The 72,089-nt window shown below is 39.7% G+C and overlaps 3 protein-coding genes across 4 annotated transcripts in view; all 3 read right to left on the reverse strand.

Moving 5' to 3' along the window:
- Nucleotides 1-3,912: 3,912 nt before the first annotated feature.
- Nucleotides 3,913-10,607, reverse strand: BCL2L10 (BCL2 like 10). The gene is made up of 3 exons (XM_075208005.1): nt 10,473-10,607; nt 9,945-10,335; nt 3,913-5,934 (listed from the first exon to the last, which is right to left on the reverse strand). Exons 2-3 carry the CDS (start codon nt 10,332-10,334, stop codon nt 5,803-5,805), a joined length of 522 nt encoding a protein of 173 aa, XP_075064106.1. The 5' UTR covers nt 10,335; nt 10,473-10,607; the 3' UTR covers nt 3,913-5,802.
- Nucleotides 10,608-15,367: 4,760 nt separating this feature from the next.
- GNB5 (G protein subunit beta 5) lies at nt 15,368-48,505 on the reverse strand. The gene is made up of 13 exons (XM_075208006.1): nt 48,437-48,505; nt 45,889-46,024; nt 44,327-44,438; nt 35,976-36,112; nt 34,723-34,764; nt 30,703-30,779; nt 30,138-30,270; nt 25,947-26,090; nt 25,675-25,766; nt 24,575-24,623; nt 22,625-22,721; nt 20,037-20,203; nt 15,368-19,619 (listed from the first exon to the last, which is right to left on the reverse strand). Exons 2-13 carry the CDS (start codon nt 46,012-46,014, stop codon nt 19,608-19,610), a joined length of 1,188 nt encoding a protein of 395 aa, XP_075064107.1. The 5' UTR covers nt 46,015-46,024; nt 48,437-48,505; the 3' UTR covers nt 15,368-19,607.
- A 4,756-nt stretch (nt 48,506-53,261) lies between these two features.
- Nucleotides 53,262-72,089, reverse strand: part of MYO5C (myosin VC) — a 166,060-nt gene continuing 147,232 nt past the window's right edge. For both annotated transcript variants that reach the window (XM_075208009.1, XM_075208007.1), the window contains exons 39-41: nt 66,091-66,265; nt 65,512-65,592; nt 53,262-54,255 (exon numbers count right to left, since the gene is read on the reverse strand). In XM_075208009.1, coding sequence (XP_075064110.1) covers nt 54,103-54,255; nt 65,512-65,592; nt 66,091-66,265 — 409 coding nt within the window. In that variant the 3' untranslated portion in view covers nt 53,262-54,102. The remainder of the gene's footprint in view (nt 54,256-65,511; nt 65,593-66,090; nt 66,266-72,089) is intronic.

Below are 72,089 nucleotides of genomic sequence, written 5' to 3' on the forward strand. Positions count from 1 at the left end.
ATGAAAAAAATTGTATTGAATAGCTTCTTGAAGGATTTTTCTTCCAAATTTAGCCTCAGCAGAACATGTCATGTCCAGAAGATACAATCTGGTACGGTTGACCCCAGAGATCGTCTGCTGAGGCCAGAGCCCTGCACGCTCTGGAGGCTACCACTGCCCTTGTAGAATGCACCTCATTTACTATAGTCTTATAAGCCTCTGTAATGTCCGCTCTGATCCATATTACAAGATATGTTTTGATGGAGTGTGTCCTTGTCAAGGTCCTACAGGAAGGACAAATATTTGTATGTAATCTTTCCTCCTCGTCGTTAGTTGGTTTTGGACAGAGAGATGGAAGTATGATCTCCTCATTTATATGTTAAGTGTAAATGACTTTGGGTAGGACAGTAGGAATAGATTGTAATATCACCTTGTCCATAAAGATATTTAGAAATGGCTCCTTATAACATTAGACATGTTATTCTATCACTCACCGATTGCTACCAGAAACAACAGTACCTTAAGTGTGATACATTTGAGTGAGATCTCTTGTAAAGGTTCAAAGGTATTAAAAACTAAGGCGCTCAGGACAACACTGAGGTCCTAAGGTGCCACAAATGGTTTAATTCAAGTGTGACTTCTTTATACTACTAGGCTATTCTTGCAGTACTTTTAAGATATTGCAAACCGCAGACGACCAACTTTTGTTTTCCAAGTCCAATCTTCCTGGTGAGAATTTAAATTGCTTTTTGTGCATTGACCATCCCCCTGGATGGATCTGAGATTTGTTGAGATAATCAGCTACACTGTTGTCTTCTGCCATCATCCCTAGAACGTTTGTATGCAGCAGCTTTTTGTTCTGTAGTCGTGTGAGCAGATTCAGCTGATGCATACTCACATACCACTTTACCCATGGGAACTATAGAGCGGCTTAGCTTTTTCTGAGAGCAGTCATGTAAGAATGGAAGAGAAGAATCCTGTAGATTTATAGAAGTGAGGAAGTCTTGCTTCATCACGTGGAGAATGGACTTCACCGATTCCATTAGTGTCTAAACCTCTGTAATATTTGAAATTGTGCCACCCACAGAACTCATTGGAGGCTGAGCTGGGAGTCGCTGAGTGGGCTTCTGCCCAAGTCTTTTTTCCTTACTTCTGAAAGTGCACCATGCTGTCAAGAATACAGCTTTCCTGGCCGAAAGCTCCGCACTTCCTTGAAGTGCTGTTGAGTGGAAGAGAAAGGGATCTTGAGGCAAATTAAAACATTTGCCCCTGGTGACCGTATGATTCATTGAATCAAGTTTATTTACTAAGAGAAATTTGCTTTGAAAAGGAAATGTGGCCAGAGAGCTCTTATAGCAACTACAGATGAAGCCATACTGAAGTTTCATATAGGACGTCCATCACTTTTCTCACGGCATCAATTTGAGTAGATGTCTGTTAATTTTTCTTGTGGATACTTAAGCTGGTAACGGGTCATATTCCGAGTGCCCTAAAGACTGAAGCCACAGTCACAACTTGAGCATGGTACCCTAGAATAAATTCAGTTTCATGAAACCGATTTCAATTTTCCTATCCATAGGATGTTTTAATGGGTCTCCATCCTTTAATGGAATATTAACCCTGTCTGAAAGACTAGCACCAGCAGCATCATTTTAGGCTCCGAACACCACCTTGAATCCTCTTTAGCCTGAAATGGGTACATACAATCAAGTCTCTTGTGTTTAGGCTGCCACATTCCTTAGGAGGGCCTTATTAAATGACAATTATACATTTTACTAAATAATCTTTAATAATCCTGTGCACTTGGCATACTATACCTTTATGCTGATGATCCTTCCTCAAAAAGGGAATCTTGGTGCGAGGAAGGAGCTGGTGTATTATCAATCACCATGGTTCTATTAATACGAGTTTTCTTTCTCCTGTCTCCCTGACAGATGACCCTATGGGATCACTGAGCGCCCAATGACTCCCAGGCAGACGCGTCTGACCTAATACACTCCAGATCCACTTGTCTGATCTGCCTCTTAAGCCCTTGCATGACATAAAACCGCCTTTGCACCAAGTGTTCATTGTTATCATTATTCCAGGAATTCATTCTGCAAACTGTTCAGGAGGCCGAGCAATAAGACCTTTTGGGATGAGGAATACGGACTGCAAAGAAAGCCCCTCATCAATTCTCAAAGATTTGTCACCTGCTCCACAAATATGTTGATGAGACTTTCTCCTTCCTTCTATAGGCTGTGACATAGTACAGCGAAGGATGAATTACTGACAGAAAGGTTGAAAGTTCCCCCAAGTAAGACACTTGGGTATGGGCTCAAGATCCATAACCATAGAATATTCCACACACCGTACTCCTGGAGGGTGCAAGGAACAGTAAGAGGTTTTGAGGGTTCCCCATGCAGTTTTATTCCTCAGGGGAAGCCATGACCTCTGAAGCAGTAGTTCACACCTGAGGAGGCAGCCTATAAGCCAAATCATTGTAGTAACTAGCATCACCAGGGGACCCATACCTGCTGCTTGCCCTGCCGGAGGTGCATCACAGGGACCCTCTAGAAACAATGGGAAGATAAGCCCCTGATAGAGAAAAAAAAATAAACTACTACACTATACTTACTCAGCAGGAAAAAGAGACCAGGGGAAGCAGGAACCTATATACCTTCCAGGGGTGTTAACTTTTCAGGACTCTACGCAGCTGAGTAGGGAGTTAACCCATTTGTTATGGTTGCCATGGAGTTGATAAGGAACTACAGGTGTAACATAAGAAGACAAGTTTCATGGAAGCTGCAAATCTGATGAGGGGAGTTGGGCAGAACTACATGCATTCCTTGCCGTCATTGATTGATCATAAAATGTAAGTCACGATCTTTAAATGAGCAAAAAAAAAAAGACACTTTTAAACAATTAAATTATTAATCAGCTAAACATACATAAACTATCTGAAGGTCTCTGGTTACTATACCATAACGATCAGCTAAGGAATGGGACAGAGAACACATTTATACAGTCTTAGATGTGTGGTGCTCCTGTATCGTGCATTACATCAGATGAGTGCCGAGGTCTGATTCCCCTTTAACCTGGAGGCTGCAAACTTATGTAAAGAATGGTTGATTCACACAGGAGAAGGTCAGGGATGTTGTCAGTGTTAAAAGAAATCATTGCACAACTTGACAGAGAACTTTAATATTTAGAATCCATATCCTAGTTCTAATTGAGGCGTTATTGTTTGTTTTTTTAAAATGCAATTTTATTACGTAAATAAGCAAAGAAAAACCTGTCTGACTTCTTTGTTTACCTATTGAAGGACTGGGAACTTCTCCCTTTTTCTTTCATCCTTTGTTTGGTTTATCAGCCCCTCACTTGCGGTACTGTCTAGATCAGTGTTGGCTAACCTGTGACACTCCAGGTGTTGTGAAACTACAAGTCCCAGCACACCCTTCCTGCAATAAGCGGCTATATATTTGCAAAGCATGCTGGGACTTGTAGTTTCACAACACCTGGGGTGTCACATGTTAGCCAACACTAGTCTATATGGGCCTTTCTGCACCTCAAACCCCAAAGGGCTCAATGCTGCCACTTGGTCATGGAACATTCTTGCACCATTTAGAATAAATAAATTAAATAAACATAAAAGCACAATACAAATGGGCAGGTGCGATATGGTGTAGTTTTGGTCACTGAAGTGAAGTGTGATTAGCACAAACTGTTAACTATTGGGATCAATGATTACTTACCTACAATTATTCAGTAGTGCTTTGTATGCCAGGCACAGTACATGCTGGTGCTGTTAAAACTGAATAACCACTCATTTGCCCTTGGAGTTTCTAGTACACATTAGGAGCACTGGCTCCTCACACACACTCAGCCAACAACATCCTTTTTTAGACATATTACCCTTCAGAAAAAAAAAGCCATAATAATGAGTAGCAGCGATTTTCAAATGTAAATGCATTTATTAAACAAGGAAACATAAGAAAAATACTGTATATCCTAGGCATTATAAATCAAGCATAGTAGAATATATTATTATAATAAAACGCTTACACAGAGATGCCAGATCTCTATGGTGTGTAGGAACCAAATATATTTTAGCATAAATATGAATTTTGCCAAGTTTAGATTAAATTTATAACAATAAAAGTGAAATATTTATCAAAAATTTCCACGTTTTCCAGGAATTTAAAAAACAAAAATCTGCTGCTAATAAAAAAAAGGAATTTATAGTTCTCAGCAAAGATACTGCCTTCAATGGTTTAAATTCATTACCGATTCAATGAGGCTTAGTTGTGAAGACTTGCTATAGGTGAGCAGGAGCAGCCGATAGGAAATAAAACCACAAAATACAAGACATTTAGAAATTCACCATATGGATCTCATGACTATGTGTTTCTTTTCTTATACCAGTCTAACTAGGAGTCTTAAAATGGGCCAAACTGACGCTACAAGTTTCCTTGTAAAAAATAAAAAAATGGTTAACATTTACAATTGGACAAGTAAAAGTTTCCATGCCTTGACAGAACTCAAGAAGTACGATATGGTTTTTACATTAGCTGGGTAACAGAACTCAATTAATGTGTGTTCTCTTTAAGAGAAAGATGGCTGGTTGCAGCATCCTTTAAAATTACAGAAAGAAGACGATAATGAATAGGAAAAAAAATAATATCTGAAACATAGATCCATCATAATAAGTTTCTGAAACACTTAGATTATTTGGGAATGTTAGTAGGGCTTTCATGTAAAGGATTAATGGAGGTTTATTGACCCTTTAAACTCTAGGGCCACTGCTGAACAACCACAGAAATGAATGAAAGTTAAATATTCCGCCTACACTTTCAGATGGATATTATATCTCACCAAGGAATTTGGTGGCCATAAGATGCTATATATAGCAGGCATAGAACTTTCATACAGGGCATGTTATATGTATTTATTTTATTGTAACAGTATTCCTAAACAATACTGAATGATGTCATCTATTACTGCTGCATCCCTGGGTAGGATGAAAATGCTAAAAATGAGAAATAAACATAACAAACCTAGTCTACCTCCTGCTCCATTCACCAAGCGACAGGGCTGGTCTACGCAGGCATTTTCGGTTAGGCTCTGTCAATTATCTCCCAGCCAAAACTGATAGCTAATGGGGTATTGTACCACTGACCAATAAGATGCTCCACCCATTTAAAAATGGAGAACTATAATCTTGTTCGGGGCTAGACTAGAGAAATAGAGGAAGCATTGGAGGGAAAAAAAACAAACCAATACAGTTCCCAGGCCAGGAGAAGTAGCAGGAAAGTGAAAATGTAACGCGTAACTGGGAATGTGGCTTTAAAGGACAGTTATCACATTATATAACTAGTGCAGTTTAAACATTACTTGTATATTCTAAAGACAAAAGGGATTGATCTATGACATACAAAATTATGTACAGTAATGCATTTTAAATGATTATTTTGTTTAATTGGGTCTTCGTCTTGCCATTTCACCAATCAAATTTTAAAAACAACGTCAGTTTGCTTAGCCTGATGCAGAACAAACATTTGTAAACCATCAATGCTTTCAGCAGCATCAATGTTCTATTGTTTCTCATTGGCCTGTGCCTTAAAAATAAAACAGCAAAAATAGGCATAAATGTCAGCAAAGAAAAACTAAACAAAAAAAAATAAAAAACAAGGGAGAATGGCAGTGTACAATTGTTCTTCGATGCGAGTTGACCATATTATGCAAGTTCTTTGGCAGAGATCAGAAGGTCCCATGTAATGGTCCAGGCAGGTACTTTGTCATTACTGCAGGGTGTTTTTTTTTTTTTTCCCCATAGTCCACAGTTTATCTTACTGCCAGAAGGAAGACTAACCCAGCTATCCCAAAGCCAGCCGCTGCCATCAGGGCATTGGAAAATGTACCATTCTCTTGTACTTGGCCAGTCCTATTTTTGTTACAAAATTTGTGAAAGCCATCCTGAAAATAAAGAAAGAAAAAAAAAGTTAAACTCAGATTTAATCAGTTGTTTATGTACACATAAAACATCACAATAATTTAATTACTCTGAAAGCACTCAGGAATGGGTTCACGTGGGCACGTATGCATAATGAAACACTGCATTAACCAATAATGCCTCTCCCCAAGCTGGGACTCCTAAAGTTCAAGTTATAAACAGCAACAGAGAAGCTAATGTTTTCAAAACTTAATTACTGTAGATACATCAACTTAAATTCCATTTGGGAAATCTCATTTGTGTGTGTGCAGACAGTCGGCCTGCTGATTAAGCTAGAGACGTTTACTGGTTAGGAGAACAAGTTCTAAAGAGACGAAATAATCAGAACAATGTTGGAGTTGTAGGACTACTAGACACCAGTATTTAGAGCTGGCATTGCCCTAGGAACGGAGATAATTTGTCCTAAATCATTGATTGACCTTTGTACCACACATAATAATGCCATGACATCAAACAGCCCCTGCTATACTGATATTCGGAAACTAGGCGATTGGCAATGACTAGTACCAAAACCATTCCCAGGCACATGAATTGTGCTACCCTAAGCATGCGTTACGGCTAGTCAAAAAAACAAAACAAAACCTTGATACATTCTTTTAGTATACAGTCACAGGTTCCCCTCCTATTTGGTGGAGGGATAAGAAGCCCATTAAAATTATATTTGCCCCGAGCCCACTATCAGCTCTAAGCTGCTACCCCACATATTAAGTCACAGTCTACCTCATTCCATCAATAATGGTGGAAAGGCAATCGCTCCACACAGATGTCACCCCGATTTATTTTCAAACTATATTTACCATACATTGCAAAAAAAACAGCTAAACTAATGTTTCCCCTCCCAGCAGTGCGTTACTCTTACATGAGCTTACAGGCATTGTCTATATCGCTACACTATGCTCTCTCCTCCAGATGAACACACCAGAGACTTCATTTAAAGGACCAATGACTGAGAGAAAAGAGCAGCTGTTTACCGGATCCTTATTCAGCATAATCAAGTATGGAAGCAATAGCCTCCAGATGGTTATGTTTGAACGCTGCTTGGCAGATGAATGTGTAAACAAGTTATACCCTCAATACCTTCCGGAACTCTGCTCTTTACAATTAATTTGTGCAAACATAAGTTTTCTGCCTTGTGATTTTATTAACCTTTTCCACTCCAACAGGGAAATTCAATTCACTTCTTTTTCCGTCTATACCAGGGTTAACCCCTGTCTACCATCTCGTCTCTCTCTCAGAACGGTTCGCTCCAAATACCGATTTTATATATGGCCAAGTGACTTGTACAGAACAGTCCAACAAGTCTGCACCATGGAGACTTTAGAAACAAACTAGAAACTTCTATATCAGAAGCTTTAGTTTTGCCAACCTTTCAATACAAAATTCCACTCATGTTATTGCCACATGCGACATCTCTGAACTGACACTTTTCCCAATTCCTGACACACATACAGTCACTTCAGTCAGCTCAAATGGAGCACCTCTCCTTTAGATAAATGGAGCGATAGGGCAACCCCTGAAGCACAGTGGTAGTGATGGATTGTACAAGCATACGGTCCCATAAATACACCTCATTCCTGAAGTCACTATATGGGCAGCCTTACTAAATATATATATATATATATATATATATATATATATATATATATATATATATATATATATATATATATATAGTCTGCTTCCAATAGTAATGTTTCTTTGTGTAGTAAGCAGAGTTCATGTGAATCTACTGGTCTGTACGCAGCTGCTAGCCAGCGGTTAGGAGGGCCTGCTGGGATATGCAGTTTGACAACAGCTGGATTGCACATCTATAAATGGCACTGTATGTTTTTAAAACAATAAAACAAAAACTATACATCTGTGGTTGTAGCCAACTACATGAAATGATCATATTCATAACAGCAGTATGCACCATACATGGAAAATCCCTTCTCTATCGACTTTGATTTTTTTTTTCCTTTACTTACATATAAGAAATGGGGAAGTCCCAACTGACAGTCTATGGTGTATGTGGTTGAATGCATTCAGAATGGGAACAGAAATTTCATCTGTCAAACACAGCCTTTATTATGAACTGGTCCGAATTATAAAAATAAAAAAAAATAAAAAATAATTAAATAACCTGAATCTAATGGTTTTGAATTAAATCGGTGTACTTGGAAAGGAGAGACATTTGATCTGCATAGACAAGATTTATTTTATTTATTCTGGAAAAAAATAGTAAAGAAGGCATGGGTGGGCCTTGGGCAATACTGGTCCTAGTGATGGTTAGATAGATACTTCTATTAGCATACTACAGCATAGTTAAGCTTTGATCTAATTTTAAAGCAAAAAAAAACCCAAAAACTAAAATATGTTAACAAACAGTGAGTCTTTGTTTCCTGAACCCTGCACTGAAATCCCATATGCAGAGTGTTTAGCCAAATATTGTGTGAAGAGTGGACCAATTTTTGACAGAGGCATTAACAGAATTGTTTTTTGAACCTCACCAACTATGCAACAAGGACAATTCCATAGACGGCTGTAAAAAGGACCATAGATCTACACGTGGCTCCCCATTGTCAGCATACTGTATAGAGTACTTGCCACAACTAGCTTGCAAATGCATTTTATATTCAACTATACACTGGGGAGGGGGAGGAATGCAGGTCCTCATAGTATAGTTCAATCCCAGCAAAACACCAAGGTTTAGTGTTGGCAGACATTTCCTAATAACTGGCTGTTGCTGGCAAGAAGGATAATGTTAGTTATGCTGCAAAACCTACATAGAAATAATAAAATAAGAAACCAGAGGCAATATCTGGCAGAAGGGCCATCACCTGCACAGTCCTGATTGGACAGTTTCATATTGGGATATGTATGGGTGTATTAGAGGCTTTGTCACTTAGGAAAACACCATTGCAATTATGGATAACTTTATCCAGCAGTGTTTTTTTTTAGTTTTCTTTTGTTTGTCTTAAAAAAAACAAGAACAAACCGACTTCCCCCAAGCACTGAGTGTCAAAAAAAGAATCAAAGTCATCTGTTTATTAATAGATAACACTGATTATATCTCAGAATTAATAGACTAGCATTATTAGATAATGCACTGTACTTGTTTACTGGTTTGTTTGAACGGACATCATAACTTATGTGTATTTAAAAGAAAAGTGCCTTCATTATGTAATATAGTAATCCTACCATAAATATAGCTGTGTGTACATTGAATTTGTTTTGGTTACAAACAATGAAATGGCATATATGTTGCCAGGTGTAAATAGTTTACACTTCATTTGGGCTCCTGAGCAACTGGATATTAGAAAAAAACTACGTTTTAAAGTTTCTTTCACCAGGGGCATCATATACCATGCCACACAACCCTGGGCTGCCTGTTGTAGAATAACTACCCCTTGGCAGACAGAGCATGCTGGAGTGATTCTTCTATAACAGCTGAACCATCTCTGCAATATGCAAAAGAAATCAACTCTACTGTCTGACCTAAACTAAAAGCAAAAAAGTTCAATGTTTCACTTTGTCTGACGCTCTCCAATTCCTACATTTATCTAGGTACAGATCCCATTGCAGATTTGTCTGATGAAATAGGGAGTAGAGTTTAAACAAAGCAGTGGACCAAAAAATGAGCAATTTCCACATTAAATATTTCACATATGACTCAGAACAGCCATCCGACAGGGTTGGGCATTGATTGGCCTGGAAACTAATACACATCCACCCACCACCTCATGTAGTCATACGTGCAGTATAGAAGACACACTTAAAAGGCATTACATGTATTGTTATGACAGTGAGGGTATTATACTCAGAGAGGATGTTGAATCACTACTGACAAACATGCTTTATAAATTGGCTCTTTGGTGTATAATATATAATTCATATTAATATATTGCCTGATGTTGCAAAAGAGTTTGTGGCTTAAGAGAACAACGGGAACAGATGGTAATGAGCTAAAGCAGCAATTAAGAAAATATATTACCCAGCCTCCATTCTTCTGAAACCAGTCTCTGTTGTCCCCAACCAAGAATTGGCTCAGCACCACGGCCAGTTCCTTGGGGGTCCCCACTTTGTGATCTCCTTGGCTCTGGACCAAGGTCCCAGCAAAAACGATGAGTCCGACAACCCGTCCCCAGTTCAGTCCTCCTTCCTCGGACATCTGAGCAGCCACGCGTTGTAGTATGATCCGAGGATCGCCTGGGACTTGCTCGCACGACTCATAGAAAGCGCGGTTCATATTAAGCATCTCCTCTGCCACCCTCCATAGAGTCTCCGCCAGAGGGGTCTGCGGCGCCTGGCATTCCTTGCAGAGGCGGCGCTGGAGATAATCCTCCAACAGGCCAGAGGTCTCCTCTAGAAGGTGATCAGACATACTAAGGAGATGAAGACAGAGAATGGGATCACTCCATATAACTGCAAGTAACCACTCCCCCACGCTGTGCTGCCCCCTGGAGAGCTCTGTCTAAGAGCTGGACTCTATTGTAGGATCCTATGTGATCGGAGCACTCACTTCTCCGCCTCCAGTGATCCCACACGCTCGGTGCTCTCTGTAATAACACCCTGCTGCTGTCCTCCCAGGCACACACTTAACCACTGTCTGATCCGTGACACTCGAAGCTTTCTCTGGAAGGCACCTCCACCTTTTGTTTAAAGTCCAACCATGATTTTGTCTACACCCGCCCTCCTCACTTCCCCCGAGCGCAGATAGGCTGAGAGCACCGCGCCGCCCACACTCCATTCATCAGAATTTAACGAAATCATGAACGAAAGGAAATTCTAGAGAGAAAAGAACATAAAACCCCAGGATGTATTATATCAGTTGTGATTAGGAACATGAGCATTTCGTGGATACATTCCAGTTTATTGTATCTGTCCACATAGACAATGACTCAATAGGACACACACGTTATATTCTTATTCTGGACATAAATGTTACAAACAAACAGTGGAATTTGATCTGCTTTGCAAACTGTCACGAACCCTTCTGCTCTATAGATGGCGTTATGGGAATATCTCCAGGGGGTTGCTGTCACAATGTACTATAGCACTACAGCTACAATGATTGTTCCGTCAGCACCTGACAGACGGGAACACCGTGTTCCTGATCATTGTCTGTGACATCATGTCATACAATTACTCACACAAACGTGACATTGCGTAAATTCAACACAGAGAGGCGACCATGGTGAACACGTGGACTATTTCGTAAAATTCCACAAGTCGAGTCTTCCGATGCCTGTTTTATTGCTGCACGTAATTGATCCTCAGTAATTATATTTTTAGAGATTGATTTATTTGCTGTCATTTTAATCTACTTTACTTTTGTTAAGGCAAGAATTTATGATGATTGAAGTAAAATATTGAAGCCTAACGGCCTGAGTCATTAAGGAGAGCAAAGCATGTAAAAGGAATAACTTTGCATCTGGGCAAAACCATGTTACATTGGAGGGGGAGGTAAATTTAAAATGTGCAGACGGGTTTAAAGTTTGGATAGGGCATGTCCGAAATCAACTTTAAATTTCAGTTTAAACATAAAGCTATCAAGTATTTGTGTGCTAGATGAAAAAACAGCCGGTATTAAACTTATGTGCAAAATAATCAACCAATTTGCACCCCTTGCATTGTAACAGGGTTTGTCCCGAAAAACATTTACTCCTTTCTGTTGCCTTTCTTTCCTTAATGACTCAGGCCCTAAATCTTTAAGTGAATTTAGAGATAATAAGCAAAAGGAATCAATTGGTGGTGGCATTGTGGATGTATCAGATATCAGATAATGTTGCCATTGAATGAATGAATACCATCAAGGCATTCTAGGTTAATTGATGGAAACGGAAAGTGCAAGTTTTTTTTCATGAAAATGTTTACCAATGGTTAATTACAGCCAGGAGAGTAAGAGGTTCCTATCAAAGGAAACCACCACTGTCAGGGAATTTCAATAGTCCAGACCAGTGGTCAAAGTGGAAATTTAGAAGTGCTGGTATGGAACTTTCACTTTGACTGCTATATATTCATAATTAGGGAAACAAGTTACATCATATGTACCAAATATAAACATCAATCTGATAGGGAGATATTTTATTTCACTATGCTAAGGCATTTATATTTCATAATGATGTCTCATGTATTTGTGTAAAAAATCCTCCTCTGTTGATTGTATGTATTATATTTCTATGATTTTCTAGCAAAAATATATTCCATGTACAAGAATGCCTGAAGTGAATATGTGTATGAAAAAGGGGAAAAAGACCCAAATAGCATACACACAGCCTTCTCAATGTGACCTCACCAGGAAAGAGGGTTAGGGGGAATAAGTGGTTGTGAGGATACCACCCTTAGCTGGGATGGAAGTTACCCTCTGTGTGATTCAACTCACTCGGGTAGACCAGGATATATCCAAAATAAGACTTTATTATGACAGCACAACAGCACAAGACGTTCACAAGTTACAGGGTAAATGGTAGCACGTATCCTCCAGCAGCCTCCTGCAGTCAGCACTCCAAAGTAATAATCTCTGTCCCTTTCAGGGTCTTATCCTCCCGCAATATTACCACTACCGTTTAGCAAAACAGTTATGGTGTCTCCTAGCCTGGGTTACTAGCTCACACCAACCCTGTCCTGGTAGGGTTCCCTCCAGCGGCACCACAGTGCCTGGCCCAGAGTCCTTTTCACTGATGTCTTCTACACCAGGATCCTCCAAACTAGCATCGCTCTCCTGGCATTCTCCTCCCCTATATTATTTTCTCTGTACCCAGGAAGTAGGGTCAAATGTCTCAAAACTCCCCTTTACAGAAGGGGCCTCCCAGTCAACAATTTAGCTGCTAGACATACTGTCCCTGTTACCTTGATTAGACAATAGAATGGCTTGACTCAATTAGCTGTTTTGGCTGGATACACTACACATGGGGTTACAATAGTACATCAAGGAATGACACTGCACGCTTACATGGAACAATAAGACTTTTGACACATTATATCAGCAGGGTTACACAATATAAGTCTGTGATACCTTTTGATACAATTACATTTATATTGACACATATTGATACATTTCCCCATGCTATTTCAACCAATATATTACTGTGGAGGCACATTACATATGAGTAGAAGTTTTAACCTCATTACCTCTCAGGTTATCTGTTGACCTAGCTAATTAACATGGGCTGCCAGCTAGTTAACTCAGACATTGTTCTGATTACAAACCTCATCTCAGCTGCACCCCATACAATACACATTTGAGACAAATGGTAATTACATTAGCTAGCACAAGCAAAATGACTGCTGTTGTTCTGATATTTTCACACAGTATGGCAATATTGTTTCTATTTATACTACATACAATATCACAGGTAATAGTATGGGCAAAATGTATCTAATAACATGAAATAATAATACACATAATACACCAATGCTCTGGTGTATATACTTAGACTGGGCCAAGGATTAAAAAGTACAATAAACCGTGAGAAACGGGTGATGATTACATAGTTCTCAGTCCAGTAGCACCCCGTTTCCTCACAGTGGTTTTAAATGATGGTATTATTAGAAGTTTCTGGGGATCGATCTACTATTGAGGTTCTATCAGTTCTGTCTATTTTTTCATCCTGCCACATAGCAAATTCTATGAAACCATAATGATTTTTCGTCTCTGTTTTTATTGACTTTTATTTTACAAACTTTTTTGCAATCTGTATTACAGTTCATCTAATAATGTTCCGTCTTTGTATTCTTAACAAATTCATGTGCCAGGTCAACATAATTATATACAGATAATTCTTTGGTTTACAACAATTCTGAATACGTTAACTTGCGATAATTTAAAGTGTGTGTATAGTGAGATAAGTTAGTGAGAACTGAAGAACTTCCTCAAAGCATTAGCTTTGCAACCAAAACTTAGTGGTGGCAGTACTATATTATTAATAGGGAGTGTGAAATAATATTTTGAAGAATATTGATAATTTTTAGACAGACCAGATGGTTTTGTTTAATTAACCCTTTCAAACCCACTCGCTAGTGCAGACAGGGGCACCTTGCTATGGTTATGGGGGTTGTGCATAGAGATGGATGGGTGATGCCAGCTTAGTGGCACACCCCAGGAGCAACAAACTAATTATTGAAATCTGGCAGCATAAAACTGACATTAGTAGGCAGCCTTATTACGTGAAGGAAGGAAGCCAGTGTGGTACTTAGTTACTTGCTACTGCCCTTGACAACAGAATACTGTTGGTTTCCTTAGCAAGATGCTCAATTGTTAGTGGCAGGAGAGTGTTGCTATGTTTATGGGAGGTTTTAGTGTATGGATTTAGAGGTAAGGTGGGCCCCAGACACTGATGGACCATGGGTAAGAGCCCCCTCTGCTCACTGATTAAATAGGCTCTCACAACAGACAAAAAAGATATATAAAGAAATATAACACTATATATATATACACTACACAGACCTGAGATTACCTGTTGTCATATCTGTATTTGTACTAGATGCAGTGGTGGCCAATAAGCAGCCCTCAAGAAGCAAAATCCCCTTGCTGGTTCTTTTGTTGTGATTTTGTCATCTGTGCCAACCTTGATGGTACATTGTCTTCTTACCCACAGCTATTGATTGACTTGTTTCATGTTGTGCGAAGAGTGAGCAGTGGTGCTTTTGTCACTTATGGTGCACTGTCAATGTTGCCCATAAAATCCTAGGACCACACAGATCTATTTCAGGTGTGTTAGCTGTATGTAGGGAGTGAACAGGAGCAAGTAGGAACTTGAAAATTTATGTTTGCCTATCGCATTGTGCTCTCTTCTACACTGTAATGTAGTCAGCCTGTCGTTTAAAAAAACTAAAATGTGACCTATTGAAAGAAATGCAGTTCAGGTAGAGAGGCTATGAAGCCTGAATGGCTGAGCACATGCACCCTTGAAAGAATAATTCTTAAACTGGCTCTCAGGCCCTGCCACCCAGGCATGTGCTGTACATTTCCTCACAGGTCAAAGGTGGAATATTTAGTATCCCAACAGTTGTTACACACAATTATGCTGCTGTGAGGTTCACTGAATGTGTACTCTAAGCACATCCTGAGGACAGGTTTGGTAAACACGGCACTATGGAAATTAACGGGATATTTTCAAAATGGACCATAGGAAAAATGTTGGAAAATTTACACAGCTAGATAAAGACAAATCTTAAAAGATTTACCTCCATATTTTTAATCATATGTTACATGACTTGTATTCAACTTTTAAAAATGAATTTTTTTCCCTTTTGGGAACCATTTACATACACATATATTTCACTGTACCTTACATTTGAGACTATCCTTCTCAATGTGGACAAATGGGTAGATCAGAAGAACCACACATTTTGCATATTTTATTATGGTACGCATGATTTGATGTATGTAACTTATAGATTAGAGCTCAGAAATTATTTTGTAAAATATTTATTTCTGCTTGTTTACATATCTGTATCTAGTGTCACACAAAATAAGCTTCAACAAAAATATGTTATCAATCATGCATTAATAAATTAACCTAGATGGACAAATCCTAGTGCAATGCAGTTATTTGGTGTTCTCTACATTCTAAGGCTGAGGGCTAGATTTACTAAACAGCGGGTTTGAAAAAGTGGAGATGTTGCCTATAGCAACCAATCAGATTCCAGTTATCATTTATTTAGTACATTCTACAAAATGACAGCTAGAATCTGATTGGTTGCTATAGGCAATATCTCCACTTTTTCAAACCCGCAGTTTAGTAAATATACCCCTGAGTGTGCAATTAACTCATATAATATTCCTATCCTGTAACATCCAAACACATGAACTACATCTCGAAAATGAGTCTTTAGGCCATGGGATATATTTTTATAATGGGATATTGTAATATTTACCGAATAAATGTTGGTAAACCAACGAAAAACAATAATAACCAAACCTTAAAGAAAGACACATTTTTGACAAAAATATTCTAAGACAAAACATTCTATGGTTTAGAAATCCTACAATTAATAAAAACACATGACTGAGAAGGTTTTTTAAATGAATAAAAAAATGACAAAAGAAGATTAAAAAAAAGATGATTTAAAGAGTTCTTTTTTATTTTATGCCATCTAAGACATATTTGATAATAAATAAAATATCTTAAAGGCATTTTCTGTTGTAGGTCATTTGAAAAAAAAAACAAAAAAACAACTTTATTATATTACTAGACAGCTGATTGTATGATTTTTTAATAGCACTATATTCTCATAAATTACATAATTATTGTGTTATTAATAGTATTTAAGAAAAAAAACATAGTCTTACACAAAGTCCAATCCCAACAGAATTAGTCACTTTGTGTCACCTTCACCAGTAGTCCAGTTGAGTGTAATTATGTGTCCTTGGGGGGTGAATATTGTTTGCCAGTTAGTTACATATATCAACGTCTTCTTGCAAGAGTAACTTATTCTACTTTATAATTAGAATGTGCTGATAGTAGCATTCTTTTACTGAGACACTGAACACACAACATAAAGTCCTTGTGATTCTCTTGCATACAATACCTATTTAAAGCAGCAGGTTTGTTCTTCAATGGCAGTATATAGCAGATCTAGGATACACATGACAAATCCAACTTATTTCCATAACATTTTTGGTTTGATACAAATCCCACTTTTCCATATTTGAGTTACTTCCAAAATCATGGAATTTCCAATACACCTACATTGCATGTTTATGTTCAACTACAACTGATCCACAAATACCACAAGTGTTACAGTTTTGGATGAGACAAACAGAAACAAGTACTCCTTTCTACTTCCATCAGGTACATATGAAGTTGTTGGTACAAAATTGACTATATAGCAAGTACCTAAGATTGTGTGAACAGTACCAGAATCCCCTTCAATACCATTAAAGTTAAACGAAACTTGCAACATAAATATATTTTCAAATTCTATATGGACGGCTATATATATATATATATATATATATATATATATATATATATATATATATATATATATAGTAAAAGTGATAAATGGCTGCCATGAATGATTATCTAAAACAGTTAGTGGTATTGTGCTGCAAATGTTAAAAGCAAATCAGATTTTATAATAATGGAAATGCTTTGCTCTAGAACTGTAGTTTTCAGTAGTATAACAAGTAAGCAAAGGCTGTTAAAAAGTGCTCTGTAGCATGCATCAGCGGTGTGCTATGCTGTGCTCACATTGTATTATGTAATATGGTTTACTGTAGTTTGGAACACACACAGACACACATAGCTAGATTTATATTAACAACATTTCAAAAGTGGTTTATCGTAGTTTGTGCATGTGCTGATAAAATAAACCACTTTTTGATTTTTCAAGTCCTGTGACTACCATACCTAACTTATTTTCTTTTTTTTTTAATTCTATGTAATTAATGACAAAATATGTATATATTGTAATTAGATGTTCATGTTTTTGCCGCTCTAAGGGAGCTCTAACTTCTGAAGCGATGTAAAGGTGTGTTGTACATTTAATTTAGCATTCACAGATTGGTGAAAACCGTAACAGTGTCTGTTATTATAGACATCATTACTTCACATTATAGTTATGGATGCACCTGGATCTAAGCATACTCTTTATTTTTGGTGGTTCTGATGCTTCATTGAATAAGGAGGACACATTTGCCCTAGATAAATAATATCTCATACCTAACTGCAATGCTGATAAAACACTTTGGTTTTACCAATTGTGCCCTAGACTGTCTATGGACTAAAGGTCAGAATGCAATAAAACAGATAGGTGTCACGTTTCATTTCACATCGTATATTAGTGTATATTACTGTTCAAGCTAAGCATACACATGAACATAAGTAAATATAATGATTAAGTGCAATAGATATGTATGACGAAAGATGGCTACTTTTACATGTAAAAAATAAGTTAACAAACATACTTAATAGTATATGCTACATAATGCTACATGCTGCCTATAATAACTAATGCCAATCATTTTTACACCAAAGTGAACTTGGCAGTTAGATAGTTTGGAAGTGTCTGGATACACAGAAGATCAAAATATTATTTTGATGAATAAGCCCCGATGATCTGTGATCTCTAGCTTATTGGATAAATAGCTTCAACTGAAAGGTGAGACTTTGCAACTATTTATAAAAGAGCGGTTTAAATTGTGGATCCTTTACCCTAGCAGAGTAAAATGGGTGCAAAGGATAAGTCAATGTCTCTGTGGCGTGGATTCCCACGGGTTAGGTGTTGCTTATCCCTGCAAGTGAACGGGCTGATAGCAGGGAAACGTTTGCAAGTAACCTCTGTGTATTGAGTAGTTGTCAGCGGAAGTGATTGGATATTCCATCAATAACTACTCAGTGATCACAGGGACACTGGGGATATATGGCTCTTTTGAGGTTTTTTGAATTACTCTGCAATTATCTCACTCCACCAGTTTTCTTTTTCTAAAAAAAACGTGTTATTAATTCCAATGTGTTGTGATGATTTTTGGAAATAACTGTTTCAGTTATGAATTATTTATCAGCTCTAGGTTGTAAACTTGAATGGAAATAATTAAAACTTATTTACTTTCTAGTTCACTCTACTGGCTCATTTATATGTTCGGAAAGAGGGGAGTTGGTCACTAATATCACTTTGTTGGTAGTTGAATATTAAAAAAATAAGGACTTATAGGGAGTAATTCAATTGGCCGCGTTACTGTCAAAAGTAACATGGCCTGCACATTATTACAGCTAATATGGTAATAGTGCGCATAATTACCATTAGTGCAGTAATTTCAACGCCGGCCTTTTGCTCAAGGCTCAGGGAGCCGCAAGCAGAAATCAGTGTTAAAATTACCGTATTAACGGTAACGTGCCTAACGCTGCCTTGTGTCGGGGGGAATTGAATTGCCCCCATAGTGCGTAAAATACAATGTTGTTCTTTCTGCTAATAAGGGTATTCCTTTCAAGATTTGTAAAACTATTTGCTTCTTGCCAAATATATTTCAGCATTATATGGCATTGAAGTAGCTTAAACATCATTAAGCCCTGTACACATGTGCATTACAAAATAAACAGCAAAAACTTGTACTTTGTTCTTGCTTTTACCAGAGTGTTCAAATAGTGTTCTTAAGGTTTCCCTGTAGCATAATGTACTAAGGGCCGAGTGTTAACACTTGTTAGAATGCCTGTGTGTGTAGGTACATTATTTTTGTACTTTTTTGTTAAAGGGCATTTAGCAGACTTTAAGAACACACCGTGAACACCTATATTCAATGCCCATGTGTAGGTGGCTTTAGATTAGCGAGTCTGAAGGACAGAGGTGACACATTCACAGCCAGCAGGTACACAAACCACTCACAATAGAAACATGACTATATTGTTGAATTGATGTACTTAGGCATACGGATCCACAGACTGTAGTGTGTTAGTTCAAACAAATACTGAACTCTTTAGGTTTTGCCTTAAATAAATAAACAGGGATAGTTCCATTTACAAGCAGCTGGCGCTGGACATTTTCTGTGGCATCTGTAAACGTTCGTAGATACATTTGGAATAACCAATGACTGAGGAAATAGTAATGTCACATTTAAAAGAAAGCAAAACAACTGTAGTGTATCCAGGGACCTGCAGTATTTTTGCCAGTACAGCGAGATGCGCCAAAGTTTATTCTTCACAAAAGTGATTTAAGCCCAGATCTGTGGAGATAAGAAAGTCTCTTTAACATAATGAAAGGTGTATGGTGTAGGTGTAATTTACTACATAATGAAAACCTGGTTTGAGGCTGGTTTCATGACTTTGCACATACCTAAAACACCACCACACTCAACTAGAAGAATAAATATTACACTGAACAAGTTGACTGGGCAGGTTTGTCTCCGACACAGAAAGACATCCTCTTTAGCATACAGCGTTCTCTAATTTCCTAACACTGCAGAGGTACGTGGCTTTATGCAGAAACAGGGAAGTTGTACAAACTATGAATGAACCCAGTTGCTTTATATGTGACTAATCTGACGGCTGGGTTCCTGTGTAGTTCATGTGTATTTGTTAATGTTTACCAACAACTACAATATACGTTTATTTGAAAAATTGCTCAAAAGAGAATAACTTACTCTTAGAGTGTGATCCCATGACCCTGAGGAGAAGGCTGTGCCATCTGGAGACACACGCAACGTGCTGACTCTGTTCTCATGTCCAAACAAGATGGAGACTCTGCTCCCTTTCAGGACATCCCACACATTGATTGTGTAGTCGTTGTATCCAGCAAACAGCAGGCGACCTAAAAAAAAAAGGAAATAGTGAAATGAGAAAATGTAAAAATGAATAACCATTAATAACTATAACATACAAATTCTTAAGGAATTTGTTGCCAATTGTGATTAAATTATCATGTAGAATAGGGATAATTATTACTATTGGGCAAACCTATTAAACAAACTACACACATTTCACTTTTATATTATGAATCAATACATAAAATCTCTCCCATGCAGGAAGCCTTGTGATGAATACAGAGGTAGAATACTCAGACTTACACAAATTTATAACAATGATTAGTGCAGGATTATGTAAGTGGATTTCCTTTACAGTTAAAGGCAGCTATAGTAAATCAGCATTCACTATGATTCCATAAAATGGGTTTAATTGGCCAGTACAATCAGAAAGTGCATATTTGATTATTGCAGTCTACTTTCTAGTATCTGAGTTATATGGGATCACATTTAACATGACTGCAGATGAAGTTCATGAGTAACAATTTGTGTTATAAGTCAGCTCACTTATCTTCAACTTCTCCCTCTCCTTCACCCCCACATCCAGTGCCTCACCCAATCCTGTTGCTTCCACCTTCGCAATATTGCCAGTATTAGAAACTGCCTCACCTTTGTCACTACCAAAATCCTTATCCAGTCCCTCATTATCTCCTGCCTTGACTACGGCAACCTCCTTTTGTCTGGCCTTCCTCTCGCCCACCTCTCACCACTTCAATTCATCTTCAATGCCGTGGCCAGATTCATTTTCCACTCTAGCAGCTCTGCTTCTGCCTCCCATCTCTGCCAATTTCTACAGGGGTTTCCTATCCCCTATTGAATCCAAATTAAACTCCTCACCCACAAAGCCCTCAGCCTCTTCCGCCCCCCCCCCCCCAACAGCCCCAACCTCATCTAATCCACACTCCTTCATGCTCTCTCTGCTCCGCAAACACAACTCCCCCCTCCTGATAACCACATCTCAGTCCTGAATCTAAGACTTCTCCAGTGCTGCCCCACTGCTATGGAATACACTCCCACCCGCTTCAGACTCCACCAGCCTACAATACGTTCAAACACTCATTAAAAACTCACCTATTCATCAAAGCCGAACAGCCGTCCTCCTAACTGCACCCCCTCATTCTAGAAGGTAAGCTGTCACAGGCATGGACTTCCTTCCTCTTGACTTCTCATCTGCTCCCTCCCTGTCAACCTTTGGTCCTTACCCCAACTTCCTGCATATTCTCTACGTCACCTACTATACCATGCTGCCGGGATGTTCTTTCTCTAACTGTTGTCCTCTATATCTTTGTTACAAGCTACACCCATAATTGTATGACATTGCAGATATTATTGCACCCTATAAATAAATTATAACAATAATAATAGTTTTGTAGAGTTGTATTAGTTTAAAATTATTTTATTGATTTGGTTAGATAGTCAAAAATGCATTTATTTAAATGAGGTTAATATTAATGTGGGTTTTGTACATTAATGTACAGCTTACTTTATGCCTCGTTCCTTTTTCTCTCTTTAACAAATGTTATTAAGTTTATATACTTATGTTTCTAATTTTATTATTATTGTGGATTTTTGTTTTGTTTTGTTCTGTAATAAAGCATTTAGAACCCCCTTTCCACAGGTTCTGCATTTGACCCTGTAGGTATTAGGCATTGCATTAGCAGTTAAATGCCTCACTGTATGGGTCAAGCTGTTGACAGCTGTTTCCATGAGTGAAACAAAAGTGCTTACTAGATACAATTGCTACAGATATTTGTACTGAGTAATGAGCCCACAACATAAAAGCCTAGCAAGAAAAACCTGAAAACAACCAGTGACACAGCAGACTCTTTTCACAAAAGGCAGTTTAATTGCTGCCCTGTGTTTCCAGAAAAATAACTGACAGAATTTGCACACTCCAGCTGAATCTTTCATGATATATCTTCAGGGATATGTTGTATTGCATACAACTGTTGTGTCTGTTTAATTTTATTGCAGGGGATTCCATTAGTTTCTAATGGTAAGGTCATAGGTTGATTAAAGTCTCTCTAATCTAAACAATTACTAGAAGGGACAATGAGATCACAACTTATGGCAGCTTTTATTTGCCATGCTGTACATATTGTATTGGGGTAAAATATATATCATCATCATCAGCTATTTATATAGCGCCACTAATTCCGCAGAGCTGTACAGATAACACACTCACATCAGTAGACAGATAGACTGCTCATTTTTGCCTCTGATGAAATCGTGCTAACGATGAAACGCGTCAGTCTTGGTGTTAATACATCTATGTTGTTTTGAATACCTCTACTATCTATCCACCCATCGCAGCGTTCAGTTCTACCCACACAAACAGACAGGCTGAGTGGGACTATGGTCAATTTATTAGCAGCAAGTTAACCTACTAGTATGTTGTTTATATTTATTTATATACATGACACTCTTACCACTGAGGGAGAAATCAACACTTGATGCTCCAAAAATGATGCTCTCCTTAGAATAGATGGCTACTTCTCTATCTGCTCGAAGATCATATAGACGGCACTAAAAATGAAATACATAAACAGCAGACTGAATACAAAACACAATCACAAGAACTTCAACAAGGTTCTGTCTATGGGTTGGGTACGAAAATACGAGTGTGATGTCACCGATGACGAGATCGCCGACCTGCTTCTCTTATATATCGAACCCTAGCAAAAACGGCAGTTTGTATTCACGTTAGTTTGCATAGCGACATCCAGTTTTCTGAATTTAAACCGGCAATGGCAGCAGCCATATGTAATGTAAAATTGTATAGCCTGTGAAATGACCTAGCAAAGAGTTTGCCTGTTGGCATTGCCGCTTTAAATACAGAAAACTGGAAGTCGCTATGCAAACTGACGTGAATACAAACTGCCATGTTTGCCAGGGTTCGGTATATAAGAGAAGCAGGTCGGTGATGTAGATTGTCATTTTTATGCTAAGTCTGCATTTGGTTTTCATAGTGATTTTTCTTGTCGGTGTTGTCGTCGTTGGTGGCATTAGTGTCATTATGATGATTACCACCGCTGTCTATTCTAGAATAGACTATTACTCTGTTGGTACCTTTAGTAGTGTTAAATATAGTCTGTAGTGGTCATTTAATGTGATTACTGACAGGAAGCCTAGGAAGTGTTTCCACCTAAGATCACAACTTTTATTTCAAATAATTTCTGTTATGATAAGCTCATGAAACCTGTACTTTCTTAATGTTATAAATAGCACTAGGTTTATGGTTTATGTTCTTTAATGTCATGTACATGGACATAAGTCTATAGAGTGCCGTCAATGAACAGTCAATGCAGCACTTTATTTCAAGAAAGAGGATAATTAATACGTGTAAATAAGGACACACTCTATTAGAATATCGCACTGGCAGTAATCTCTCTCCCTGTCCCAATTTTTACAAGGTCTAATAACTTTCATGCCTCACAGGGGAAGAGAGATTGAGGACTACGCTTAATTGCATTTGAAATTAAAATTGGTTTTACACACAATAATTAATAAAATTGTGTGGAAAGTGGTTTAGTCAGCATATGGTAAGCTCGTTTTGAGGACATTTCTAAGGTAAGTCAAACCATACCAGACGTAGTAATTCTCGGGACAATTTCTGGGACATAAATATGGGCAAATAGAATTTTTAGGCTAGTTACCCACTGACATTAACAAAGTCAAACGCAGTCACGTCTGTAATGCAATGTATAACCAGCACTTATAGCTATAAATGTGAGCACTGCAGTGAACACAAGTGAATAGAGTATGCAGCATCCACATGATATTGTCATGCCATCCCCATATCGGTTGGTAGGATTTTGCTGGCAATATAAACACTAGTAATAGCATGTTTTTTAACATTTGTGGGTAACCATCCTGAAAATATTGATTTGTCCTGCTACCATTGTGACAGTCACAGATTCAATCTTCTAGTGTACATGTGCAACCTATAGGAAATTAGCAGACAAGTAAGTATCGTACTATATGGTGCTGCTAAATACAGTATATTGTGTTTCATTAATAGCTATGTTATCAGGGAAGACCCTTACATAAATATTTTATATATACTGTAAGGAAAGTCTACGGAAGAGCTGAGGATAACTGGCTGCTTTCTACAGTCCTACTTCAGTTAGCTTATATGTAAAAACCACCAATTTTGGCTGCTATACATTGGTATTGATTATACATTTTAGAAACTCAATGCTTTATGCACAAAAAACAAATGTTACTATTAATATTTACCAGAGGCTGAAAAAATGTCAGCGATTACCAATAAAATCAGCCAATGTATAAGTAATGTAAGAAAATAAAAGTGCGTGTTAGAACTGCACATTATACGCTTTCCATTCACCCACAACATCCTACACATTTATTACAATTACCGTGGCATCATCTGAACCAGAGGCGAAAGCATCCCCGCTGGGGTAATACCTGCAGAATGAGAGAGAGACAGAGTCGGTGCATATAAAGGAATATAATTGTATAATATATCAGTAACAATTAGATTGCAATAATACATTGTAGGGTATATTATTATAAGTGGTGAGCAGACATACCAGACGTTATCAAGGGTAAGTTGTGTCATAATCATACCTGTGGTTGGTATTAGGAATTATTTCACATCTTACATATATATGGGTAACATACCCTACTGTGTGTCAGGTATTTGAACCTACCGTGAGGTTCTGGATTATACACCTTATCAGCTTGTGGCTTTTCATATTTTTATGGTTTATGAATTACACATCACTAACTTTTAATATCCTTATAATCTACTGGAGTCAATGCATGTACAGTGCCAAGAACACATCAGTTACTAGCTGTGCACTTTCTGATCAATATTTTTACAGTGATTTTTTTCTTAGCCCCATTTTTGTCAGCTCTCTGTCCTTGAATATATTTATGGTACAGTGTTTAAAGTAGATAATTAATGTCACAGTACAGAACACAAATATATCTAGGTAGGTAATATTTTACATGAAAAAAGGTCCACTTAAGAGATGGGGGCTCATGCTTGGGGACTGGGGTTAGACAGATGAAAACTGTTATCAAGTGCAGGAGGATTAGATGTTTTATTATTAAGTTGCACTGTCTTTCTATCACTGTACAGAACTGCCAGCTTGCAGGGCAGTGTGCTGGATCCCTATACTGTGTAGGTAATATGTACTGTGTGTAGTATAATTACACAGCATATGATTATTTTGGTGAAAGTCAAAAATTGGAATCCCGCTGCCCAAAATCCTGCACCTTTACCTAACTTAATAGACTTTGTGACATTTTTGCAGCCCACAAACAATTTTTTATTTTGTCTGCAGTAACTTACTCTTGTTTTATCCTTCAAGAATAAATGTAATTCTTGCATATTACAATATACATCAAAGCACACATATAACCAGTATATATTGTGGTGATGTCACACATTTAAGATAATGTGTATTCTGCATAGAACCAGCATTTCGCCATGTGTCCTATCGGTACTGACCTGACACTGTTGATGTCAGATTCGTGAGTTTCAAATGATTGAATGCACTGGCCAGTTCGCATGTCCCATACCATTGCCTTCTTGTCACAGCCCTAAATAAACCAGGAGAAGCACGCTGGTTATAATACCTTCAATTTAAAAAACATATAAAACATTCCACTAGAAGCAAAATATTTTTCTGCTACATTTCTACAACTAAGGGGTACTGGTTACTGCCAAGAGCAATTAAGTCTACATACATAGTCCTCTAACAGAAGGATTCCAGCACTTACTCCAGACACAAAGGTATTTCCTGTCTCAGAAGGTGCCAGATCCAGACACAAGACATCAGCACCATGTCCATGAAAGCTCTGCAGCAGCTGTCCGCTCTCCACATCCCAGAGAGCACATGTCCCATCTCCACTGGCAGTCAGGATCTGAATGTATAAACAAGCACAACATATGTCAGCTCGGGACGCACACACATACGAATCGCACAGCACAGTGACTTTGTTTTACATCTATAAGTGGATGCCAACTCTTTCTGCGGAGAGGCAGAAAAATCTTTATGAGATGCACTGTGCAAAAGTGTCACTTGATCGTCTAAACTCCTCCTGCACCTCTACCACCTCTTTCAATCACATTTTTCCTCTATCATACTGCTCGGTTTATCCTTATTAATGGTGTAAACAAATCATGACAGTTAGGCTAGGAACACACTACAGAAATTTCCAACCAATGTGCTATCTACAACTGTTTTACCTACGACTGAATTTCCAATCAGTCTGCAAGATCATGTGTACTGTACAGACTATACACGATTTACCTTCTGATCTGTGCTCTTCATTTGGTCCAAGAGCAGTGTAGTCGTTCATTCCTGTCACACTGATTAAAACACATAATATACACTACTTTTGACTTCTACACAATGTCATTAAATTTCGCTAGCTTCTGTGACTCTGAAACAAAATATTCAGACTCAGAATGAACGGACGAATTAATTCACCTACAGCGCGCTCTACATTTAACAACACAGACACAGTGACATGTTCCTACTCTCTCTGGGCAGACAGTCGTGTCAGTGCATACACACTGCAGGATCTGAAAGCAGTTGGAATGCGATTTTTAAACAGAACGAGCAATCAAATGAAACGACGATGGGTACTTTGGAATGACTGTCGTTCATCATGCAAGTATACACAGTAATGCGATATCGGGTCAAACGTCGTTTATCAGGTGTTTGGCCTGATAATTGACTGAAACACCTGTAGTGCCCACCTAGCCTTAAAGGACGTTAGGACTGTTTTGCTAATTACATGTGTCACTGTTGGAAACTTTTTGCTTGGCATGTGCCTAGAACTACACTTCCCCGAAGTAGCCGGGAATGGGCCTTGTCTCATACTTGTAAGTGGAGAAGCACATTTTCAGGCACACACGGAGTAATGTTATACACTCACACAATGCACTATAACAGGTAGACTGCAAGTGGGGTCCTATAGCCACAGTGAAAATCATTCCCAACCCAGTGAGCGCAGGGTTGGTGCCTCCATGGGTGGGGTTGGGGGTAGTTTGCAAAAAAACAGCATCCGTCCCCTCCCAGTGGCTACTAACTACTAGACTTCCCACCCCCCTGGTCTGAAGTAAATAACATGTTTGGGACCCCTGCAGTGGCAACTTTTCCTGAAAAGAAGATTTTATTTTCCAATTGGACTGCAACAAAATATATATTTTTACATTTATTAAAGAGGCAAGGATTTTGACAAGGATTTTATTTAGTTATAGTATATTTAAAAATTGTATATTTGAATTTTTATTTTATTTTAACTGTTTCGGTATAATGGGCAGGGGTTCTAGAGACATGGTCGCAGTTTACCCTTTAGATTGTACGCTCCTTTGAGCAGGGCTCTCTTACCTCCTGTTTCCATCACTTTTAACTGCGCTCTCCAGCTACTCAGTTCACCTCCTCTCTAACCCTCTGCCCTCTGTCTCCTCTCACTTCTCTCCGCTCCCCTCAGTGACTCTTTACCTGTCATCCGTGCCCACCCTCTTGGGCCATAGTTACCTGCCTGTACTCGCTTTTCCCCTCGCTCTCTTTCTTGCTGTGACTGAGCCCCCAGAGTTATAGTGCTTACTGTTACTTGTACTGTGCTGTTTCACCTTGTACTGTGCCATTGTTTGTCCTTGTACGGCGCTACGGATACTTTGTGGCGCCCTATAAATAAAAATTAATAATAATAATAATAATAATAATAATAATAATAATACCCGTCCCCAGAGCCCAGCGAGTGCCCCAGCACTCATGGTTTCTCTGTTATAGTGGAAACCAGCCCAGGCTGTCTAAGCGGATTTGTTCATATAGATGCACACAGCTGGTCCAAGGCATGGTGGAGCGGATGTTTTACATTTCATAAATGACCTCCATTATGCAGTTCTCAGTGGTCAGTTTGACCTAAACATCAGACGGGGGACTAATCATGTTTTGCTGTTCAAATCAAGTCTCTGTAACAAAAAATGATGATGTATCTCAGTCCGGGTTGGATTTACCTCATGGGAGCCTTAACACGCACAACCTTTGAGCCCTAAAATGCATTCTATCTGCTAGATGAACTTTTTTATTTTACATTCTGTAGCTTTGCTTGTACTGTCACACAACAACATACACAATGTACCCCTTGTCCAGTTAAATAATATTGCCTAGGTATATCTCCCCGTACCTGGTCAAAGTAAAAGACCCCTTTTATGGACATTTAGGAGTTGAATGTGAAAAATAGACTACAAGCCAAATAACCCCAATACTAAAAGCACTTGCAGGGTACACTCTCTAGAAGAGTGTATCTAGCACTTATCTTTGTGGCAGACCCTCCACATTCGGCAGCCTAGGCTGGCATCAGATGTCACCAAGTGTGAACTAAGTGGCACTACTGGCTTTGATGCTACTCAGATCAGTAGGGTCGGCCCTCATGACAACGGAGAGTCTGTAGGAAGGATAAGTGCTAAATACACTATGCTAAAGAGCAAATAATTAGATGTAGGATATGGATTATATTTGCAAATGTGGTTTATCCTTTCCTTTAAATTGAATTGACATTTTTATTAAACTCCCATTTATTTATTTTGTCTTCATAGAAAAAAATAAATGTTGGTATGCATTTTTATTTGTAAAAAAAAGTCACCTGCCACCCTAGGCACAGCCCTAATATGCTTTATACCTGTACTCAGGGCATACATTCACACCAGCAGAGAAACAATCAACAAGTATACACAACAAGTATCTGGCAATTTAATTGCTGTGATAAATGGGTGATGGCTGCTACATTCATGTATAAATAAGTTGTTAATAGGTGATCTAATTAAAAGAGAAGGGTCTTTCCTGGTACTGCTAGATATTCAATCTTTACCAGTCCAGAATGCACTCAGTGCAGCTCAGTTTAAATATATCTGTATGTTACACAGGCTCCCCAAACTAATAAATAATTGTATTTTTTCAAAAGTGAAATTTACATTTTTCCAAAAGGACAGGGTAGAATATTGATCATATAATTTAATGTTTGTTCTGAGCAAATCTGTGATTACTTTGATATTTAATAGCTGGGAATCAGGCTGGAAAGTTGAAGTACAGTAATATCAATTGATGTATTTGGCAAGAATCACACAGGTACAAAAGTCAGTGTGTGGGAGAAAGCCTCATTACAAAAGTTACCTGAAGCAAGTATGAACATGTTTCTGTGACTCACAGGTGTAGGAAATATGTATTCTGCATCTCAATCCTACCACATTGTACTAATAGTTGTTTTTCAGATTGCTTTTCAGAGGCTTACATGCGTTAAATGCAATTTTTCCAGGGTATTCTGATGCATGATAGCAATGGTATGGGAACATTTCAGGAAGCAGATAACCATGGCACCTAAGCATTTAATGCTGGTACCTAAATTTTAGGGGAACGCTTTTCCCTACCTCATTCATATACTTACCTCCAGATAGTCCCAATTCGCACTCTCCGAAAGCAGCAATGCATTGTTAGAAAGTGGGCGTAGTTGGTGGATGGGGCCAGGTTTGGGGCAAATTTAGGACATGGTTTCGAGTGCTGATTTTTCCAGGATTTATCCCGATAAATGTTGGGAGGTATACATATGACAATTTACATTTCATTTACTGGCTCCTTAAGTTTATGTAATTCTGTCCACCTGTGTATTACCTTTCAATGTGAGGAATTCTTTTTTTCCTTTTATAACAACACAGATCACATTTAGTACTTTATAAATACTAATCTCAAGGCCACGCCCACATGTGTGGTCAAATTGAAAAGTGGGGTCAAGTGGCGGGATCGCACTGTGCACGGCTTGCTTAGTCCCAGATGCCAATCCAAGCTAGTGGATTCCTTGGTAGCATAGTTGTCAGAGGAAGCCTGAGAATTATCACAATGGTATCAATAACTATAGGACAGTGGAATATGTCTTGGAAGACAGGCAGCGTGCGCCATTTACCTGCATGTCGGAGTTAGTGAAGCTGCAGGCGGACAAGTAGTTGGTATGCATCGCCACTGATTTCTTCTTAGAAGCCATGTTTTCATTTTTATCAAATGTCAGAGGGTACACAGAGCACTTATTGTCAAGACCCCTGCATGGGGTAAACACAGACAGACAGTAACTCAGCTGAGAAACAATGCAACTGAAGGACACCACTGAAGTCAATGACAGATGTATAAAACATAGTTTTGCCTGCAACAGAGTTTTGCTAGAATTTAGTTGTCAAAAGTTATAAAAGTTTCTGCATATTTTCTTTTTTTCTACACAATTACATCAGATTAGTTCTAAAACAACAACATTGTAATTTCGGGGCAATTTTGTAAAAAGTTGTGCCAAAAATTCATCATAGTTTTATAAAAATCTTTGGCGCAAACTAATTCACATACATCACAATATCCACAAAGTCCCTGTATACCCTGTCAGCCAGACTATACTGCTCTAATGACAATAGTCCTGTTTTGTTACTTTTATGTATAACATAGACAAAAGACATATACAAGAGTGCGGAACTGGCAGGACTTACCCACAAGCAATGGCACAGCCAGATGGGGCATACGCACAGGCCATCACCCAGGTGCAGGGCATGGTGACTGCATGCTCCTAGAATGTAGCAAAGACCAGATTAGCCCAGTTTGCTCTTACCAGCAGGAAATGCCTGATTTTATTTAGAAATGATCACTTCTCTTTTCAAAAGGTCATGGCAAGCCTTTTATTGCATTATTCACTTAAAAAGGACTGGTCACTGCTGGTTCCATCTCTAGTTGAGTGGCTCTAACCATGATCAGCATGCTGGCCGGGCTGTTCAGCATGCTATTCAGATCAATTACTATCTTAAACATGCCGACCAGTATGCTAATCACTGGAGTCACATAGCTTATTTTTGGAGAACAGAGATGTGGACAGTGCCGGATTAAGGGGGGGTGAGGGGCCATCAGACCAGAAACCAGCTCAAGATGTGCGAGCGGGGGATAGTATACTACCTAGTGGCTGGCCCCTCTTCCGAGACCAATCACTTCACTTCTTGCAGCCGGGGATCATATGATGCGTTCTTCCCTCCCTTGCCTTATGCAAATCCGCCTAATTGCTCTCTTCTCTCCCCTATGTCCCATGTGTGCAGGCTGCACACATGAATCTGCCTCTTCAACACAGCGCAGATGGAAGAAGATGAGTATGTGTGGGGGTTATCAATTTAATGGTGGAGTGTGGGTGGAAGTTAATTATTTATTGGTGGGTTCTATTCTTTTATATGCGAGGTGATGGTGGTGTTATTTAGTTTAATAGTGGGGCTTATTAATTAATGATGAGGCAACTGGATCTTTAATCCTGTAGTGATTTGATAGCTATTAATTGAATGTGAGGCTGAATTTGGGGAGGAGTAAGCCAATTTATTAAATGTGAACATGAATTATTTGATGTTGTGGAAGCTTGTGGGAAATAGGTATATTAATTAAATCTAAATGATATTAATTTATTACTGGGGCTGTTTGTGGGTAGGGAAATAGGTTTATTTATTAAATGGGAATAATTTGAAATAAATGTTGGGGCTGGTTGGTGGGAAATAGATCTATTTATTAAATGTGTATGCTATTAATTTAGTGTAAAGGCTGGTTTGGGGAAATACTTCTATTATTAAATGTGAATACTATAAATTTATTGTAAGGGCTGGTTAGAGGGAAATAAGCCTATTTATCAAGTGTGTGTACTATTATTTTTAATGTTGGGGCTGGTTGTACGGAGGGAGGCCAAATTAGTAAACATAGGTACTATTGATTTACTGTCATGACTGGTTGGAGTTTTCTAAATATCGTGTACCTGTCTTTTTTCCAAGTAGGTATCCAACATTCCAGGATCCAGACAAGCACAACTGAGTTTAAGACACCAGCTGCAGCCACAAGTAGTGAAAGCTGCAAGAACAGGTAGGAGAGAAGGACTGTCTGCCAACTGGCCTGAATCTGGTGGGGAAGTTCAGAATTTGGGTGACTGTCCCCCTTGTCAGCCTGTTTTATAACAATAGAATTATTTTGCATAAGGGAATCAAAAGCTTTTTTTCTCCTGAGATAAATTTCCCTTTAATTTTAATATTCTTATTCTCATCACATAATTCTTTCTTAACAAGCTGAAAGGAAACCTCTATATTCCCTCACCTAGACTCTAATGGATAGAATTTGGATTCATTACTGAATATAGTAGAGGTGAAAAACAAGTGAGACATGTTGTGAATAAGTATTGGAACCTGATTCGTGTGGACCCTGTGTTAGGTTCAATAGTACCAGACAAACCTGACATTGTTTTCAAAAAATCTAGAAATCTAAAAGACCTGGTGGCACCAAGTAATTTAAAACATTTGGTTAGTGAGGATAAAACTATTTTTTTTGAAACACTCTAATGGTTTCTATAAATGTACAAAATGCATGTAAATTTGTTGATGGATCTAATAGAACCTTCACAGACTCTTCTAGTAAACAAGAGTTTAAAATCCAAACACATATGAACTGTTTGGCTTCATCTGTGATATATATTCTAGAATGCCCATGCGGCCTGAAATATATTGGGAAGACCAAAAGGAATATAAAGCTTCGTATTCAGGAGCATATAAGATCAATCAGAAATAAACTAGATATACACTCTATTCCTAGACATTTTAATAAATGTCATAATGCTGATCCAAAGAGGCTTAAATTTAAAGCAACTGAACAGGTAGTTATAGGTCCAATAGGAGGTGATCTAGCAAATAAATTATCACGTAGAGAAATGTTTTGGATCTACAAACTAGACACACTTGCACCACTGGGCTTGAATGAAGCTTTTGAGTTGGCTGCTTTCATATGACTATGCTCTGAAGATATGATACTAACTTGCTATTTTGAGAAAACCAAACCTTCCAATGCCTAATTCTGCTGAGATGCCTGTTGAAATTCAGAGACTTTCTTTACATAATGCAATATACCTGCAAAATGTCAAATTATTTTTTCACATGATTTTCTTCTGATCTATTGACACAATTTTATCTGGATCTGGCTTTAAGTACTTGAGTTTGTGATCACAAGGTTGCCCTCTGTATTGTGTGGCGGACACAAAGTTGCCCTCTGTATTGTGTGGCAGACACAAGGTTGCCCTCTGTATTGTGTGGCAGACAACAAAGAGGTGACATGCCCTGTTTAAAAAAATAAAGCTGTTTTTTAACATAATAATATTTAAAATGTGGTATTAGTGTTGCGATAGATTTTGTCAAAGAAGGTGGTCGCTAAAAAAAGTTTTGGAGATATGCTTCAGGTCCCAGCTAGACAGCCATGAGTTAGACTGTAGGCTACACTACTGGGAAAGACAGGTAAAATCCATACTTGTATTACTTCTGGTAACCTCTGGTGAAGGGATTTTGAGAGAGACATGTGGAACTAATAGTTGGGTGACTGAACAGATGGGGAATTCTTACAGAAATTATATTTCTAGGTGCTTTTTATGGAGACATGGTTTGAAATGTGCTTTCATGTTTTATTTATATGTGTTTGTTGTAATTGTATATGTCTATTATTATGATGATGCAATAAGTAGAACAATCCTTTGTCAGTAACCAGCATTCTTTCATCACACAAGTAAACATAATCCATTCGTCTTTATAATTACAATTAGGCATGCTTAATCTACTAACTTTAGAGTTTCACTTTGTGAAGACAAATGGTCTTCCTATATATTTTACGTCTTGTAATCAGCGTCAGTTTGTTAATAGAGCAACCATACAGAACTGATGGGACTCATTGCTGTGTTTGCTCTTTGCAAGAGAGGATAACAAGCTGCAATGTGGTTTAGTGGGGACAAAGTAAATCAATCCTTTATATTATTGAATTTGTTATTATTCCTAGATGTGGTTTCAATACACAGGTGTTTTCTATATGAAGTTGGTATATGGGTGTGTGTTATTGTTACAATATTTGCAAGATCAGTGCTTTGAGATTTTGATGCGGTTAATATAATAAGTCTATATAGATAGTTTTGTATAGTTGTGTTATAGTCATAGGTACTGTTCTGTGATGTGGCTAATTCACTGTTATATTATGTCATTATCGCATGACTTCTTTACCTGGTAATACGTCTGACTATGAATAAAGAGCTATAGGAGAATAGGTTCCCATATTCCTGGAATTAGGATACTGGTTTTACCAGAACGTGTTTCTGACAATAGAAGAGACATATTGCACCGGTGGTATTTGACGTAATGCTTCAATTTTGTTTACCACTAATGTGATATAACATGATATTATTGTATCAGGGCATGAGAATGTGTTATTGTTAGAGGAATTGATGGTGTGGCAATAATTGATGCATCACTACATTATGACTATCATGATGTGTGCAAATGTAACAAATATAAAAAGTGGCAAATTATTATAATGGTTGTAGAAACGGGACACTTGTGCAGTGACAGATGTGGTGACCATCATTATGGAGCTCTATGATTAGGGTGTCACTAACCTCTACAACTCTAAGTAAGTTTTTTTATCAGCTACTAGAGATATATATGTGCAGTGGTGTGGGTGTGATGTACCTTGTTTGTTGTAAAAGCATCCCACACAATCACTTTTCCATCCTGCATAATAAAGACAAAAACAACAAGATATTAATATTAGCACATATAAAAAGGATTCAAATACATAAGTTGAGCTACCATAACCTATATAGTACTGTTGTCTTATTACAACTGTAATAAAAACATTCATGAATTGTGTACTAGCAATGGTGTGGTCAACTGTTTGCAATTGAAGCACAGGACAGATTGCTGGTGTCGTAGCATATTCCAGCTTTGAGTTGGCAGACAAATTGCTAGTAAACATAGGCATTCCAGCTGTGATAACTTCATTATTCCTCAACAGGAGTGGGAGGGCCTAGATCCATTACCCGTCATGTAAACACTTACAAGACAACGCTCAAATGGAAAATATAATAAACATTAAGATATCCATATCTTGGTTATTCTGCAATCACTGGTTTTTTATACATTCTGAAACATTTAAAAATAAGTGATGTGAATTAAGTAGAAAAATGCCTGTTTTGAGCAGGGGCAGGCTGGGCTGGGGGAAAGGGGGGGCATCTGTTCCCCCAGGCCCATCCCATAGTGGGCTACCTTGGGCTGGGCCACTGGGCCACCTCCATTTTTTTTCCTTTAAAATGTTTCTAATAGGCTGCTGAGGTGAGTCTCGCCCTCCGGCTAAAATTTGCCAACCAGCTTCTGATCTTGAGTAGATATGATCCTCCTCTATCCACTCTATGAGTGGAGGGTTTAATTTAGTATGTTGTTTACCAGACCTAATAATTCATTCATGTGGTCTTCAATTATGAGTTGTCCCTTTGTACATATGCCATCCTACCATCACAGTCATGAAAACCACAGGATATTTCTGAATTATAATAACTATATAACCTAACCTATAAAAAGCCAAAACAAGCTGAAACAATATAAAACAAACAAGAAGGGTGTTGGTGTTGTCCAACCACACTGACAGCACCTTTGACTGCAGTGATAGAGAGGCATGTAAAATAAATCTAATAGGTTTTAAAATGCTAAATATTTATCACTGTTGACAAACATTACCATCTGCCTAGCAACAGCATACTGTCAAACGCCCACATCTGTGAAAGCTGGTAAATGTACATATGTGGCTCTTTGGTATTTCTTAAAATATGAACTATGTCATAATTGCACTGTGAGATCTGTGTGAACAAAAATGACATTGACAGTGTTGTGTTAAAGTGCATAATTGTCAGACACTCCCTTGTTACACAAGACTGATGTTTAATTACCTGAGATGAGCTCACAATCCTTCTTTTGTCTTTACACCAGTCCATGCAGAGCACTTTATTACCATGGCCCTTCAGTGTCCTCCTCGTTTTCATGACAAATTGGCCAAGAGAGTCCACGCGTTCTGCCACCTGGTGCACTGCAAAAGAACAATTAGGGTCATGTTTAAGACCATGGAGTCAACTGTACACCTATTTCTACAGAACTCTGCGTGGATGCACAAAACAATAAGTGGATTTGGAAGGATTCTAGACATTCCACAGTGCTAATACTTCTGTCAACTGAATTTAATGCAGTGCCGATTGCCAGGAATTATATAATGCATGAATGAGGGTGAACCTAACAGTAGATTGAAACTAAAAAGTTGCAACTAATGAAGGAGGTAAGCCACATATTATGGTCATGCTGAGTGGTGACATCTCCACATGTGGATGACGTGCTGTGGAGTCTCACTTTCCAAAACTGCAACTATTGCACACTTCAGAAGCACAGTTAAACAATGGCCATGCTCATTGTAGGTGTGTCCATAAGTATGCCCTGACTGGTAAAAATAGGCTAGTTGTACATTTACAGATGCACTACCCTGTGTAAGTCTTGCTCTTTATAAATGGCCCTAAATAGGAAATGGCAACAGAAATAACTACTTGATTTACAGAGCACAAACCAATATATTGTATCAAATAAAATTCACACACCAGTTGTTGCTTGGCCATTGTTATCCATTCAAATGAAGTGAAGCAATCACACATATAAGAAAGAAGAGGTGATCTGCAAGGGATATGATATTTTTCCCAAGATACTACTCATTATCATTATCATACAACACCAACTTGTCATCCCATATAAAATGAGCAGTTATATAATCCAGTTATTTGTGTCATGTAACTCTCCTCATTTGCAGGTAGACCCACTAGTCAGCTATCATACCGATCTAATGTCTAGGACATGCTTAGGTAACCACTGGCTCTCCAGGTCCAGCTTGGGGTTCCACAGCTGCAAGTGGACAACATGTTGCCTGAATCTAAGCTGGAAAAATCACACTAAAAGTTATGTGCTTGTCAGATTTAGTGGTGTGATTTAAATAGATGAAGTGCTTAGCTTACTTAACAGGGTTTAAGTTGAAACATTACAGTAACAATGAAGTAATCATGAAGGGGAAGTATGCCCATACGGTATTAAGTCACAATTTCCTGGAAGAAGGAATTCACTGTACACAATGTGTTAACAAATGTCATGTGCTTTTGTGGTGATAGGGTAATGTCTGTCAGTTCTGTCTGGAACAAGTTCATCTCAGGATTTGCGCAACAGAGAAAGAAACTCACTGGCATAATAATCTAATATCATGGCTATCTGTGTTGGATGGGACAAGCGTCCAATTTCGACTCTGATGTACAAATATACACTTACAGTTCTGTAAGTCTGATGAAATAGCAAATACATTCAGTTACTAAAAATGCGATCCATGTTTTATGGTGCAAGTTTTCAAGTTTAGTTGCGATGTACCAAAAGTACACCTAATGTTCTGATATTTTATATAAATTATTTTACTGACGCGACTGTCTGTGTTGAATGGGTCATGCTTCCATGTCAGATTTTGGTGTACAAATTATACCAACACTTTTGCAGACTTCCAGATCGAGTGACTATGGGATAAGGCCGCACTAAGCAAATAAATAGATTATCCTATATTCCATCCTCTCTATAGCTCACTATGCAGTTTAAACCAGGTATATTCAGATATATAGATTGTTCTCTGGTGGGTGCACCCTATTCAACATATAATGTATATGGGAAAAACAGACAGAAGAAGAGTGTGTCTAGAGGCACTCCAGGATGTGAATAAATTGATTAAAATGTTAAACTTTATTGGTATGTATTAAAAGTAGTACCATACATAAGCGAAAAATAAAACAAAAATATTTTGTGCAAATTTGAAATAAAATTGCAGTCACTGCTGCAAATGCATGTAATCTCTCTGCAAATATTAAAAAAAATTACCACTTGAATAAATCATTTGTGTATGCCTCGGTATAGGTCTCATAAATACCCTTAGAGGTAGCAGAGCAATCATTTCTAGCAATATATTTGACATAAATTTGTCTACTAGAAAACTCTCTAAACTCTTGATAATCCTTGTTAATTATACAGACTCTATCTCAGTCAGCTGTAACAGTGCCGTGTGGGTTAACCCTATTATAATCATTTATGTTATATAGTAGGATACTGATGTGAATGAGTTCTCTGTACAGCGCTGCGGAATTAGTGGCGCTATATAAATAAATGATGATGATGATGAGGTACAAGGTAGCCCCCTATCCACAGCGGATAGGTTAGAGTTAGGAGAAAGCTGAAGTGACAGATTATTGGAAGGAAAGGGCAAGGAGGATTTGGTTAGCAGAGGAGAGTAAAGGTGAACTGGCATGCTTAGGTCTTATGAAGAAAAGGTGAAGGATTGCTAAAAGAGAAATGATAATGAATGATATGAATAATTATAAGAATAATGATAATAAATTATATGAATAATGATAATGAATGATAATTTCCCTAACTGACAACATAATTTGCAAATTAGTGTTATTGTATGTTGCATATATAATTGTTATTTCTATAGTACCTACCTATCATCTAACTTATGCAAACTGAGTTTGACAAGATAGTAATCTGGACTCTTTTATTTACTACAACAGAAGTTGGCAGACAGCTATAACTACATTGTTGTAACAATGCTGAGTGCTTTTCAAAACACTCACACCATAATGGTACAGAGATGATCACAAGTTCAATAATGGTGTTGTGCAATGTTTTGCACAACAATAGCGCTAGTATTCAAAATACTCAAATCTCGGACTCAAATCATACAGACAAATGAAAGTGAATGCAAAACACTCATCCCATGACACTTAGTGGAGATTGCCTGCTGAAGATGCTTCATGCAATGTTTTCTAAGCTCCTGTGTGACAGAGGTAGATCTTCCTAGAACGTTCCATTCTAAATGTTATCTTTCATGATATAGCAACAGGAAAAATGTAACAAATCATCTTATTGTCAATTTAAGTTATGAATTTAAAAAAATAATAATGGATAGTTTCTTTAACAAAACGCTGGTGGCCAAGTATTCTTCTTCTTTTCTTTATGGGAGCTCAACGTGTTGATCTACAAATTGTACTATCCAAGAACCTACTACTATTTGTAGTAATAACTGTAATATTACATCATACTTACCTACTTCCGGGAGAGGGGCGGGAGGGGGTGGGGCGCGGACAATTGCGTAATTTTGGCCCCGCCCCGCGACATAAATGACGTTTTTCGAGGGGCGCGGGGCCAAAATGGCACGATTCACTGAGAATCGTCTCGGTGAATTCCGGGATGCGGGAGAAATGCCAGCTCTTGCGGGAGCCCGGGAGTCTGACCCGAATTTCGGGAGTCTCCCGGACTTTCCAGGAGAGTTGGCAAGTATGTATTACATAACATCACAGTGCTACCACCATACCTCTTCAGATACATATTAATATATTTTGCAGAACAGCTCAGGGTTAGATATGATTAAAGCGATAATCCCCAAATTGTATTTTAACCTTACTGAGTGGACATTTGCAATTATTAAACCGACAAAGTTATTATTAATATGTGTTTCTTTATGTTAAAACCTCTCTATTTGGCAATCTTTTGAATAGAAAACAGAAAGCAGAAATAAAGATGACCTAGTTGTGTGACCTGTTATAATATCATACTTACTAGACGGTTGTAGATAAAAAATAAGTTATTAGTGAGCAAATTTGGACAATTGTCCCTCCACTGTTGAGAGATCCATTATTCAATAGTTGTATACTCCAAAATACACCTCTGCTTTATACACAACTCCATATATTGTATGTGATTACTTGTATATTTAATTCACACATGTAGAACTTCTCTTTTCATGTAGTTCCCTTCCCCAGAATTCAAATCTCAAAAATCATACATTTATTTATATTAGAAAAGGTGTGGGGATTTCGTTTGCACACTTAAATTTGTCAAATGTATGACAAAGTGCATGATAAAATGCACCACTGCGGTGACTGACCTTACGTAATACAGGACAAGAATGCAGGAAAACACTTTAAACTCTAAAGACAAACTAAACACAATGGGTCTGATGTAGAGTTAATTGCAAATAGGGCGTAATTTATGCCCATATGTTGAGCCGTACACATCTTAAAGTCGTGCAGGTCAGCATCTGTAGACTATGCACCTGGTTTATGCTGTCATACATCACAGACACTTACGTTCCACTTGTGCCTATGTTTTTATCTCCTTGTTTAATGTGCAACCGATGTATTCACTATTATGCATCAATAAAACTTAAAAAACCTAATACAGCAAGAAAACGCCACATACACAAACACGAATATAATATATGACCAAGTAATGAAAAAAGTACCAATTGCAAACAGTCAATGGCAAGCAGCTCGCAGTTCATCCATTATTTGCACCTGCCCTGATCACCCGCAAGTAACATGGCTTTCTCAGACTAACATGCATCTTTTTCCCAGTCTGCATCCATTTGCCATTGCTGAAACACACTCTTACTGTACCTGGCCTACATTAAAACCCACCTGCCCCATCCTGCATCCCCAGGTGTAGGCTAGCATAGGTGGCAGAATCACGCATATCTGCATGGGCGCATTTGCAAGCGCCACTTTCTGGGCATGCGCAGAGCACAAAGTGGCATTCACTCTGCATCAAGCCCATTAAGAGAGCAATTTTATTTCATTATATAGCATAAAATACAGTTAGTGTATGTGAAAGATGTTATGTTATAAATAAATGCAGGACATGAATGCAGGAGCACGTTTTAGGCACTAAAGACAAACTCACTTGCCGCAATGTTTCTTATACAAAGTATGTCTTAGTATCTGAAGTGTGCTCCTGCATTCTTCTCCTCTATTTATATCAACTTGCTACTTAGCAATTTTATTTAATTGTAAGATAAAATACAGTTAGTGTATGTCAGTATCCAAAGATGTCAAAAATGTTAACACACCACATCAGTTAAGCATATAATGTAATGACCACATTAAAAAAAACCTCTTCTAGATTGAAAGCTCTTGTGAATAGAATCCCCATTTCCTAATGTTTCAGAGCTCTATGTAGTACGCTGCTATATGTTAGAAATCCTTTAACTTTAAAAGAAGTACTTCAGTGCATGAACTCTGTGATAAATAACTGTCCATAGGGACATGCAATACTTTATGACAACAAGCAATGAGTAAAAGCAAGTGAACTATCACATGCTTTCGTGTGACCTTGTTTATACACTAGAAGAACTTACCAATAGTTACCCTGGTGATGTCATTATCATCATGTTATTTATATAGCGCCACTAATTCCAGCGCTTTACAGAGAACTCACTCACATCAGACCCTGCCCCATTGGAGCTTACAGTGTAAAAGAGAGAGAGAGAGGAAGAGAGACACTAGGGTAAATTTTGATAGCAGCCAATTAACCTACTAATATGTTTTTGGAGTGTGGGAGGAAACCGGAGCACCCGGAGGAAACCCACACAAACATAGGGAGAACATACAAACTCCACACAGATAAGGTTGGGAATTGAACTCATGACCCCAGCGCTGTGAGGCAGAAGTGCTAACCACTTAGCCACCGTGCTGCCCTATGCACTGGAACGTTGGATTTTCCTCTGCCCGCCTCACTGAAATGGAGAGAGTGCCATCTCATGACGAGAGCTGCTTACACTCTGCTCAGTGTGAGATATGCATAGGAAACTGCAGTATCCCACCATATCTAATAAGAGTGAGGCAGGGTAATGAGGTGATTAAAGGCATAGGCATAGGCTAGAAATGCACTTTTCTACAACAGTGCACCTGAAAGGTGTAAAAGATTACTCACTGAAAGTAAGATAATTACTGACTACCGGCATATTCTGAGTACTCATAAATTCAAGTCATTTGGTCGAAAGAAAACATGTTGTGCGTCCAGCAACAAAACAGCAAAAGCCCAAGTAAATGTGCCTTCTCCACCCCTTGGACCTCATTTAAATAAAGTCATCCTGCAAAACCAAATCTTGTTTTTGCATCACCTCTCCCCATGAGTTGTATAATGGACCTCACAAATGTTCATTGATCTTAAATCTACCCCCATCCAATGGACATTCATCATCATCATCACCATTTATTTATATAGCGCCACTGATTCCACAGAGCTGTACAGAGAACTCATTCACATCAGTCCCTGCCCCATTGGAGCTTACAGTCTAAATTCCCCTAACATACACACACACACAGACAAACAGACAGAGAGAGACAGATAAGGCCATGGTCGGGAATTGAACTCATGACCCCAGCGCTGTGAGACATTAGACCACTGTGATGATAGTTAGGACAATTTATGAATTAACTATGGGGACATTCTGGGACTACTTTAATCATAAGGCCGGGTACACTCTACAGGGTTTTTAGCCAATTATTGGGTCAATCACACGATAAATGACCATTATATCACATCAGTGTAAACAATGAACGATTATCGCCCAAAGCTCATCTTAACGTTTAATCTGATTTTTAAACCAAACTAAATATCTTGTTCAACAATGGAACAATGTCGTTCCAATTCTGCAGTGTGTATGCACTCACGGCCATCAGTGTCCATAACTCTCTATGGAGTGTGCAGAGTCACCATCTTTTCAGCAGATGGTTATGGCAGATGAAGAGCACAGATCTGATGGTAAATTGTGTAAAATATGTTTAGTGTGTACACATGAATCGTCATGCTGATCGGGACTTTTTTTCCCCAGTCATTGGTAAAATCGTTAACTATATCGCATTGGGAGAAATTTTCTGTAGTGTGTAAGGCGAGACTTACAGAATCCCCTCTCCCCCCCTTATTTCCTCTTCCTCTTTAACACACCTGTTCTGCCACCACTGTAGCTGCCCCCCCCTCCCCTATTACTCTTGATGTGGTATTAATTTCAAAGTAAAATTTTTAAAACATGGGTGTGGTGCTATTTACGTATCTTATAGAGCATTGATGGACAACAGACGGCTCTCTGAGCATTAACCTGCTGCCCCCAGCTCCTTCCTGATTTGTTCAGATTAGTTTGCTGTAGCCTGTTACACTTGTTTAAAATGCCTGCAGATATGTTATTACACATAGGTGTATTTCTTGGTTTAAATGTATTGTTTTAACTTATTACTAAGATTAAGGGTCAGCAGGCTCGGCGCTCCCATTAGGCAAGGTTAGGCACTTGCCTAGGGTGCCGGGCTCTGGAGGGCGCCACAGATTAAAAATTTCTTTAAAACTGTGCGGCGACCGCTGACCATACCTTTCACGGCCGCCGTACAGCTTCACATACATCCACAGGGAGGGGGGGAGGGACTATTGCTCACCACCACCGCCGCCTCTCTGCTCCGTCTCCTCCCCTCCACTCACTGACTGACTGACATCATCATCACGGCCCGACAGTGTCAGTGAGTGGAGGGGAGCAGAGAGGACGCAAGTTAGAAGCAGGTAAGAAAAGACGCACATTTTCAAAATCGGCGCCCCCACCCTTCACACTTACACACTATTTTGTAAGTGTGCAAGGGTGGGGGCGCCGATTTTGTAAATGTGCCTAGGGCGCCACGGACCCTAGCATCGGCCCTGATGGTCAGGCTGCCTATTATTTCTATAAAGTCTTTAAATGTGTAAGTATGCTGTAACGTTGTGTGAATTTGTGATGTACCTGATAATATATATATATTTTTAAATATGGTTGGATTGGCAGTATTTTCTTTTAGCAATAAAAGCTTTTCCCATTTTGTTTGGCAATTTATAGATAAAACATAGTAATAATAACAAAATTAATAATAATGGTTTTATATTCTGTTTGTATGGTCCCTAGTACACTCCTACAGGAGATAAATACAATGTACTGGTCTGAAAAAAAAATGTTTCCATGGACACATATAATTATTATCATGCAAAATAATGCCACCCATTTGTACCAGCAAGCATTTCAGAGGTCAGTACATTCTGTCTTGCATGACTCCTTACTTTAGATTGAATGAGACAATTCGGGCATTTGGAAGATTGTGCCTATTAGGACTGTCTCTTGACATACAAGTAAATATCTGATACAGTTCATATGATTATTTGACCAGATACAATGATGATTCTGTAACAATACTTGCAGATAAATACAGACAGCTTATAATGAGACAACCTTGTAACCAGAGCTGGATTGATACATAAACCTCTACAGTAGCAGAGTCCAGCTGCTGGTGTGCTTACAGGAGAAACCTCCTCTGTCACTTAACCGAGCTCTGACCACTTCCCAGCTGTATCACTGACCAGATGTCATGATAATTAGCATACATACATTCAACATCATGCAGTTTGGCTCTCTCTTCCTCCAGCTTCCCCTTCAGACTCTCTGCTTCATTCTTCAGAGAGGCCAGGGTTTCATTCTCTTGCAATCCCTCGGTTGCCATCTTGAGATAAATAAGAGAGAGAAGGTTGGAGGAGAGGAGGGAGGTGGAAGTGAAGCAGTGTATGATGGGGATGGCTGCACTATCAGGGATGCTGTAGCAGCAGCAGCAGCAGCTGCTTACATGAAGCCAAGTCACTTTTTTTTTTTTTTAAACAAGAACAGCTTTATTTGGTTAGATACAAAAGAGTGTGGTGTGTTTCCAGAACAGAGGCAGTTTTACAATAATTCACAATATCCATTTATTTATGTCTTGGCAATTCTAAATGGCAAATATCTGTTTCATAGTAACATATTCATGAAATGACAATGTGTAATTATTAAGCTATACTTTAGAGTACTTTATCAGTAATTGTTCTCTAGTTATAGAGTGCAATTGTGGATCCTAACTATAACTACAATTTGCCACAGTATTTATACATATTTATTGCTCATCCCTTTTTAAGTAAGTGATAAAAGAATCTAAAATATTATGTGGCCATATTTTTTTAAAAAAATAGGCCCTTTTATTGTAAATACTTGGATAGCACTGTAGTATAAACTAACAACTTTAACTCAGTAGTCACACATGTAAGGTCATGAGAAGCCTGAGCAGTTAACCACACACTATATATACTGTTCACTAAAAATAAGTACAAAGTCTAATAGGTTTTGATTATTTGTAGATGGATTAAATAACAGGTAAGAGTCTATAAAACTGAATCATTAGAGCTGTCCTCCCCCACAATTAGAATAGGGACAAACAATTGCACACCTGATCTGTGGCTGTTTTATAAAGCTAAATTGCACAGATCAAAATGGGCCTTCCTCTAGATGATAGATGCCAATGCAGTCATCTGCTGAGCAAATCTAGTCGTTTATGTCACAAATATGCGAACGTAAAGCCAATTTTATCCAAAAATAAATTTGTCAAAATGATCACATAACTAATCTAATGTTGGCCTCATTTATGGCTTTAATAATTTATGAGAGTGATGGAAAAAATATTGTCCAAAACCCAGCTGTTGCCAGCTTTGTGCTGGTATAAAAATCTAGTATTTTTGTTAAATGGAAATAACCATGCACCTTTTTGAAAACCTTTAAAAAGTTCCTTTCCAGACCCTTTATTTAATTTGCATTAATCTTGCTCTGCAAATTGATATCTAATGTTTGTACTGCTTCACAAAACGAAACAAACCAGTGCGCCTACTCCTTATTCTGCAAGTAACAGCCGCAATCTGACCAAGTTACCCATGTACTGGTGTAAACATCTGCTCCTCCACAAACGTTGAAATATTGTTCCATAAACCTATGCACTTTGGAAGAATATAGGTGCTCTCCAAATAAGAGCTGCAGAGAATGCTTTTTTTTTTTTTTTTTTTTTTTTAAGACTAAGCAACATTTTATAAGTGTAATGCTCTGCAATGGATATTCACTGAATAGTGTTGTTTTATCATTTTAAAATGTTACTATACCAATTCCACACATAGTGAGCAGACGGTCACTGGCTCAGCTTTGATATATATGGTCCGTAAGGGTCTTTCCCTGTTGCATTTGGAACAAGGTCCAAACAGGACACTTAGGAAGGTTTGATCGCACATCTTAATTCAGCTGGAAGAGAAAGAGACAGAGAGAATTATTTCCCACCTCCTCCCTTCTATTTCCATAACAGCTAATGGCTTGTAGACAATAAGGAGCTCTGGGCAAGATAAGCTGCTTGCGTATAATCCCTGCTGATTTATCTCATGGCTGTATAGAATAATGTAGCATATGATTTTGTCCCCTCAAAATATTAATGACAAATCTATTATAAAGTTATAATTCTTTAATATCTTGGGTAAAAAAAGAACAACTGCACATCAAAATGTATTTAATTCTAATAAAGAAATGTAGAATTTAGTATATTTATTGTTTTTTTTAAATAATCTACTACATTGGTACTTTCATTTTTGCTTGTTTTTAATAACTTGCAACGGTCACAGTTGCTGTCCATGAACAGGTTTAGGGGTATATTTACTAAACGGCGGTTTTGAAAAAGTGGAGATGTTGCCTATAGCAACCAATCAGATTCTAGTTATCATTTATTTAGTATATATTACAAAATGACAGCTAGAATCTGAATGGTTGCTATAGGAAACATCTCCACTTTTTCAAACCGGCCGTTTAGTAAATATACCCCTTAGTCTGTGACTAAAATTATGCCAGAGACTGAAAACAAGAAAAATGGTCAAAACAATTTAGTTCATTCTTATTTCATAAATTGCAATGTTCAATTATGTTTAATTTTACTCATCATTTTTAAAAAGTGTATTATGTATTAATGGTACTATATATTAAATTACAAATACTAAGCAGTCCACAAAGACTTCAAAGACTTTCTGTGGCCATCAACTTTCCTGAAAAGTACTCGTGTGACATGATATTATTAGTAACATAATATGGACTACAAAGATATATATTTATTCTAAAACTATTATCATTGCTGTGGAAGCTTTTATGTTATTGTATACTGTTTTCCACCTTTACTGTACAGCATTGCTAATGAATTGAGATAAACAGGTGTTTAATATCATCTTTCCTTGAAGTCCAAACAGTCAATAGATAATATTAAAACCCAACAAGAAAGCTTGACTCAAACACAACAATGCCAGTCCACGTTAAAGTGCACCTGTTATGAAATTTTGACAAAAAACTAACAATAGTAGTACATCCTGATTATAAGTATAAAAACGATGTACAGACATTAGCATATGTAGCACTGTTGAGAAAATTAGATCTAAAATTACCCCTATTCACAGGGTACTTCCTACTAACACATGTGATCATCCAGAGGCCGATACGCTGAAAGCTGGAACACTTCCTACAATTTGATGAAGTTACATTCAGGAAAACAGTGAGATTGCTCCTCTCACTATATGGGATGTCCACAATCAATACTATGTATCACTATGTATACTTATGGTAATAATGACGGCTTACTTTATGCAGACATATGAAAAGACAGATATACTGTAGAAAGAGAGGGAATCTTTAACAAACAGAAAACACAGCCTTTGTTTACTTATATGTTGTCTTTTTAAATATTTGTTTAATGTTTAATTGTGTGTAGGTGACAAAATGATCGAGCAAATTGTCCAAGCTGCTCTCAAATTAGGTCTGTTACTCTGTAAGTACGAATCACAAAGTAAGGTGGAATCTAGAGGTAAGTTGTCTTTAAATAGTGATAAATTAAACCCATGTAGAGGGAATTGGGAATATCAGCAAGTACAAACATTACAATATATTAGATATGATGTCCTTATCCTGGAGAGCTAATTCACCAATTTAGAATATTTGTGAGCGCTAATGTATTTTACTCTGTCAGAGAGAGGTATTCACACCTCTATAGTTTATTATGTTTTGTTAGGGGACTGTCACTATGGCTAATCAAGTTTCAGTACAAGGGAAGTTTAGCTTTGGGAAGACAAAATGTTCCTGAAGTTTGTTTGGCTATTCTGGGAAACTATTGCTGTAAAAAGTTGTGTAGGGCAATAGTTAGGTCAAAACTAGTCACAATCTCCTCTGGATGTCACTACATAGGGTTTATCATAAAAACAAGAGGCTGCATAATCAACATGGTAATATCAAAAGTAGAGAAACCACCATTACCTTTTTTTTTTTTTTTTTAAAATAGGACAGGGTTGGGATAAACAGGCCTGTCACGTATGAAGGATATGAATCCAGATTTGCTTTTGAAGGAATAACTAGCTAGCAAGACTTTGTGCCCAGTTTCAGTGGCATTGTTGTACATAGCCACAGGTAAACACACTTTTCAAAACTTTGGATAGTTCACCAATAAAGTGAATCATTTTCTTGTTGTTGATTTTGATTTTTAGGATTTTAGTGTTAATTGTGTAATTTATGCCAACACATTGGCAGCAGTTCAGCTTTTCCTGGGAGCTGATTAACTGTACAACAAAACAATATGGTGGAAAAAATGGAAGTGTTGATAGGATAAAAATATAAATTCATTTTAATACTTACCTGGTGGAAGATCTGCTGGAGAACAAATCACGACTGCGTTTCCTGCAAATAGGAACAGAATGACAGCCCTTACACTGGTAATCTACTTAGCAAGGTATTAGAACTCCGGAGTCGTTCAGAGAGACAGTTCCTTTAAGACAATGTCAAGCACTTCATTACTCCATCTGACCATCTACCAATTCACCACAACTGCAAATGTGTCCAAGATGGTCTGCTGCCGAGGAGATAGAGCTAACTCTGTGCCAGAGCCGTAACTAGGGCTGTGCGACAGGGCGCAAAGCTGAAGGGGGGCGCAATTTAGGAATATTTTAGGTGCATTTGGTTAAAATTGAGGGCTAGGGGGGCGGCATTTGTCTTTCTCGCCCCAGGCGCTAGAATTCTAAGTTACGGCTCTGCTCTGTGCTGAAGGACATCTGATACTAAGGAGACATGTCTAAGCAGAAGCTGGACATATTTGCTGTTGAGTAAATGAAGAGTGATGCTGCGTGGATGGAGTTGGAGGTGGAAGAATATTTTATTTTTTGGTAGGATGAATGTGGTGTCTGCAACACAGATATTTGCAGATACCATATACTGCTTTGGGGTAGTAAGAAAGAGTATTATATGAAGTGAGTTTACCGGATTCAATAAATGTACATGGTCAAAGCTCATGCATGTGGCCTTACATTAATGACAGGAAATTCTAGTCTATAAGGATCAATAACAATTAGGCAATAACTGCTTCAACAAATTGGAGATAGATTAATGGAGGCACAAATTTTGAAACCACAATTTTTGTAACTTTTTATTGCCAAATTGAAGATGTAAATGATAAAAATATTATAAGTCAACGAGATCTACTGTTAACACATAAAGGCACAGTGAACTTTCTTAATTACCATAATATGTATTATTAAATCTGATAAAAGAAAGGGCAGTGAATGTTGTACAGCGCTCCATATGCTGTCTTATCTCTCACGCTGTTGGTCCTCTAGCGCCAATTTGTGCAGGATTAGGTGATTAAGGACATCAGCATCCTGTTTCTGTATGATCCTATGACTGTAACTGCATTCTATAACTGTTACAACTGCTGCAGTCATTAACCCTGTGTGTACCTGCATCACTGTTGTTCCTGTTCTCAAAAACAACAACAAGTTTAACGCTGTGTGGACTAACATCTGTATCCAACGCTGCTGCCACCTTACAGACACCAAAAGTTTCTGCCAATAGTGAACACCAAATATGCATTTTAGAAAACTTCACTAAAAACTTAAAATCTATTATAATAACATTAAATCCTGTCTTATATGGACATACATATTGCCTGATCTTCCATGCCCACTAAGCCTCCAACATTTCAATGTCAGTCCCACTTGCCTGATTAAATTAAACTAGGCAACCAGTTGTTGATACGCCTACTCTGTGTATTCCCCTGGGCATGAGAATAATGCTACACTAAGGGAGCACCATCAACAGCTGAGCCTGAATAAATGCAGTGAGTTGGACTAGTGTACAAGGAATTGACATGGCATATTTGGAGGCTTTAGGAACTGTAGAATATGGCAAGTGGCACAGGAGAGGTACGGGAAACAACAGATTTAATGTTAATATAGTAATCTCCAAACAATACTAGATCTTATGCTTTGGGTTGAGTTCCTTAAAGATAAACAATCTCTGGCGGTGACTTTGTCGCTCTTGTGTTGTATAATTAAACAAGAAAAAAAAAAGAAACAAACAGCGTAAATAAGGTGTAATAATTTTTATTGTGAACATGTTTTACTTTTTTGGTTATATATTTAAAGTGAACCTGCCTACATACAGTGGAGGTGGCCATATTCATTGGAATGCTGCCTATAATTTTACTAGGAGCTAATCAATGAGACATCAGTTCACTAGCTCCTAGTGAACTGATAGGCTGCATTCTCAGGAATATTGTTTCAGGTCACAAAATGGTGGTCTCTACTGTGTGCAGGCCCTGCATACGCTTTAGTGGCTAATTCCTCTAAGATACAACAGTAACATAAACACTCCATACTAGTTAATGTATTTAGAAACACTAACCACATGAGTATTGAAAGTTCTTAGGAATACCCAACCACAACAATATATATATATATATATATATATATATATATATATATATATATATTTTAAACATATTTTATTAGGGACATTTTCAATCTCTAAACAGTATGTAGAATACATTACATTGAGCAAACAACAAATATAGCACGATTACAAAAAAATCAGTATGAACAGTGACAGTCAAAGTAAGGACAGGGTAATGAAAAGTAGGGGATAGGGAGGGAAGAAGGGAGGGAAGTCTCCGGCGAAGGAGAAAGGAAAAGAAGGAAAGAGGGGGAAACAACATGTTAGTATGGTGAGGGGGGGGGAAGAAAGATGGATGTCTGGCCTGGCATCTAGACGTACAGTAGGTACTTCACATGTGGCGCGTAACTGATATTGTAAACGTTCATTTTCAAACTAATCGGATCTTGGTTGGTCCGCTCCATGAGAAACGAGCCAAGAGTTCCAGATTGCTCTAAATTTGTTGGGACGGTCATTAATGATGCTTGTAATGTGTTCACAACGGTAAGTTTGCCATACTCTGTTAATAACTTCAGGCAGCGCAGGGGGAACTGGTTGCTTCCAGTTTGCTGCTAATGCGCATTTGGCAGCGTTAATTATATGGCTCACCAGTGCCATTGTGTGCTTGTTAGTATCTGGTATGGGCCTATGTAGTAAAGAGTAGGAGGGGCAGGGGGGAAGTTGTATTGAGGTAACTATGAATTAGATTATGAATTCCTCGCCAGAGTCCCACAATCCTAGGGCAGGACCACCAAATATGCTGAAATGAGCCCTCTTGTCCACATCTCCAACATAGGCTAGAGGAATCTGGATATATGGCTTTCAGGTTAAAACCAAATACCATCTATACAAGAGCTTGTATGAATTCTCTTTAGATCGTACGCAAATAGAGCTCTTGGCGACTCGGGCCCTGATCTTAGCCCACTGCTCTACCTCCAGTTCCAAGTTAAGGTCCTCTTCCCATTTTAGTTCATAACGGTCTTTAACAGGTTGACGAAATGCCACTAAGATGTTGTAGAAGGTGGAGATTAAACCAGTGGGGAGGGACTTACCTCTACAAAAAGTTTCTAAGGGCGTGAGTTGGTCCAACCACAACAATATTATGTTTGATACCCAGAAATCACATTCAGTTTCCCAATTACAAACACAGCCAGCTATTCCTATACAAACACTGTATAACATTCCTAAATACGTCTTTCAATATTTGTGCCATTAAGAAACATAATCTATTTAAAAGACACATGATTCTGTCATCCCTCACTTGCATATACTCTCTTCCATCCCCCTTTTAAACCAATCCAATCCCCTCTTGTCCCTATATATTTCAAACTTGCCCACCTCACCCCTATAACTTACATTGTCTGCACAACCTAAGATGAAAAAGAAAAATCATCTAAGCCTCCCCTTATCGGATATATTATAAAGACACATGATTTTCTCTTTGAATACCTAATTTACCCATAAAAATGACTCCAAAATTGAGCATGAATAATATTGGCTTTACATCCTCTATAGGTGTAAACTTTTACATATGTACATTCATTTTACATTATTTTCTTTATATTCATTGAGAGATTCTGCAATGACGAGAGTGCTTCTAAGGTAGTTTGAGTTAACATACAATACATCCTAAGCCAGTCTGGCAATGACTTTTTAGCAGTAATGCTGCTCATACATGTAATGATATGGTCGTATTTTCACAGATCTGGCTGTTTAGTGGTTACGGTCTCCTAAGGAATCCCATTAAATTTGTTTAATCAATTATTACATGTACATGCTCAAGTGAACATTGGCTGACAATATGTTAGGATCTGCCTGATCAAATCATCCCATTCTAGTTAGGTTACCTTTACCACTACACTACAATGACTCTTTCCTCTCCTCGCAGTCTCACAGTCATGACAGTGCAGACATGTGAGGATGGATGTTCCACGGCTACTCCATGTTTGCAATACAAACTGTCTGTGACCTAATAAAATGTAAAAATGCCCACAAATAAACTGTATTAAACAGTCTTGGATAAGAGCCAGGTAGTTCTGTCAATTCAACAATAGTCAAGTAAAAATTCTGTTTACCAAACAGACTCAGACTACACACATAAACCTGACGAGGACTACACAACAGCGGCTGTGTATGCTACAAGCTCAGTTACTTGTTATACCAGAAGGTATAGTCTGCAGCTTTTCAGAAGCAAGTTTAATTCAAGTTTCAGATAAGTCTAAACAGAGCAAAATAGTTTACGGTGAAAAAAAAATAAGACACCTTCACATTTTTTAAGGCTGGAGATGCCTCAAGTATTTCTCTGAAAGATCTTTGCACTCAAATTTGGAAATATACATTTGGAAAATATGTTCCAGAATGTCTATAATCTATACACTACACTGGCAATCGGAGTTGGCTAAATCAATGCAAATAAGGCCAAAATGCTTATCCTGATACATTTCATGTCAGCTACATCCCTACAACGTCTATAGAGTAGATGTCAAATGTATAAAGTGTAGAAAAGAAAATGGTCCAATAAATAAGATTACTACATTCTGTCATCTTTGTTTTTTATTCTTTATAACATAAGATGAAAAATTGCAGAAACTTGCCAGATGGGAAAAAATAGCTGTTTGCACAACAAATTATTGTTATTCAATAAACATACTAAACAATAAACATAACATATCAATGCTCATGTAAAATTAAAATATTACTATAAAAATATCACAATTTGCACATAAAAATCATAAACAATAAAAATATCTTCATTTTGATTATCTACAAACAATATAAAGAATACAGTTAAAAACATGTAAGACAATACATTTATATTAAAAAGAAGGTATTTATACAATCTAACAACATAAATAGTAAGACTTGATTGTATTATATTGACTAGTAACTGGTAGAGAGTTACTTTTGTACTTTGGCTAGAAACGTCTACATGTTGACATTATTGTGTACAGCCTATTCAATAACTTATATCAGCAGTGTCAGGATTACAGTTACAATATCTAACTAAATAAAAATATAATATGGTGCAAAAAGCAATGATGTGATGTAATGCCTAGCAACCAATGATATATAAGCTTTTAAAAGTCTTGGGAGGTCAGACAAATGAAAGCTGATACCTGATTGGCTGCTATTAATTATAGATTTTCATTTTCAAACGTAGCCAACATTTCTCAAAATCCGTAAGAAAAACAAAGCCAAAGCAAAATAAATCAGCAAATAGCTGTTGAGATGAAAAAACTCACTTTATGTTCAGTTTATAAAACATGTGCATTTTAAATAACATTGTAACAGCTGACAGCTGAAATTGAACATTGTTGTCTTCTTGTCCTTAAAAAAGTGTTTTACTAAAGTTATTTTGTGGCTTAAAAATTAAAACAATATATTTGTACCAGAACATTCTATGTTCGGAGACAATCCTTCATTTTCTACATTTATTAGAAATCCTTGGAACAGAGAGATAAAAAAAACATCCTATTACACAATCCTAATATGAAAAAATAAGTGTACCTAAAGACAAAATAGTACACAGTTCATCCACAGATTAATTCCTTTGAGTCCCACATGTCTTGTGACTGGAGTACATGCAGTCTTTTTATATCCTAGATCCTCTTTAGGAAGCCAAGCTTGAGGCTGCTGGGAATTTGGATCATTTCCAGTGCATGTGGAGATGGGCTGAATGGGAATGTCACTTGGAAGATATATTTGCTATCCAGCATTAACTGTGAACCATATTCGCGATTGCTTAGCATGGACTGAAATAATAATAATATATTTTTTTAATTCAACAACACCTAATAAAATCAGAACAGGTCAACATAACATTATGTCTGTATATGTGTCTATTGACATAAAAGAAATGAAGAAAAAGGGACATCCACAAACCTACAGAACAAGTTAAAATCCTTCACAATAACATTGGAAATAATGCTATATAAATATTTAACACTAGCAATGATAAAATGCAAAACATGTTAGTGTGGCTACCCTTTTCTTGGTTTATTCAAATATGCTGGTTTTCACTCAGGCTGTGCTTCTGGCTTGTGTGATTATTACCATTTATTTATATAGCGCCACTAATTCTGCAGCGCTGTACAGAGAACTCACTGACATCAGTCCCTGCCCCATTGGGGCTTACAGTCTAAATTCCCTAACATACACACACACACACACACTAGGGTCAATTTGTTAGCAGCCAATTAACCTACCAGTATGTATTTGTAGTGGTGGTGGAAACCGGAGCACCCGGAGGAAACCCACGCAAACACGGGGCGAACATACAAACTCCTCACAGATAAGGCCATGGTCGGGAATTGAACTCATGACCCCAGTTATGTAAGGCAGAAGTGCTAACCACTTAGTCACCGTGCTAAGTTGTGGGTATGGCTACTGTCAACACTAGACATGAAATACTGGCATTTCCTGAGTAAACACTTTTAATATGGGTGATCAAAAGCAAAGGCAAATGATAGGGAGGGTACTTTGGGTTAATCATTTTCATTTTTTTTTTGTGGGTTCACTAAAACCTATAATCAAAGCGGATTCAGTACAGCTGCCTCTCGACCTAATATTATACAGTATGCAGATCTCCTGGGGGCAAAAACTAATAATGGACACAAGCACCCGGCTTACTTAATTTGACATTGTAAATCTGTATTTGGAAAATACTGATATTATCTACATTTCTGGCATCCATAATATGGATACCATTCATGCCCAAAAAATGTCTACCTCCACTGTGTGTAGGTGACAAATGCACTGTCACATTAGATACCTTGGTAGTTCCTCATATAAAAAAGAAAAAAACTAACTACAAAAGTTTTTTTGCACCTGCTAATTTTTTTACTAAATTTATGAAGGCAGCGATGAATAGTATGGGCTATCACTGAGGACTGAGAGGACAGCATCACACTACTTTACATGATGACACACTTGAACAGTTACAACAACGTTCACTACACCTGCACATGGTAAGTAAAAATAAACCTCTGCCAGCTGGTCTAAGTGACAATGTGACTAGCTATATGCACTACTTATAGGGATATTAAACAGAAACTTTAGTTATATTAAAAAAAACTACATATTTCATAGGGGTCTTCCAAATGGATAAACTAATGTTGCTGTTATAAATATATATATATATATATATATATATATATATATATATATATATATATATATATATATACAGTAATGCTTTATTCAAATGTTATGCAGTGTAAAGAGAAATGAGCAGATGTTGTATGATAATTTGTCCACCAAGGGAATTGCTGCACAGTATCTATGGTTGAAGCTGAGTAAGGACCATGGCAGAAACATTAAAGGGGTTGTACACTTGCACCACTATTCACAACACAGGAAGACTCACTCCATCCAGTTCTTCTCAACTAACCTCCATAGCGCTTTATTGAAGAGGACAGGATGGGTTCTTGTACAATCTCCCTCCCCCTATTTGCAATACGGACAGGGGCAGGCTGGGCTGGGGGCATCTGCCCCCCGAGCCGCTCCCATAGTTAGTTACCTTGGGCTGGGTCACTTTGCCACCTGTATTTTTGTTTCTTTAAAACATTCCTAATAGGCTGCTGAGTGGAGTCTTGCCCCCCCTCCCCAAGCTAAAATTTGCCAGCACTTCCCTGAATACGGGTGTGGTTAGAATAAGCTGGTTATCCAATGTTGAAGGGACAATTGAATATATGTAAACATGTAAAGGAGATTCATTGTTCTGTTGACAAAAAAAATTGCTTCCAAATAAGCTATTTTGCTTAGGTGGTTACCTAAGCAAGGTGGTTTGTGTAAAAAAACAAGAGAAAACATACATAAACACTAAGCACTTGCTTATGCCTTATATGCGGTTCACATGCAGCATACACATGGTTGATATGTGCTGGGTGTGTTTGCAAATACATCCAGTAAGCAAGTGGCACTTTCCCCATTCATTTCAATAGTTCATTTGTTTCAATGAGTTTTCCAGTGTATTCACTACTGTACATATAGAAACCCCTGTCACGGAATTGCAGCGATGGCCGCTAATCGGTATTGACGCAACTGAACAGGGAGGCGCGGAGTCTCACGTACACCCGGTATTCACCAGAGAGTTTGGGCTTAGCTGCAGACGGTACGCAGGTAGCGGTTTTCCAACACAGTCACCGGTGTAGCAACAGTTGTAGACAGGCGTAGTCAGGCAATCCAGGTCAGAGACAACCGAGCGAGGCAGTACACAGGGAGGATCCAGAGAGAAATCAGGTTAAGCCAAATAGTCAAACAAGCCGGGTAGCGAGGTACCAAAACGAAACACAGAAAAATAGTAACAGGAAGCAGAGTCAGAACCGAAGAACACTGGATCAGAAGTTCAGGAGGCGCTGGAGCTGGAGTGAACCAATACTCTGGCACTAGACATGTGTCAGAGGGTGCTTTATATACCATAAGGAGCATCCTGATTGGCGGTCAGACATGCTGACTGCCAACAGGTGAGCGGAGATAGCGTCCCGCTGCTAGGCAACAGGACACGGCTGCGGAGAAGATGCAGGTGTCTGTCTCCTGCACCAAGTGTCAGTGCGGAGACGGCACCTGACCGTACCCCCCCCCTCCCCTGAAGAAGAGGAGTTGAAAATCTGATTCTTCAAAAAGTTTGAAAGCAGATGGGGGGCATGTAGGTCATTCTTATCCACCCAGAACCTTTCTTCAGAGCCATATCCCTTCCAGTGGACGAGGAACTTACCACGAATCGATCGGGATTTCAAGATGCGTTCAATCTCATATTCGTTGCCCAAAGCCATCTTGATGGGAGGAGGCGGATGCTGAAGGTTGGAGAATTCATTAAGAACCAATGGTTTTAATAATGAAATATGAAATGAATTATGCACATGGAGTGAAGGAGGTAGATGGAGCTTATAGGTAACCGCATTAATGATATGAGAAATGCGGAAGGGATCAATATATCGATGAGCGAATTTCATAGAAGGTAGCTTAAGCCTGAAATTACGCGTAGACAGCCACACCTTGTCCTCAACGTGAAGAATTGAAATCTTCCTACGGTGACGATCAGCAAAGTGTTTATGCCGTTCTGAGGACTGTAAAAGTTTAGATCGTACCGGAGTCCAAATCTTCAAAAAGTCACCGACCATCTCTTGAGCTGCAGGTACTGATATACTGGGAACTTCTTAAAAGGTGGGAAGTATGGGATGTCTGCCGAAGATGGTAAAGAAGGAAGATGTTCCAGCAGATTCATGTTAATGGATATTATGTGAAAATTCTGCCCAAGGTAAATAATCACTCCAGGAGGATAGGTGATCAGAGCAGAGCCGGATTTAGACCTCATAGGGCCCAAGGCAGGATACTGTTTTTGGGCCCCCTCCCTGAAACAATCCATAGCACTATATTTTTGCAGCCTACCATATACCCCTATAGTTACGTAGAAGTGAAAGCATGTGCCGCTGCATGCCTACCATATACCCCTATAGTTAAGTAGATATGAAAGCATGTGCCGCCGCATGCCTACCATATACCCCTATAGTTAAGTAGATATGAAAGCATGTGCCGCCAAAGGAGGTGAGGGCGTGGCTTGCATCTTTGGGGGCGTACCTAACATGTGAAAAGAGCAAGGCCACCCTGCTGCAGAAAAAGGCACCCCTAAATAATTACCAAGCAGTCCCGTTTTTTTAAGTAGTTGGGTCAAAACAACTTAATAAATATTGAAGTCAGGGCAGAAATACTTATTTAAGTTGTTTGCAAAAATAATACGCATAAATCCAAGTATGTGCTCTTGTCACTTTTGTCCCTCTATCATCACACTGTGCCCCTTCATTGTCACTTTTGCCCCTTCACAATATCACATGTGCCCTTTCACCATCACTTCTGTGCCCATCACCATCTCTGTGCCAATCACCATCACCACCTCAGTGCCAATCACCATCACCACCTCTGTGCCCTTCACCATCACCACTTCTGTGCCAATCACCATCACCACCTCTGTGCCTCTTCACCATCACCACCTCTGTGCCCTTCACCATTACCACTTCTGTGCCAATCACCATCACCACCTCTGTGTCTCTTCCCCATCACCACCCTCTGTGCCCATCACCACCTCTGTGCCTCTTCACCATCACCACCTCTGTGCCCTTCACCATCACCACCTCTGTGCCAATCACCATCACCACCTCTGTGCCCCTTCACCATCACCACCTCTGTGCCCTTCACCATCACCACCTCTGTGCCCTTCACCATCACCACTTCTGTGTCAATCACCATCTCTGTACCCTTCACCATCACCACCTCTGTGCCCATGACCACCTCTGTGCCCATCACCACTTCTGTGCCCCTTCACCATAACCACCTCTGTCCCTCCGTTGCTTTACTTGCCTTTCTATTGCCTTTCTTCTCCGGCGCGCTGCTCCTCCTCGGTCAGTCCAGATTTAAAAAAAAAAAAGTCACGTGATCGCTCGTTGGGTCCCAGCAGCCTCTCCTCCTCTCTCTATCACTGAGACACTGAGAGGAGAAGAGGCTGCCGAGACCCGATTCGCGGCACCCGACCCCCCCTCCCCCGACTCGCGGCACCCCCCCGCACGAGTCTTCTCCGGCGCGCTGCTCCTCCTCGGTCAGTCCAGATTTAAAAAAAAAAAAAAAAAAAAAAGTCACGTGATCGCTCGTCGGGTCCCAGCAGCCTCTCCTCCTCTCTCTATCACTGAGACACTGAGAGGAGAAGAGGCTGCCGAGACCCGATTCGCGGCACCCGACCCCCCCTCCCCCGACTCGCGGCACCCCCCCGCACGAGTCGCGCGCGGGGGGGGGGGGGGGGGTGCCGCGAGTCGTAGGAGGGGCCAAATTATTTTTTTTCAAATTGCTCCTGTCCCCCCCAGCTGTGCCCCCCGAGAGCCGCTAGGCCCTAGGCAGGTGCCTAGGTTGCCTAGCGGTAAATCCGGCCCTGGATCAGAGCAGTAACAACGTAGGAACGTCTCCAAATCCTGGTTGACCCGCTCAGTCTGACCATTGGTCTGGGGATGTTGCAAAAGGATCTCCAGAATCTTGAAATTAATTGTACACCTCTGTCAGAGATGATCTCAACGGGGGCATATTAATATTCTTAATGAAAAGAGTGGCTAGATCAGCAGCAGATGGCAATTTCTTGAGAGGGACAAAATTAGCCCATTTGGAAAAACGATCGAGCACCAACCAAATATTATTAAAGCCATGACTATTGGGGAGATCCGTAATAAAATCCATGCTCATGCTTGCCCTAGGTGAGTCTGGAACCGGGAGCGGAAGAAGAAGCCCTGCTGGTGGACGCCTAGGTGTCTGTGACGAGCACATACTCCCCAAGCTGCAACATACTTGTGAACGTCAGCACTCAAGGTTGGCCACCAACAGCTGTGGGACAGGGGAGCAATGGTCTTCTTAACACCAGTATGACCAGCAAATCTAGAATCGTGGGCCCAAGCCAACAGTCTGGGACGGAGATGGGTCTCCACAAAAGAGCGTCCAGCAGGGGGTGTCTTAACAGAGGATTTAGTCAAAGCCAGGATCTTCAGAGGACTGATGATAGGTCTAACATCCGACTGGAAAGAATCAGAAGGATCAAAAGACCTGGAAAGTGCATCGGCCCTGGAATTTTTTGACTCAGCACGGTAAGTCAGGATCAACTGGAATCTGGAAAAAAAAGTGACCAATGGACCCGACGAGGGTTAAGGCACAGAGCTGATTCCAGATATGTGAGGTTCTTATGAACTGTGAATACCGTGATAGGATGGAGAGAGCCTTCAAGCAGGTACCGCCATTCTTCTAAGGCTATTTTGATGGCTAGGAGCTCCTTGTCTCCGATGCTATAGTTGGCTCACCGGGTAAAAATTTCCTGGAGAGAAAGCCACATGGAGAGAAAGTGTCGACAGAATTCTTCTGAGAGAAGACCCACCGAGGAAGCATCAACCTCTAGAAAGAATGGTCATAGTTGATCAGGCTGTCTCAAGAAAGGAGCTGTGGCAAAAGCTTTCTTAAGAACTTTGAAGGCCAAGACTGCCTCCTGAGGCCAGTTTCTGGCTAGCCCACCTTTATGGGTAAGTGACGTGATGGGCGAGATCAACGAAGAGAAGTTTTTAATGAATTGCCGGTAATAGTTGCAGAATCCAATAAAACACTGAGTAGCCTTCAGGCCTGAGGTTTGAGGCCAACTAAGGATAGATTCTACCTTCTTTGGATCCATTTGAAGACCCATGCCAGAGTTTATATACCCGAGGAAGGGACCTGACGTTGATCAAAAAGACACTTCTCCATGTCACTCACCGTACTGTGAGTGCCATTTCTCCTGTGTTCAGGAACCGTGGCCGTCCGCCATCCTGAGGGTCTGCGCATGTGCAGCCCTTATCAAACCTTCAGTACCTGTTGCTTTTAATTGATTGGATGATCAGGCAACCCTCTCTATTTAAACCACCTGTGATCATTACCTGGTTGCCTGATCTTGGAGTCTCATTCCCCATGAGCCTCTGAAGGTGTTCCTGTGTTCCTCGTGTATTCAGCTCCTGCTGATTCCTGTGTACTGCTATTGTGGTTTCCAGACCACTTCAACTCTCCTGTGTTCATCGTGCCTGCACTCGGCTGATTCCTATCCGCTGCCTCCGTTACTACTACAGAGTTCCTGATCGTCTCAACTCTCCTGGGTTTATCGTGTCAGCTCTCCGCTGCCTCCGTTACTACTACTGAGTTCCTGACCGTCTCAACGCTCCTGTGTTTATCGTGTCAGCTCTCCGCTGCCTCCGTTACTACTACAGGGTTCCAGACCGCCTCTACTCTCCCGTGTTCAGCATGCCTTCTCTCCGCTGCCTCCACCACTACTACTGGATACCAGACAGCCTCAACTCTCCCGTGTTCTTCATGTTTCCAGTTCCACTTACTACTGCTTCCTGAGTATTGCTTCGTTGATTCTGGATTACCTGCCGTGCGCTGCACCAACCTGATTACCGCTTCCACCCTCCAGTGGTCTCTCCTCCTGCCGGCCTTCAGCCGTTCAGGTATCCCTGCACGTCTCTCTGACAGCCTGCTCTCCTGAACCGCGGTATGCATACTTTCCATTGACTTTGCTTGTGTATTGCATATCCATCTGGACTGAGTTGTCTTCTCCTCCGGAGCCTCCTATCCACTGAAGCTATTGTTACCATTGACTTTGTTTCCTATTGCCTGGATAGCTATTGTGACTTTGTATACTTCAAGCAGTGCTTGTCAGTTATCGTTGTATTGTGGATATCATCGTGGGATCAAGTTCTGTGTGCCCCGTGTATATTCTGCTTTACATTCATCTCCCCGTGCCCCTCCTCACATATATATAGCAGTGGTACAACTTGCTGACGCAGACCACTGACTCCTGTTCCCTGTGACACCAGTTTCAAGTATCCTCTCACATAAGCAGTGGTACAACTTGCTATACGCAGACCACTGACTTCCCCGTTACCTACTTTCACCTGGATTCCATTCCTTCACTATAGACAGCGGTACAACTTGCTATATGCAGACCGCTGACTCTCACTACCTCCTCGCTACTCCTGGACATTCCTCCTCACTATAGCAGTGGTACAACTTGCTATACGCAGACCACTGACTTTCCTCACGTTTCCTTGTCCATCTGGTTCCTCGTGTACATTCATCTACTCATTACCAGTTGCTGCTAGTCATAGACTTTCCTTGAGCATTCTCTCACCATCTGCTGTTTCTCCTGTTCCGTTGTCACCCTGCTACCAGAGAACCATAGTACCAGCTACATTACTCTGGTAAGTCCATCATCTGGTGATATCCTGGGTAAAGACTCCTAGTGCCCGTGACACTCCAATTTGCAATATAGGTGATTAGTATGAAGGCAAGACAGAAATTCTTTGACATGATCTCGATGAGAGGTGTTGTTGTGGGAGAAGACCAGGATATCAACAAGGTAGACAACTACAGATTGATACAAAAGTTCTCTGAAGATTTCGTTGATGAATTTTAGAAAAACCGCAGGGGCATTACAAAGCCCAAAGGGCATCACGAGGTACTTATAATGCCTGTCTCTCGTATTAAAAGCGGTTTTCCACTCGTCACCTTGACGAATACGGATAAGGTTATAGGCCCCTTTAATGGTCAATGGGGCAATCCCAGGGTCGATGAGGAGACAGGGACTCATCTGCAGCTTTGCTGAATACAGCTCCAAAATCAGGAAGAGCAGGCTGCGGAGTAGAGGCTAGACAAAAGATCGAAGACTTAGGAGGCTGTACAGCAGTCAAACAATGTTGTTTGCAGATGGATCTCCAAGTAATGACTTTGGCACGAGACCAATTGAACTGCGGATTGTGATCTGTAAGCCAGGGAACGCCCAGAATAACAGGATTGACGGACTGAGGAAGAATCAGAAAACTTATCCACTCAGAGTGAAGCGCTCCTACCGCCAGCCGTAAGGGACTGGTAATGAGATCAATGGAACCGTTGCTGATAGGATTACCATCAATTGCAGTCAGTGCCAGAGGCTGTTGCAATGGAAGGATGGAGAGACGAAGCTTGGAAGCCAACTCAGCGTAAATAAAGTTCCCAGCAGAGCCAGAGTCCACAAAAGCTGTCAATTGCTGGGGGCCATCTGGAGAAAATAGCGTAACAGGCATCAGAAATTCAGAAGCTCTCAAGGAGTAGGGAGGGAGGGACTTGAATCCTAGGACAAACCCCCTGTCATCGCCAAGGATGGGGCGTTTCCCAGCCTCTTGGAGTATGAGGAGAGAAGGTGACCCGTGTCCCCACAATAAAGGCAAAGACGATTCTTGATGCGTCTTTCACTATCCTCCTGGGAAAGGCGAGAGTGGCTAATTTGCATAGGTTCCTCTGGAAGAATTGCTGGGGCTTGGAACTGAGGCACCAGACGAGGGAAGGAGCACCTCGTCCGTTCATGTTCTTGAGTACGTTCCCTGTGGCGGATGTCAACCTTAACACACAGAGAGACCAAGTCATCAAGATTAGACAGAAGCTCACGGGAGGACAGATCGTCCTTGATGCGGTCCTTTAACCCCTGTCAAAAGGTGGCTACCAAAGCCTCATTGTTCAAGTGGAGTTCTGAAGCCAAGGTGCAAAACTGCACGGCATACTGCCCAGCAGTGAGTGAACCTTGATGGAGAGCTAATATGCCAGAAGCGGTGGATGAAACCAACCGGGCTCATCAAAAACCCCCCTGAAAATTCTTAATGAAGGTAGAAGAATCTCGGAGAGTAGGATCATCCCGTTCCCAGAGGGGAGAAGCCCAAGACAAAGCTTGACCAGAGAGGAGGGAAATTATATAAGCCACTTTGGTCCCCTCAGAGGCGAAATTTTCCGGGGCAAGCTCAGCGCATTGGTTAAGGAACCCACAACATTTCTTAGGATCGCCATAATATTTCTCAAGTGGTGGAATATGTAGGCTTCTGGAAATAGCAGTGCTGGCAGTAGATGTTGTGGCTGCAGAGGAAACCGTTACTGCTAAGGACGCCTGGCTTGCTGGAAGAGACCCCTGAAGGGTGTCTAAATGAGAAACAACCCCTTGTAGACAATGCAAGAGTTGTGCCTGATTGGAGTCTTGCTGATCCACCCTCTGGGCTAAGTGGAGCAGAAGGTCCCGAGCTGAGGGTTCATCCTGTCCACTCATATGGCCAGAGTATACTGAATTGCAGAGATGGCTGCTAACCGGTATTGGCGCAACTGGACAGGGAGGCGCGGGGTCTCACGTACCCCCGGTATTCACCAGGGACCCCCGCAAGGGAGTTTGGGCTTAGCTGGGGAGGGTACGTATTTTGCGGTTCTCCAAGACAGTCACCGGTGTAGCAACAGTAGTAGGAAGGCGTAGTCAGGCAATCCAGGTCAGAGCCAACCGAGCGAGGCAGTACACAGGGAGGATCCAGAGAAAAGTCAGGTCAAGCCAAATAGTCAAACCAGCCAGGTAGCGAGGTACCAAAACGAAACACAGGAGAATAGTAACAGGAAGCCGAGTCAGAACCGAAGAACACTGGATCAGAAGTTCAGGAAGCGCTGGAGCAGGAGTGAACCAATACTCTGGCACTAGACATGTGTCAGAGGTTGCTTTATATACCATAAGGTGCATCATGATTGGGTTAGGGAGATTTTGGCGGTCAGACATGCTGACTGCCGACAGGCAAGCAGAGATAGCGTCCCGCTGCTAGGCAACGGGACGCGGCTGCCGAGAAGATGCAGGCGTCTGTCTTCTGCACCAAGTGTCAGTGCGGAGACGACGCCTGACAACCCTTTGAAATTAATGCTTCTCCTGTCCCCCAAATCCTACTACCTAGTGCTAAACAGCCCAGACTTGTACTAGTGGAGCTGGATGCGCAAAAAGGGAGAAAGAGGAAATAAATGAGGAATGGCCAGACACCTTGGGTGCCTCATCACTGGTCCCAGTATAATGGTAAGGCAGTCATAAAACCCAGTTCCATTATACTAAAATAGTAACAAAATGGAAATTAAACACAGAAATGATTGTTAGATAAACTTTTATTGAAATAAACTAACTTTGAACTAAACTAACAGGACTCCCTTTACCCAATCAGCCAATCACAATCACTCAAGCTGCGATGTGACAGGTTGGCGGTAAGGGGACTCCCGATAACTTCTTTCTTTGACTTCACATAAGTACAGATTGAAATGAAAGGTCATTGTTATGAATCTGAATATTCAGCACAAAGGAGTAGCATGTTGGTTAAACCGCTCATGTTAAGCCCTAGTATGTACAAAATAAGTTCTTAACATACTGATATAGAGCAAGAAGCATCCAGAAAAAAAAACTGCTCCACAACACAAATATTTACAGACACAAATATGAACGCATGTGGGAATTGATACATAGAAAAGAATTGGTTTTATGTTTAAATATATTTTAATGTTTTGTACTTGCATTACGGACACAAGTTAGGTGCAGTGTTCAAACACCATTGGGTAATAACCCTTAAACTGCTTGACTTTGTGGAGTTTATCTCTACATATCAGTGTGTACTTAAAATACTCCCCAAACTAACAATCACTCTTACCTGAACTTTGCGGACAAATGAGGGTGTTACTCGTTTCTCAAAATCATCAATTGGAGTGTAAGAGTTCAGGATCTTAACAATCTAAAGCAAAACAATGAGAAAGAAAAATAGCACTTAAATACTACGAAAAGACTGAGCCTCTCAGCATTTTCTTGGATGAATAAGATAAAACTAAATCACAAATTACAGTACACATGGAAAGAACGCCACAATTAACTTAAATTTTCTTTGGTTGAGAATGAAAGAGAACGGGGTGTTCAATAGCTACAAGATAATGAGGTCTGTATTGTCCATTGGCCAACAGAAAATAGATTTTGCATCGAACACTAAGCACCAGAGCAGTCTGTACTAGCCTGCAGAGAATGCAGTTTGTACTGTATTCTAGCCACCAGAGAATGTGGTCTGTATTGTATGTTAGTTACACAGGGTCATATATTTCTAGGGTGGGGTACTGTGCTGGGCACAGTCCTGATGCTGCATGCAAAAAGCAAGGTAATATGCCCATGTGCTTTAGCCATTATGTATAGAAGGTCTTCTGAATATTAAAACAGCAATAGCGGTAGATGGGAGTAACGGTACCTGAACTGTGGAAAGTGCGGTACAGCGCTCACATATTTCTTTAGCATCTTCATCTTTTATTTTCTTAACCTGCAATAACCATGCTGCCTGGGAAAGAGGTTCAAGGGTTTCCTTGGCTGCACTTCCTTGTAGATTCTTTCCTTGCAGCCATTCTTCCAGATAGCTTATATTACATCTAGATAAATCGTATATGCATAACTGTTATGACTATAAAAGCATTTTTTATTATTATTTTCATATAGCGTTTAAGATTTCATTACTGCTATGTACTATGCCCAATGAGGCCTATAAACAAATGTTGGTACCTGACACAGAGACAAAGTGAGTTTAACACAAATAGAAGATAATGGGAGTTGAACTTGGGCCCTATGCTAAACGAGTGAAAAATATATTTCTTACAGTTGTTATCTTAAAGTAATAATGTACACTATATGGAGAAGTATTTGGTCACACCTGTTAATTATTGAATTGAGGTGTTTCAATCAGACCCGTTGCCAGAGATGTATAAAATCAAGCACCTAGCTATGCAGTCTTCATTTGCAAACATTTGTGATACAAAATGGGCCATTCTGAAGAGCTCAGTGACTTCAAGCATGGTACTGTGATATGATGCCACCTTTGCAATAAGACGGTTCGTGAAATTTTATCCCAGGTGGATATTCCACGGTCAACTGTAAGTGATATTATTAGAAAGTGGAAGCGTTTAGGAACAACAGCAACTCAGTCACGAAGCAAAAGGCCACATAAAATCACTGAGCGGGATCAACGACTGCTGACCTCAACCCCATCAAACACCTTTGGAATGAACTGGAACGGAGATTGCGAGCCAGGCCTTCTCGTCCAACATCAGTGCCTCATAAATGTTCTACAGAATAAATGGGCACAAATTCCCACAGAAACACTCCAACATCATGTGGAAAGCCTTCCAAGAAGAGTGGAAGCAGTTATAGCTGCAAAAGGGGGACCAACTCCATATTAAAGTATATGTATTTGAATACAATGTCATTACAGTCCCTGTTGGTGTAATGGTCAAGCGTCCGGATACTTTTGTCCATGTAGTGTAATTATAGTACCCTTCACCGTTTTTCATTATAACATCCTAATCATTTAATTCCTATGTTATCGGGAATTAACCCATAAATTTAAAGGTGTGTTTGACTAAAGCCTCAGAACGGTTTTATTTTTCATCACATGTTTTTCCACATGTAACCTGTTTTTCAGGGGTTGGAGACAGAACAATACGTACCCAATTAGATCATCGTCATGCACAGACTATTTCAGGAATGTGCTGGTGGTGTGGGAAGCTGTGACCTGTCTGCTTCTGCTATCATGTTAATGAGTAAAGTGCTGCATGTCAAATGGTCAATATCATTATGTGAAGAGGGGAATAGAGGCAAGATGCCACAGCCATAGACCCAGCAGTAATGTTAAACTGATGCAGAGGGTGATTGTGGTAAACTCTAAATGAAACTCTACATGACTTTTTGTAAGGTTCATCCTTATGAATCATACTAACAGTCAGAATATGGCAATACAATTTTATATACAGTAGTTACAAGTGTATTTAAATGACATCACATAATGTACGCAGCATATACATTCTGCATAAAATGTATGTTTTTATTTGACAAAACACCAATTTTGAACAAAATTAATATTTGGACAAATGTGGTAAAATATTTAAAATATGAATTGCAATAGCAAGACTGGTGCTTATGGGCCTGAGCCATTAAGGAGAGCAGAGAAAAAAAGAGGAGTACATTTCCTGCTGAACAAACCATGCTACAATGCAAGGGATGCAACTTAGTTTATTATATTGCACATAAGGAAAATACTGGCTGTTTTTTTTGGTGGTAATCATTTTTCCGAACTACCACGACAACACTTACCCTGACATCTTCACTGCGAATCTCGGGACCCGGACATGTTCTTAATATCGATTGCTTTAAAAAAGTTACTTTCAATCACTGCGAATGTTTAAGAAGCCGGGCGCAGAGAATCACATGACTTTAAACGTTGGCACTATTATTCTTGCTATTAAGGGTGCAATGGAAGGAGGTGGCGCCTGTATATTATAGAAGATTAAAACAGTTGTAGTGATTGAAAGTAATTTTTTAAAAACAATCTATATTAAGAGCATGTCCGGGTCCCGAGATTGGCAGTGAAGATGTCGGGGTAAGTGTTGTCGTGGTAGTCATTATCGCTGTTAAGTACCCAACCCGTTTTTTCATGTAGCACACAAATACTTCATACCTTTATTTTTACACTGAATTTTAATGTTGATCTAGGACATGCCCTACCCCAACTATAAATCTGTCCCTACATTTAAAATGTTTGTCCCCCTCCAATGCAACATGGTTTTGTCAAGGTGCAAAGTTACTAAATTTTTAGGCTTTGCTCTCTTTAATGACTCAGGCCCTATAAGTTCAAATCAGTTGTTATTTGGTTTTGTTTTGTGATAAAGCAGGGTTTTTGTACTTAGCTTAAATCTTTTTCCCTGGATCTGTTGGGGGACTCTGACGATGGGTCCAGGCAGTAGTTTGGCACGTTAAATGTTTGTCAAATCTGAAACCCCTCCCCCTTCTATATCCACCCCCCACCCCCCCCCCCCCCCTGCAGGGAACGGAGAGAGGGAGAAAGAGAGAGCGCACCCGAGAGAGAGAATTCATCAAAAACAAACAGTGTAAATGGTGGGCACGCAGTGTCCCCCAACAAAGTCACCCAGTGTCCCCCAACGGAGTCAGAGATTAGGATTTATGTACAAAATTATCTTTTACTTTGCATCCTATGGGGCATAATAACAATGGGACTTCCCAACGGTGAACGTACGAGTGGGTACTCTCAGGAGTTGCAGTGCATACCTTCCATCCAAAATAGCATCTTTTGATGCTAAAACATTGAACTTCTAAAATTTAGTAAACGTATAAACAGACACAGCTACTCAGCAGAGGCTCCATGCAGTGCTGCACAGAAGGCACTCATAGATCTGGTAGTGTATGCTTCTAAACTGTGAGGAACAGGTTTCTCCAATGGAAAGATGTCAAAAAACCAAAGTAATCCAAAGTAATCCATCTAGCAATTGTTTTCTTAAAAGCATACCAATCCCTCTTGCGGACAAAAATAAGAGTATCAGAGACCATCAGTCTCCCTAAACTCAAGGGTGTCACGGGCACTAGGAGTCTTTACCCAGGGATCACCAGGTGGTAGGCTTACCAGAGCAATATAGATGGTAATAGGGTACTCTGGTATCTGGGTGATCACGGACCAGGAAACAGCAGATGATGAGATGCTCAGGAAAGTCTATGACTAGCAGCACTGGTAATATGGAGGTAATAGTACACGAGGAACTGTAGGACAAGGACACGTGAAGGTAGTCAGTGGTCTGCGGTAGCAAGTTGTACCACTGCTATAGTGAGGAGGAATGTCCAACAGAAACGAGAAGGTGATGAGAGTCAGCGGTCTGCGGATAGCAAGTGGTACCGCTGTCTGAGTGAAGGAGTGGAATCCAAGTGGAGGTATCCGGGGAGTCAGTGGTCTGCGATAGCAAGTTGTACCACTGCTATGTGAGAGGATACTGGAACAGGTGATACTGGAAACAGGGATCAGTGGTTTGCTGCCAGCAAGTTGTACCACTGAATATATATGTGAGGAGGTGCACGGGGAGAGACTGCAACACAGGATATACACAGGCACCTTATATACGATCCACAGTAACATGCACAATATATATATAAATGACTGAACAGGTCTGCAAATATAGGAAGTCTCTTGAAGTAGTCCAGCACAAGTTAACACAGTCAATGATGGCAATAGACTCAGCGGATAGCAGACTCCAGAGGAGAACCAACACAGTCCAGCAAGATATGCAATACACCAGCACAGTCAATGAGAAGTATTCATACCGTGGTTCAGAAGCAGGCAGTCAGATAGGAGTGCAGGGATACCTGAGCGGCAGGAGGCCGGCTGAATGAGAAGTCCCAGGATACCTGAGGCAGCGGTCAGTAGGTGCAGCGCACAGATAAGTAGACCAACAGGGACACGAATCCACAGGAATCAATAACACGTGGAACTGGACTCACGCAGGACCCAGAAGAGTGGAGATGATGCAGCAGAGGAGTAGTAGATGAGATATAAATCCAATGCAGACAGGAGGGTAGTCCTGCGGGACACGTGAAGGCGTGGAGAGCGGATCAGCAGTAGATGGATGATAGCGCGGTCAGCAGCAGCAGGGCTCTGCGGTACACGGAGGTAACCAGTAGCAACCAATAGTTGTCAGAAGCGATGGAACACGGGAGAGCAGAGTAGACCAGGAGCTGTTGATCACGGAGAGTAGCAAATGGCAATGAGAGCAGCAGTCTCGAGGAACCACAGGAGAGCTGAGAAGAGACTGCAGTGCACAGGAGCAGCGGATAGGAATCAGCTAACTTGTCACGATGATGAACACAGGCGAGTTGTAGGCTGGAGGCTGTAGTGCACGGAAGCAGCGGGTAGACATCAGCTAACAATCCCGATGATGAACACAGGCGAGTTGTCGGCTGGAGGCTGTAGTGCACCGAAGCAGCGGATAGACAACAGCTAACAGTCACGATAATGAACACAGGCGAGTTGCAGGCTGAAGGCTTGTAGTGCACGGAGGCAGCGGATAGGAATCAGCTCACGGACTTGATGAGAAACAGGTGAGTGGATGTAAAGTAACGGTTGGAGTGCACAGAGGCAGCGGGTAGGAACCAGCAAACAGTCACAGTGAAATATAATAGCGATGATGTGGATTAGAGGACTGAAGTGCACGGAGGCAGCGGATAGGAATCAGCAAATAGTCACAATGATAAGTAATAGCGTTGAAGTGGTTTGGAAGACTGTAGCGCACGGAGGCAGCGGATAGGAATCAGCTAACAGTCACGATGATACAGTTGATGGTAGAAGTGGTATGGGAACCACAGTAGTAGAAGTGGTTTGGAAACCACAGAGGTAGAAGTGGTTTGGAAACCACAGGAATCAGCAGCGCTGAAAACACGAGGAAATACAGGAACACCTTCAGAGACTCATAGGGAATGAGACTCCAAGATCAGGCAACGTGGTGTTGACCACAGGTGCTTAATATAGGGAGTGTTGCCTGATCTGCCAATTGAGTTAAAGGGACATACACTGAAGTATAGGAAAGGGCTGCGCATGCGCAGACCCTCAGGATGGAGGACGGCCACGGTTCCTAAATGTCCGAGAAGAGGCACTCACGGTACGGTGAGTGACAGTACCCCCCCTTTTAAAGGTGGGCACAGAACGCCTGGAACCGGGCTTGTCCGGATTTTTGGAGTAGAACTTCTTCAAAAGGGCAGGAGCATTAAGATCTTCAGCTTTGATCCAAGAGCGCTCCTCAGGACCAAAGCCCTTCCAATGAACGAGGAAACGGAGGACTCCTCGCGAAATTTTTGCGTCTAGTACCTCAGTAATCTCAAAATCCTCCTCCTGATGAACTTGAACTGGCTGCGGAGCTGAGGGAGGATTTGAGAAACGGTTGATAATAAGAGGTTTGAGTAAAGACACATGGAAGGCATTAGAAATCCGAAGATTCTTAGGAAGAAGAAGTTTCACACATACTGGATTGATTACTTGAATGATCCTATATGGACCAATAAAACGAGGGGCGAATTTCATAGATGGGACCTTCAAACGAATGTTTTTAGTAGATAACCAGACACGATCTCCAATTTTTAGTGGTGGAATAGCCCGCCTCTTCTTATCTGCGAAAGATTTATATTTGATAGATGTCTTCTTTAAACAGGTTTTGACCTGAGACCAGATATTTTTAAAGGTCTGACAAGCAATCTCCACCGCAGGAACTTGGGTGGGCGGGAGGGCAGGAAATTCCGGAAAAGACGGATGGTGACCGTAGACCACAAAAAATGGAGTTTTGGATGATGACTCGTGATACATGTTGTTATGGGCGAATTCAGCCCAAGGGAGCAACTCTACCCAGTTGTCTTGATTGGCTGATGAGAACA

The sequence above is a fragment of the Mixophyes fleayi genome, chromosome 4 (genome assembly GCF_038048845.1).
Source record: "Mixophyes fleayi isolate aMixFle1 chromosome 4, aMixFle1.hap1, whole genome shotgun sequence".
Taxonomy (NCBI): domain Eukaryota; kingdom Metazoa; phylum Chordata; class Amphibia; order Anura; family Limnodynastidae; genus Mixophyes; species Mixophyes fleayi.

Coding starts and splice junctions, on each gene's coding strand:
- BCL2L10 (XM_075208005.1), bottom strand. CDS start 10,334: ATGTCTGATCACCTTCTAGAGGAGACCTCTGGCCTGTTGGAGGATTAT. Junction 5,935..9,944: donor TTCAGAAGAATGGAGGCTGG/GTAATATATTTT, acceptor CTTTATTTTCAG/GATGGCTTTCACAAATTTTG.
- GNB5 (XM_075208006.1), bottom strand. CDS start 46,014: ATGTGCGATCAAACCTTCCTAAGTGTCCTGTTTGGACCTTGTTCCAAA. Junction 24,624..25,674: donor TCTGACATCAACAGTGTCAG/GTCAGTACCGAT, acceptor CTCATTCTGCAG/GTATTACCCCAGCGGGGATG. Junction 22,722..24,574: donor CTGGTTCAGATGATGCCACG/GTAATTGTAATA, acceptor TTTCATTTTTAG/TGCCGTCTATATGATCTTCG.